The 72,089-nt window shown below is 32.4% G+C and overlaps 3 protein-coding genes and 1 long non-coding RNA gene across 4 annotated transcripts; 3 read left to right on the plus strand and 1 right to left on the minus strand.

Moving 5' to 3' along the window:
• The first annotated feature begins 7,683 nt into the window (after positions 1–7,683).
• LOC141702812 (uncharacterized) lies at positions 7,684–8,966 on the plus strand. Its single transcript, XM_074506420.1, has 3 exons — positions 7,684–7,888; positions 8,002–8,205; positions 8,266–8,966. Exons 1-3 carry the CDS (start codon positions 7,684–7,686, stop codon positions 8,964–8,966), a joined length of 1,110 nt encoding a protein of 369 aa, XP_074362521.1.
• A 31,364-nt stretch (positions 8,967–40,330) lies between these two features.
• On the plus strand, positions 40,331–40,822 carry LOC141702814 (secreted RxLR effector protein 161-like). The gene has a single exon (XM_074506422.1). It carries the CDS (start codon positions 40,331–40,333, stop codon positions 40,820–40,822), a length of 492 nt encoding a protein of 163 aa, XP_074362523.1.
• A 1,835-nt stretch (positions 40,823–42,657) lies between these two features.
• Positions 42,658–43,093, minus strand: LOC141702810 (uncharacterized). The gene is made up of 3 exons (XR_012567270.1): positions 42,987–43,093; positions 42,827–42,883; positions 42,658–42,747 (listed from the first exon to the last, which is right to left on the minus strand). It is a non-coding gene; the product is annotated as an uncharacterized LOC141702810 (long non-coding RNA).
• Positions 43,094–68,051: 24,958 nt separating this feature from the next.
• LOC141702815 (secreted RxLR effector protein 161-like) lies at positions 68,052–68,744 on the plus strand. Its single transcript, XM_074506423.1, has one exon. It carries the CDS (start codon positions 68,052–68,054, stop codon positions 68,742–68,744), a length of 693 nt encoding a protein of 230 aa, XP_074362524.1.
• The last annotated feature ends 3,345 nt before the right edge of the window (positions 68,745–72,089 follow it).

The following is a 72,089-nucleotide window of genomic DNA, read 5'->3' on the forward strand; positions in this document are numbered from 1 at the left end:
GATGTTTAGGCCATTTTAACTTATTTTTCAGCTTGTAGCAATCTCTTTTGAAGTAAATTTTGTTGCCGGATTTATAACATGTGTCTGCCTTTGAATCTTACTTTGCACCAAAAGCTTTTCCTTTGTCTCTCCTCATTTTGTTCTTATTTTCAATCAGTTTCTTGATTTTCCTGGACATGAGATCCATTTCTTCATCTGATTCATAGTCCTCATCTGATTCCAGCTTGTTAACAGACGAGTGCAAAGATAAATTCTTATTTTCTTAGTTGGTAATTTGACACATTCAGATTTGATAGCTTTAATTCTTGACTTAAATTTTTCTAGCTCAACAAAGATAGTAAGATGATCCATTATATTAGCATTTATAGCAAATTCCAAAGTTGTAGTCTTGGATTGATAGATAAAAGGAACCGAGCTAAATACTTTCATATTGATCTCCTCTTGTGGAATCTTCTTTCCCAATATTTGTAAACCATTGATTGTATTCTGGAACCTTGCTTGAGCTTCCTTGATAGTTTCAACATCTTCAAGCTTGAAGTTTCTAAAATCATTCATTCGAGCACTAAGTTTAACTTTCCTCAATGCTTTGAATCCTTCATGGTATGTTTTAAGAGCATTCCAAATCTCCTTGACAGTCTTGAAAGATGATAATTTATCATATTCAGCTTGATTTGGACCCATAATAAGCATGCTTCTAGCTTTCCATTGTAACCAATCTTTAATAGCTCGTCAGGAATAACTGCATCAACATCTTTAACTCTCCCTTTGTCATCTTTAAACTCATATGGTCCTTTCTGAACTACTCTTAGAACAAGTGGGTCCCTTTGTCGATTTCTTCATCTTCCTCTTCTTCTTGATTTAAATGTTCAATCACTTCTTGAGGATCCATTAGGCTTAGAGTATGGATAAATGATAACAATGAGAAGAGATTCTGGGAGAGATTTTTAGTGATGATTCAGTCTTCTTAAAAAAAGATTTTAAATATAAAGAGATTATGAAATATATTTGTGTATGTGACCGTTAGGAATAGAAAATATAATAAAAAGAAATAGAGAGGATGTTGAGGAGGGCAGTTGGAGTGAGCCCAAATATTATCTTAAGAGCCCCTTAAGTATAAGTTTTTAAAAGCCCCTTAAGTATAAGTTTTTAAAAGGAGCCTTGCAAGCAGCTCTTAGAGTTTCTCCTAATAGCGATAGTCTGCATGGACATTTAATACTTTTCTTTCGGTTTTCTCCTAATAGTTGTATGTGCTTGGTGATAAAAGACATAATTAGATTGAGTAATAATTATACTGGTAAAAATTATTATCATAATTGGGTTGGATAATAATTGTACTTAGAAAATTATTATAGATGTTATGTGTTTGTCACAAAGTTGAAGATTGGACATCAAGGAAGGAAGTTTGTATAATAAGTATGGGAAGAATTTTAGAACAAGTATGGTATGTTTTGGTGGGTAAGTTATGGGTGGGTGTATACATTACCATTTATGTTTGATGGGTATATATACATCATCATATGTTCAACTTTAGTCACAACTTGAGATGTATGTACATCCATTTCTCTTTAATCTTGATTTTTCTGTGGGGGTTACATTGGCCTCCTGAAAATAAAAACAAAAATGGCGTTCGTTAACATTCTCCCTTCACTACAAGAAATATGGGATCAGATATCGGTTCAGAACTGATGTTAAAAAAAATCTGAACCGATGCCTTCGCGTGTGATGTTAAATGTCATCAGCCTTGACATCGGTTAACAACCGATGTCTATTACAGTGCTATACATCGGTTTTAAGATTAAATGTGATGTCTTTGCAACAAATTTCAGCTTATATTACAGTATTTCTAGGTGAAAATAGGTATATTATGAGGTATTTATCCATTAAAATATGAAACCTACAAGCTATAAAAGCCATTTATTAAAATTCTTTCGAACAAACTGATGTGAAATTACAGATCGGACATCGGTTAGATTAGTTGACCGATGTGATATGTTTGATCAGATATCGGTTAAATTAGCCCCCGATGTGAAACGATGGATAAGACATGGGTGTTTTTCATGAAACCGATGTTAAATCTTTTTGTTTAACATCGGCCAATTTCTCTAACCGATGTTATTTGACTTAAAATACATTGAGTTTTTTCAGAACCGATGTCAAATGACTATTTCACATCAGTTTTTAGTTCATTTTTGTTTAATATTATTTTATATGATGTCTTTTGTACATTTTTACATCGATTTACATGTACCATTGTGATGTTAATATTCTGTAAATTGCATGCCATCCTGGTACTATTTACAGCCACAGGGAACCAAAATAATGCAACATCCCAATAAAAAAACATCCAAACAGAAACATAAAGATACTCATACAAATTACAAGTCTAATACAAAAATATTACTCATACCATACTATACGTACATTTCAAATAAAATACAAGCATTCCATTAGCCCACTCATACTATACTAGTTTTTAAGTACCCTATTCTTAAATTCCGACAACTCCATCCAATTTAGCCAATAAACCCAATTCCGACAAACCAAAGAAGAGTCTGACTTCTGCATGATCAAACTAAAGAGCAGCAAATCAACCCTGCAGGATGATGATACCTAAATCAGTGACTGATAGACCTTGATACATGAACTTAGAAATCATAGGGCAAATTCATGCTGAATCAATTACCTGCCCCACGTTAGAAGAAACATCTAATAGGCGGATATTAGTGTCATTTACTTGTCCATTTGATCCAAAACAGAAGGGCTTCTCATAGTAGTGCATATCATAAATAGAATCCCCACATTTTTTTGCAAAACAGATGTCTACATGAAGTGCCACTGAAACAAGTCTCCGATAATCACATTAACATGTTTGACTTCCTGTCAGTTGCAACCAATTCTGTAAAAAATCGCAGATAAGCTTCCTGCAAATGGCATTCTCAACCAGTAAATAAATTATGTGTATCCTTTAGTGCACTAGTTTGAAGATTGAGCCTATATGTTGTAACTAATCCAGTAAAAGATGGCAGATAAGCTTTCTGCATCTGGCTCAACCGATAAATTATATGAAGCTCAGTGCATTGGTCTGAAGATTAAGCCTATCAGTTTTTCCGCTTAGAGCTTATATTAGAGCAGTGTCAAATCTACCGAACATTCAAACACACATTAGTGTCTTCTATAAATAGAAAACTAACAATGAAAATTAAAATCAGATTGCCTCTTTCTTTTCTAATGGTTTCTCAATGTTGTACCTTCATTCCACTTCACAATACCACTGTAAATCTAAAAGAACCAACAGAACTTGAAGAAGTTCCATGTCTTTGTATCCTTCTTTGTTTTTTTAACACCTAAACTTAATAGCAGAACATAATAGAATAAACAAATCTGAACATACAAATATAAATATACACCGACAAATATATATAAATACACAATGGATGTAAATAAAGCCAAAAGAAAGAGATATGTTACCGATTGAAGGTTGGTTTCAAGCTCCAAAGCTTCAGATCTATAAACAGAAGCTTCATTAAAATAAAAATGTAAAATTTTGATTACAAATATAAAATTTACATACATAAGAAAACCAAACATTTGCTTTCTCGGCTCGATTTTAAGCTACTGAATTAAATAAGACCACCAATTTCTAGCCCAATTTGTAACATAAAACTTCTTCCTTTTCTTCAAACCATCGTCAATCGCTTTCACCCTGGCCAGAATCTAACCTTCACTAATCGATTTTACATAAATCGAAGCTTCCACCAAGATCTTAATTCAGTGATTTCGTATTAGGTTTAAATTGGGTTTTACAAGAAAGGTGCGGTAAGAAAGGAGACAGAGAGAGAAAGAAATAGGAAGAGGGAGAGAGAGAGGGAGAGAGAGAGGAGAGCTGAATGAGATGAAGTTCGATATTTGAGAGAGAGAATCGGGATTTTTCAGATAGAGTGGAGGTTTGAGAGAGAATTGCAATTGTGGTCTGAGAGAGAGAGCAAAGAGAGAGAGCCGCGAGTTTGAGAAAGAGAGAGCCCTAATGTGTAAGTCGAGGTTTGGGGGAGAGAGGGAGAGAGATAAATATGGAGATAGATACAGAGATAGAGATGTATGGGTGTGCGTGTAGAGGGGGAAGAAGGAAATCATTTTTTAACTTTTTTGTGACGGGGGAAAATTTGGGTACTCAGCGGGGGAACTCAAATACTTATTTAGTCATTTTTTAGAAATGGTTATAGACAACTGTTAGCATAAATAACCGATGTTAAAGTGAAAAACATTAATTTGTTATTATTTTAAAATTGAACATAGACAATGGTTATTATGTAAAACCGATGTTAAACAGGATTTTAACATCACTTTTTTTAAAACCGATGTTAAAAAGGTTTTTGACATCGGGTGCATTACATACAGATGTCTAAGTACCGATGTCGTATCTACTACTTTTAGTAGTGCTTGGTTCCACTAGATTTTACATTTTTATTTCGAATTCTAAAACATAGTTGGTAATTCATTTGTTTATACTACATTATATTAAAAACTCGAATCGTTTTCTTATAATATTTTCATAGCAGCTTTTCAAAGGTTAAGTTCTAATGAGAAGCATCTAAATTTGAAATTAGCAACTTATGAGCTATCCATAATTTATTTACATATTCTACATACAACAAGAACATTATTCTAGCATCTATTTTGAAAGGTTATAAGATGCGGACATTCATGTGCACAAAGAGAAAATTTTACATGGTTTATAATTGGTTAAAGGAGAAAATAAAAATAAATTTAGGTAGGTGCTATTTAAAGAATACCTTTGGGAAAGATTTATTTCGATTACTTTTAAAATATAGTGATTAGATTTATATTTGTTTAAAGTTACTATTTTTAATGTATGGTTCTTTTGACTTTTTACTTATATTTAGAAGTACACAACCCTGGAGCTCTTTAGAAACAGTCTCTTAAGTATGGGGTTTCAACAAAGCCTCCGGCTCACGATTAGAGTAAGACTGTCCACCATTAAAATAAGACACAACATTAAAATATATCTACCACTATATTTAGTAAAATTACAAAAATATCTAGAATTAAATTAAGGCAAAAGAAACAACTTTAAAGTACAAAAGATTAAAAGATTAAATGAAATTATATAATTATTTCTTCTTGACTCACTCAAGAAACTCCTTTAGTAAGATCTAGTAAAATCTAGAATCTTCAATTTTATTTTATAAATAGATAGTCCTTGGACCTATCACTATCTCATCCCTCCCCACATTTTCTTCTCCCCTCTTCTCCTAAGCAACTCAATATACATTTCAGTCAAAATTACAAGTAACTATAGTTTTTTGTAGTTTTGAATAGATGTATCAGTTTTTATTTTTTTCTAGAATTTCATCTCCACTATCACAATTTTGATTTTGTATGAGCCCATGGTAAATCACATGGTCTTTTTGAATAATCATCTAAAATCTGGTTTTTATATATGTATGTATACTATGATCACTTAGAATTAATTCTTTGTCTAGTCATAACTTTTAAGATTTGTTTTTTCAAGATATCTTTCCTCTCATCACAAAAAAGTTGTGTTTTCATTTCTGTTTTGATACTGAATTCAATAGTTTTTCATAATTAGAGATACTTAGATCTTAACTAATTTTGATTTCAGATTTGAGCTAAGTTTTTCATTAATTTTGGTTTTCATGAAATTTCACCCATGTCCAAATCAAGATATAAAAATTTTGATTTTTGGTTCATTATTTGCTCTTTTTTAGATGTAAATATGAGAACTCAAAATTTTAATTGTCATCCATATCCATATAAACTATTAAAATCTATTTATTTTAGATTCTATCCATATATTATCAATTTGATTTTAAATACTCTAATCCAAAATACTCATATTACTTTTTTTATCATGTACAGTAAACAATGAAGAAATTGCTCCACAATTAAGAGGTACTATTCTTTTATATTTATCAAATTCATAGAAAACAATTATTAATTATTTATTTAATTATCAAGATTCCATGTAATAGTCATTTGTATTTGTTACTTTCATTTGATTGAAAAGATTATTTGATGATAAATTATTTATTCTTGACTTGAAGGGTGAAACTCCCAACACACCTGGGATTATCTTTGAACATAGGTAAGTAGTTTGTTTTTATTGCACATCCTTCTTTTATTCAGTGACCTGATCACTCATGAAAACTTTATAATATTATTTTTTATTGCCTTTCTTCATGATGCAGATATATTCTTTACTCAATTTTGAACCAATTCCCATTAAAACAGCTTTTGAACAGGGAGGGTCTCTTCTAGGAAAAGTGGAAATATTAGATTATGTATGCAATTCAATCATATCAATTGTATTAATAGCATGTAGCATAATAGTTTCATCATTTTTCAAAATTATATGTTATCAATTTGCATTATCTTTATCCATATGTCCTGTACCTCCTCATGTACAAAATTTGTACTAAATTGAAAAATAACCTTTTAATCTTTTACTTGATTGGTTTGGTTGATTTTGATTTTTTTCAGTGTATATTCCTCTCTCTTTCTATATATATATCACGGTTTACTAATTAGTTTTATTATTTAGAATAAAACAAAATAGACAACTAAAAAGTAAAAAAGGTCCCTAAAAATAATATTATCACTTTGAGTAGTGTATCAAATTGTGTAATAAAATATAGTTCCAAATTACATGACATGGTGACTTGAGATGATATTAATGGTGAGATTTTTGGTAATGGAGGAGGTCCACTAATATTAATTAATTGATTTGTAGCATGATATGTGGTATTTGAGATCCATTTTGGTTACCAATTTGTTACCGGTATCATTATTCTTATTACTGTATTACAAATTGTCACTTATAATGCTTAACACTTGTGTCGTTTTACATTTTCGTCTTTTTGTATTATGTACTCAATTATATTTTTGGAATTTTTTACATCTTTAAATTTTCAAATTTGTATAGTTTCAACAACATGACAAATTATTACACCCAATAATCATTCACGACATTTAAGTGCTTCAAATCTCAATCACATACTATCACTTTAAAAATAACTAATTATTATGTTAATATATTTTATTGGTTGTCAACCATGGTGAGGGGTATAATATTTCCATTATTGTTGGGTTTAATATCAAACTTGTCGTAATTTATTTTATTTATTTGAATAAGTCTAGCTGATCGTGGAGAATGTTTCGGTTTGTTTGAATAACATTCACGTAGTCAGAGTTATTGTAGGAGTCTTTGTTAGCCCAGGTTCTAGGAGTTCAGTTGTTTTTCCTCTTTATATCTTTTGTATTGCAGTGGAAATAATGTGACTGTTGGTTCTGAAATACATTCTGTTCTTTCTTGAGTTTGTTAAATATAAACACTTATATCTGTACTTGAATCTTGTTTACAAACAAGATTTGGTATAAGAGCAGGTGTGGAAGGAGCATTCGTGTTAGCTTATGCCAAAGTCTACAACAACGATGGATATAAGCAAGTAGAAAGGAGGTTCGTTAGGATTGAGTTATCCTATGTTGGGGAAAGGAAACTATATTGCATGGTCCATAAAATTGAAAGTATTTATGCAAGCCCATGGAGTTTGGGAAGCGGTGGAGCCTAGTGATCCCAAGGCAGCAATAGAGGGAAAAACAGATAAAGTTGCACTAGCAATGATGTATTAGGCAATTTCTGAAGATATGTTATTGGCCATTACGGACAAGAAAATTGCGAAAGATGCCTGGGAGGCGATCAAGATAATGAGCCAGGGGGCTGAAAAGGTGAAGAAGGCCAGGGTGCAAACTCTGAAAGCCGATTTTGAAGCTCTAAATATGAAGGATACAGACATGCTAGATGAGTTCTACATGAAGCTGAATGGTATCGTATCCAATAAAAGGGCTCTGGGTGAAACAGTGGAGGAATCGTATGTTGTGAAGAAAATATTGCGAGCAGTCCCACTAAGTTCTTACAGATTGTGTGCACTCTGGAGCAATTTGGTAATTTGGACACTATGTCAGTTGAGGAAGTGATAGGCCCGCTCAAGGCGCACGAAGAGAGGTTGAAGGCCACGAGTGAAATCAGTAGTGAGCAGCAGACGCTGACTCAAGAAGAATGGATTAAACGAGAAAGGGATGATAGCAAATTGCTTTTAACACGTGAAGAATGGCTTAAGAAATTAAATCGGGGAGGCACAACTGTAAATACAGGGATGAAAAATCAAGGTGTGCAAGATAAGAGCTGATTCAAATGTTTTAATTGTTTTGGGTATGGACACTTTGCAGCTGAGTGTCGCAAACCAAGGAGAATAAAGGAACAAAAACAAGAGATTAACCTGACTCAAATGGATGATGAACCAGCGTTACTCTTGGCTGAGAATGAGAAAGCTGCTGCAAACAATGTGGAAATTGATGAACGAGGGGTGCAACCAAAATTGCTGAAAATGAATGATGATGAAATATGGGAATCCAAGGTGTGGTACTTGGATAATGGCGCAAGTAATCACATGTCAGGACAGAGATCAAAATTCAGTAACTTGGATGAAACAATCGTGGGCAAGGTGAAGTTTGGGGATGGCTCAACAGTGGAAAATAAAGGGAAAGGCTTTGTAAGTCTTAATTGCAAAAATGGAGAAGAAAGAATACTTCGTGAGGTATATTTTATTCCAAACTTACGTAGCAATATCATTAGTTTGGGACAATTGTCCGAGTTGGGTAATAAGGTCATAATTCATGGAGAGTATTTAAAGGTGTATGATAAGAACCAGAGATTACCTATGAATGTCAAAAGGTCATCTAATAGGCTGTATCGAATTATCATTGAGTCTGGGAATTCCGTGTGCTTGTTGTCAAAGCTAGAGGATCCTTCGTGGTTGTGGCATGCTCGTTTAGGGCACGTCAATTTTCCTGCAATAGTGATGATGCACAAGCAAAGCATGGTGACTGGTATGCCAAGGGTGCAACAGCCAAATGAGGTATGTAGATGATGTTTGATGTCGAAACAAACCAGAAGGCCATTTCCTTCGAAATCTATTTTTAGTGCAACAAAGTTCCTGGAGCTAGTACACAGTGATATTTGTGGTCCCATTTCGCCAAGCACTCCTGCAGGTAATCGATACTTTATGTTATTGGTTGATGATTTCACTAGGTTCATGTGGATGTTGATGTTAAAAAATAAAAATGAAAGGTTCATTATATTCAAAAGGTTTCAAGCAAAGGTTGAAAATGGGACAAGCCACAGAATTGGTGTGCTCAGAATGGATCATGGTGGAGAGTTCATGTCTAATGACTTCAAGGTGTACTGTGAAGACAAGGGAATAGAGAGGCACTTTACAGCACCGTACACGCCTCAACAAAATGGAGTGGTTAAACGTAGGAATCGTACAGTGGTTTAAATGGCAAGAAGCTACTTGAAGCATGCTAATCTTCCATCTATGCTGTGGGCAGAGGCTGATAGGCATTCGGTTTACATATTGAATCGAATCCCTACCAGGGCATTGACTGGAAAAACCCCATATGAAGCACTGAAGGGAAAGAAGCCAAATCTCAGCTATGTTCGAGTTTTTGGCTGCATCGTGCATATGAAAGTTCCTGGCATTAACCCAAAGAAACTAGATGATAGAAGTATGGAGGTTGTGAATCTTGGGAAAGAGCTTGGCACCAAGGCCTATAGGCTGTACGATCCAGTGAACAGGCGTATATTTGTTAGTAGGGATGTAAAATTTGAAGAAGGAAAATATTGGAGATGGGAAGATCAATCACAGGACTACGAAAATCAATAAGGGTACTTTGAAGTTCTAGATTTGTATTGATATGAGGAGAATGAAGCTACTGATCACGGGGGAGACATGTCAGTTTTTGATGATCAAGATAAAATGGAGATGCCATCACAGAAGCAGAGACATGGTGTGAATAGAGAGCAGTATCATGACAGTCACACACCAAAGAAATTCAGAAGCTTGACAGACTTATATGAGAACACAAAAGAGGTTGAGGAAGAAGATGAACTGCTCCTTATGGGGATAGATTAGCCAAGTTCGTAAAATCACACAAAGAGAAGTAAGGATTGGAGACAAGCAATGCAAAATGAAATTGATTCTATAGAGAAAAATAATACATGGGAGTTAACTAGTTTGTCACCGGGTCATAAGGTCATTGATTTGGAAAGGATATACAAATTGAAAAATGATGCGGATGGAAATGTTGTGAAACACAAGGCGCGTCTTGTAGCAAAAGGGTATGTGCAAGAAAAGGGAGTGGATTTTTATGAAGTATTTGCTCCTGTTACACGATTGGAGACAGTGCGATTACTTCTTGCTTTAGCAGCAAAAAATTCCTGGCAGGTACACCATTTGGATGTCAAAACAGCTTTTTTGAATGGGGAAATAAAAGAAATGTCTATGTTACTCATCCCGAAGGGTTTGTCAAGCCATGAAGAGAGGGTTATGTTTACAAGCTATTCAAGGCCTTGTACGGTTTAAAACAGGCACCACATGCGTGGTATGCCAAACATAATAAGTGTCTTAAGAATTTGGGCTTTGTTAGGTGTCCATATGAGCATGGGGTGTATGTAAAACGAAAGGGAGCTGAATCTATCATAATCAGTGTGTATGTGGATGAGTGGTATTTTTGAGATGAGCGATATGGGAAAGCTGTTATATTATATTGGTATTGAGGTGAAGCAGAGTAATGATTTTATTGAGCTGAAGCAAACTGGGTATACAAGGAAGGTCTTAGAAAGGGCAGGAATGGCTAAATGTAATCCGTGCAAATATCCTATGGATCCAAAGGAAGTCATTACTAAAAATGAAGGAGGGAAAGCAGTCGATGCAATACAATTTAAGAGTCTAGTTGGTGGACTTAGATACTTGGTTCACACATGCCCGGACATTGTATACGCTGTGGGTGTGATTAGCAGACACATGGAAAGACCAACTATAATTCATCTTAATGCAACAAAACGTATACTGAGATATATACACGGCACGTTGAATCTTGGTCTGGTCTACACAAAGGATTGTGGAAATAACGTATTAAATGGATATTCTGACAATAACCTAGCAGGAAATCTCGATGATCGAAGAAGTACTGGTGCAATGGTTTTCTATCTGAATGAATGTTTAGTGACATGGGTGTCTCAAAAGCAACATAATATTGCCTTATCCTCCTATGAAGCAGAATATATGGCTGCTGCAATAGCTGTGTGCCAAGGGATTTGGCTCAGGAACGTGATGATGCAGGTTACAGGTGAACGAATGAATCCAGTTGTTATATATGTTGATAATAGGTCAACAATAGATTTGGCAAGAAATCCAGTTTCTCATAAGCGAAGCAAGCACATCGACATACGTTTTCATTTCATCAGGGAATGCATTAATCGAGGTGAAATTGTTATTAAACACATAGGTGGAGAAAGCCAGCGAGCAGACATATTAACGTAAGCATTGGTGACAGTAAAGTTTGAACGTATGAGGAAGCTTCTAGGCATGAAAGATTTAACTAGACAAGTTTACGGGGGAGATTGTTGGGTTTAATATCAAACTTGTCTTAATTTATTTTGTTTAGTTAAATAAGTCTAGCTGATCGTGGAGAATGTTTCAGTTTGTTTGAATAACGTTCATGTAGTTAGAGTTATTGTAGGAGTCTTTGTTAGCCCATGAGCCTAGTCCCTGGGTTCTAGGAGTTCAGTTGTTTTTCCTCTTTATATCTTTTGTATTACAGTGGAAATAATGTGACTGTTGGTTCTGAAATACATTCAGTTCTTTCTTGAGTTTGTCAAATATAAACACTTATATCCGTACTTGAATTTTGTTTATAAACAAGAATTATGACATAACAACACATGAATGGTATGTGTTAGCTGCAAGAACTATGTGGTATAACAAAACTATCACAGCTCACACATGTTGATCCTTCAAACTCCGAATGAATTGGATGAGTTTGGTGGTTCATGTATTACACTTGAAAATATGGTGTCTTGAGCTCGTCATAACCCTAAGAACTCCTAATAATTTTCTCATTATGATAAATAGTTGAGATAGTTTTGGAATATCGACGGAGGTCACCCCTTAACTTTTTATGATTTTTTTAGATGAAAAATTGTAGTTAATAAATTTTCCTTGCCAGACATGTTAACCCGTCTTGTTGCCTTGATTTCTAGTACAAAATTCTGATTTATAGATGAGTAACACCAACTTGATATTAGGTTAATCTTTTCAAACAAGTTGTCAAGTCCATTCTCAAAAATAAATTACACTAGAATCATTCGGTCTTCAATGTTAATAGTAGTTTCAAATATCCTCAACCTCTTATTAACAATGATGCTTGAATATATTAAAGAACATTTTTCACTGTTGGCATGCAAATTTCTTCATTACATCTAAGACACTGTAAATAAACCGAGCTGTTCGTGAGCAGTTCAAGCTCATCTCGTTAAATGAAAACTCGGTTTGGCTCAGCTCGTAAGAGCTCGAGCTCGAATAACAAAGAGTGTTCTTTAAGCATAACGAGTTCGAGCCGAACTCTAGCATGTTCGACTCGAGTTCAGCTCGAGAGCGGTTTCAAATTAATAAATCGGTTCGAAATTGAATAACTCGTGTTCGGCTTGTTAGAGCTCGAAAAAAGTATATATAATATTTGTTCTATTTTTATGGTATACATTCAAACCACCCCTTATTTCTTTAAGAAGCTATTTTAATATACAAATCTGCAATAAAACACAAAAAAATCGAACATTACAACATAAATCGATGTATACCAAGAGACATAAATAGAGAAATTAAACTATATAATCGCATACGTAATATATATATATATATCATAATCAAATATTTACATCATGAAAGATATAGATAGATGATAGATGATTATGAAGAATTAAGAGATGATAAATGATGATTGAAGATTTAGTCGAGATACGAACCTTATCTACAGCTTTAGCTTACTTTGTTTTAGTTTTACACATTTAGGGTTTAGGTTATATTAAATTAATTTACTTTAGGTTGGGTTGGACCTAATTTTCTTTCTTATATTGATAGTTATACTTGAGCCTTTTTTTGTTAATAGTTTGCTAAACTATTTAGTACGAAAAGTGTAATGTTTGCAAGCTGCTTGATTTGTACACTAGTGCGACTCGACTCATTAATGTTTGATAAGCTCTAGTTCGACTCGGTTTACTAACGAGCTCGAGCTCGAATACAACTTTTGTGCGATAAAGATGCTCGGCTCGGTTCGTTAAGAAAAATGGTTAAACTCAGCTCATTTTCCTCAAAACTCGACTTGATGACTCAATTCTTTTAAGGCCTAACTTATATATACCAAGTCTTCGGTCTTGATAGATTTCTTTATAAATATAATATTATTTGATGTCTATAAGTCCTAATTAGTTAAAATTCCTTTATTAGCATCAATGTTACACTTTACCTTTAAATATCCCTTATTCGATTGTGAAGCATTAATAACTATTAAATTCCTAGAAAATAACTCACTTTAATTGTGTGTTGCTATTATTATTGATCAAAGATATTGACTTCAATTATACATTTTCGTTCTTTGTATTATAGTATAAGTGATATTTTTTCAAATTATCATTTCTTCAATGCTAAAAATATTAACAAATTACCATATAATTTTAGGATACTCTTTTAAGATGAATAACATCCTATATATAAATGTTAAATTTTGTATTCGACTCACTATTTTTGGACTACTAGATGTTCTTTTCCCCGGAAGCCTCAAACCAGAATTAAAAAAACTGGTTTGTATTTGTTTGACAAGATTATTTTCATTTGCACAAAAGTGTGCAATGAGACAACGTTGCATACACAATCACTTGTAGCTTGTAAGAATAAAGAACTCAAATTTATCTTAAAAATACCTAGCTTCTTTGGTACAAGATATGTTTGTCAACCTCGGGTTGAATCAACATTGTTAAAATAATTTAAAAATTAAGAACTTTTTTAGTAGCATAATACAACACTAAGCTTAAAAAAGAATATAAGTGAACATATATTTTTAGTAACAAGATCTTTGTTTTAAGTAATATAAATGGAAAAATTATGACTATATCTATATTCATATTTTAAATATGCAAGAAAGTGTATCCGAAGAAGGAAGAATAAAATATTTCGACCTTAAAAAATACAGATAAAAGAATAGTTAAAAAAACACATTGTGAACTTTTTTGAGTGGTATATTACAACCTAAAGTGCTAGCGATCAACTTCTTATTTCTTTTATCACTCTTACGTTGATTAATCAGAATTATGATTGGATATTTACATGCATAACTTTTAGTAAATTATTAAGATTGATCAATAATTAAGCACCGTGTAAGAGCTCCCGATCTTTCTACATTTCATAATGTCTGTCACATATATAATAACAAGGAAATTATATGATACTCATTCTGTTGGATATAGTTAAAACTACATAGCTATAATTGAGAAGTTATATGACAATTCACAAGAGCATTCAGATCCGCCAATAATGAACTAAACACATAGGTTAAAATACAACATATATCAATGACCGTAATTTAAAGAGAAAAGATGATATCACTTAGATATAGAGCAACTTTATCAAAATCAGCCGAGTCTCTGAACCCTCGAGAAAACTTACCGTTCTAAAGAGTTTATTTTCCCACTTAGGCTGTTATGGGTTGTAGGACTATCACTTCGAGGATCATACAACTCAGAAACACTAGAGACAATCGGTTCAGATATATAACAAGGCTTAATAGCAATTAACACCTCAATTCAATAAAAAATTTGATCTACCTAGTATGTATATGTGGGAGAGAGCTAAAGAGATGAAATTTTAAGGTTTCTTCTATTTTCCCATTCGATCTCACTTCCGAGATATTCAGATCTAACTTATGTATATCCTTGACATATTATATATTCCACAAGAGCCTAATTATTTTCAATATAGAATGATGTAAATTTGTGGAATTTTTTTAAAGTAGTTTATATTCACATCATTTTTTCCTCTAAAAATGATAAAATCAGACCCTTTCAATATTCATTAATAAATAAACAAGACATGAAAACATGTTACCATATTAAATTAATGTGCTCGATAAAAACGAATAACTGTTATGTATATATATTTTTTTGAAAACAAAAAAATTAACATGAAAAGAAATTATAACAGTACATATACTAAGTGAACAAGTAGGCAAATACTAAGAAACTTGACATGTAGAACGAGCATATGGACTTGGGAAATATATATTGTAACTGATAAAAAGAAATAAACCCATATCACATGTTAAAATCTAGAGTTTTAAATAATTAAAAAAATAAAAAAATGAACATTTAAAATCAAGATAACATGCATGAAGTAAAAACAAGTATTAACAAAATGGGCTATGGACCTGACACACGAACTAAGAACAAAGGACTATCACAATTGATGAAATGAAAAATTATACATTGTATCTCGAATTAAAGAGCCTCAGCCATTGTAGTTGAATAACAAGTGAGAACTATAAATAATATTTTAAAATTTTCGGGTAACATCTCAATCTCCGTCTTCAACAATGAGCATGGGTCTTCTCCCACTAAAAGAAACATGGGCTATAAGTAACCGTTAGAAATGAGACTATCACACATTGGTTGGTTTTGATTTACTTTTTCAACCAAATATAATCGACCAATGTAATTGGTCGACCAATATAATTGGTCGTAATAATGTACATAATCAACCAAGTACCAACCCTCGGTTGGTCGGTTTTTCTTTTCTTTTCAAACCGACAAAAACCAACAAATGAATCAGTTGAAAATATATCAGTTGGACATGCATACAATTATAAACTACCTAAATCAATTGGAAATCTAAATTGCCATAAACGACAGAAATTGGTTGGAAAAAGGGTTGTTGGAAAAGTGTGGTACGTGCATTTAATGAACTTATCAATACTTTAATGAAGTGTCGCAATGTTATTGGCCGACGAAGTGACATGTCACGTTGGAGGGCGAAAGAAACCACCCAAAACCAGCCGTTACGGTTAATAATTGTTTAAGATTTTAAAAACAACCAATATTAAGTGACAATAGTGGTCTATAACCAATGGACTAAATTTTCTTCTTTTTTAATTTTTTTTGTTAAATTATATAAAACAGAAAAAATATAATAAAAAGAAATATTTATTTTTATTAAGTAATGATTTCATCAAATTATAATAAAACCATTTAAAATATTAAAAAGAACTAAATAAATATTTTCAATATTTTTTTGTTTCCAAAGGTCCCAAATGACATTAAAAGATGATTACACAGAAATAAATAATAAATTAAAAATTATCGAAAATAAAATGTCCTATATCTGCGTAAACTAGAGTGTAGGGTTTAGATTTAGGGTTAGATTTTAGCGGTTAGATCAGGGTTAGAAAATTTTAATACATAAATTATTTTTTAAAACGATCCAAAGGTACGAGTATCAAGTTTATTAATAATTATAGTTTTATCATTAGTTTTCGTAATAAAAAACATTGGGGGAGTAGACTTTGAATTTGAATTTGGGGGGAAATTAAACCTTTGGGGGGAGGAATTTGAATTTTTGTAAAAACTTGAATAACCTGCCTACAAAATCAACAACATAAAAAATCAACTGAATTTAGTTGGTTTTATTTTAGGCTGTATATTTTAAATTTCATGAAATTTTAGGGAACGAGAATTTTTATAGAAATTTGAATATCTCGTCATTACAAAGCCAACGACAATAACCAACCGAATTTAGTTGATTTTATTTTGGTCTGAAAAATTTAAAGTTTTATGATATTTTTAAAGAGAAATATGAATTATTGTGAAAATTTGATTTAAGCAATAATTACATAACCAACCGATTTTTTGAATCATTCAGTTGGATTTAATTCAACTTGTTATTTAGTAGTTAGTCTTTCCCCTTCCCTTTTTGTATATCTTATACTTAATCTATCATATCATTATAATACCCAATTTTTGGTGTAATCAACTTCACACTCTTCAAATTCAAATGTAATCATATCACAAACTTAATCATGAGTATGTATTTGATGATATCTCTTTTTTAATGTATAGACATATAAATTTATAGTTTTTTTTACATATATGTGTTTGTATTCAAATATCTCAAATATTACATGTATATTCATATGCTAATTAATGCTTTTGGTAAATAGTAGGTAATTGACAAAATCACTTTGTTCTAACTGATGTTGAAGACAATGATGATAAAAAAGAAGATGGCTCACTTGTGAAGAAGTTAATGATTTTAAAGATGAAAGACTTCAAATATCTTAAGCCCCCTACCACACTTTTAAATTATGTTGAATCCACTAATGTACCCTTCCCATGTTTCCCAATATGCAACTTAATGTCCATTGGATTATTCTCCAAACTATAATCAGACAATATGACCTTTTCGAACAGATTTTATGGCATACCCAATAGTGTGATAATTTTCTAGGGTCACTCATATAAAATAATATAATGATTTGCTATTGAAATTTCATAATAGTAGAAAGACTCGTACATATAACAAGGAGATCATCTACGTACACTCTAATTATGAAGCTTTCAGTTCTCTCCATTTTTGTATGTACCGCATCCTCGTATGGACATTTAATGAAAGCCCCAATTTTTCAAAGTACTTACTGAAAAGAGCATACTAGGCTCGTGGATCCTGATGCAATCTGTACAAAGCTTTTATCAACCTATACACTAGGTGCTCCTTGTTTTTTTTGCAAATCTCTCTGGTTGGGTTACGTAAATTGTAAATTATATCGTGCAATTCTCCGTTCAGGAAATGCGAACTCAACGTCCAAATGATGAACCGACCACCCATTTTTTTGTACATGCCAGTAATAGTCTCACAGTCTCAAGCCTTGTCAGTGGTGCAAGTACCTTATCATAATCCACACCTTACTTTTGTACGTAACCATTCATGATTAACCTAGCATTGTGCTTAATTTCCCTGTTTGTGTCCCTCTTAAGCCTAAAAACCCACTTCAAATGCACAGCTTTTCCCATGTGGCAATTCGACTATGGCCCGTGTGTTAGTTTTTTCAATGGTTTCAATCTCATTGTTCATGGATTGTTCCCATGTTTTTCTCATTTTCAGCTTCCAACTCGTCCGTTTCATTATAAATATTACTCAGTACACGAAAATTCTGAGGTTCACTATTGTTGCTATTTGATGACTTACTCTGTACATAATTTTGTGCGCTATTTTCCCTATCTCGTAATTCTCCGTTTGGACTGTTTGGCTCCCTGTATTCATGCTAGAAGTTGTTAGTTCCTTCTCGCTTTAATAGCCACCTTGTTCAAAACCTTCATTCAACCGATTTCCTACCATAATAAATGAATCATGTGATCCAAAATTCTATGATTCCTGTTCAACAACTCATAGCCGTGGCCTTTTTTCTTCAAAGATAATGTCATGTATAGAGCCAAAATTTGGATTATACGAGCGATACACTTTAGTTCCTTCCTCTCTCCCGATATTAACCACACCAACCTATGACTTTGGTTGTATGCATACTAGGCAGTTTCATGTGGGCCACATAATATTTCACAATATTTTGAGAATTCTTTTGAGTTAAATTATCCACCCCTGTCCATATGAAACACTTTAATTTTTCTTTTGATTCTTTTTCAACCGAGATTCTAAACTTTTTGAATGCATTGAAGGCCTCAATTTTTCCTTTCAACTTTAAAATCCACACTAGATAAGTAAAGTCATCGACTAAGAGTAAAAAATACATGTTGGCCTTTGTTGTCTCCGGTGAAATACATCCAGAAATATCACAATGAATTAATCCCAACACCCTCTTAGCTCGATAATCAATATTCTGTAGAATATAATTTCTGATTTACTTTGACATTAAACAACCTTCATATACAGTCTTCCGTTAAAAGAAAACATGTATGCCTTGTGCCATTATGTTGAAATTAATTTTATCTACCTTTCATGACTAAGCATTTTTGGCTGTCATACACCCACAAATAAAGCCCTCTAAGAGTGACATCATTCTTGTTCCCAGCTAGTTGACCCAAAGATATGATATTTCTGCACAAGTTCACAAATATATTAGACCTTATAGATATTCAATTATTCTCCTTTTTTGTATCTAAAACCAACTTTACCCTTACCCTTGATAGCGACGCCAAACCTGATTTTCCTGTCACACTTTCATCTAAACTCTTGAACTTAGACTTGGTACCAGTCGTGTGATTTGATCCTCCATTACTTAAATACCATACCTTTGACTCCCAATTCTTGTTATCATTCTCATTTAATCAACGGGGTTGTACTTCATTCTCTTTCATTTAATAATCTTGGTTGTACTTCGTACTCATTCACATAAATATTACCTTTGCTTCTTTTCTACACTTAACCATTAAGTGAGTTTTGAAGATAGTGTGTTTATGTGCATGTTTTATCATTTCTCTTAAAACACTTTATCTTTACAAATTAGATTACTTTGTTCACCATATCCATAACAGTTCAAAAAATATGAAATATCCTAAAACACATTCACCCCCTATGTGTTGTATTAATTACCTAACAGATTGGATCGATGAAAAATATTTTTAAAAAATTAAAAACACCAGTTCAGGACTAAACACTAGTTAGTTGTACTAGTCAAACTGATGCTTGAGTTTTAAAATGGCAAACCAAATAAAATTATTTTGATCTAAAATTTTGGTTATATCACTAATATGTATATCTATCGACATCCATAAGGTTGGATCGATGAAAAATATTTTTAAAAAAATCAAAACACCAATTTAGGACCAAACACTATGTGTTAGTCAAACGGATGTTTGACTTTTAAAATAGCAAAACAAATCAAATTATTTTGATGTGAAATTTTGGTTATATCACTAAAATGTATATCTATCGACATCCACAAGGTTGGATTGATGAAAAATATTTAAAAAAATTGAAACACCAATTCAGGACCAAACATTATGTAGTTATGTTAGTCAAACTGATGTTTGACTATTGAAAATGGCAAACCAAAATAAAATTATTTTAATCTGAAATTTTTGTTATATAACTAACACATATATATATATATATATATATATAGGAATCCATACAGTTGGATTGATAAAAATATTTTTAAAAAAACCGAAACATCAATTCAGGATTAAACCCTAGTTAGCTGTACCAGTCAAACTGATACCTGAATGTTGAAATATCTAACCAAAGAAAATTAATTTGATCTAAAACTTTGGTTTTATCACTAATATATATATATATATATATTGACATCCATACTGTTAGATAAATGAAAATTATTTTTAAAAAAATCAAAACATCAATTCAGGACTAAACACTAGTTAACTGTACTAGTTAAACTGATACCTGAATGTTAAAATGGAAAACAAAAGAAAAGTATTTTCATCTGAAAAATTGGTTATATCACTAATATATATATATATATATATTGACATCCATATGGTTAGATCGATTAAAAAAATTTTCAAAAAAATTGAAACACCAATTCATGACTAAACACTAGTTAGCTGTACTAGTCAAACTAATGTTTGACTTTTCAAATGGCAAACCAAAGAAAATTAATTTCAACTGAAACTTTGGTTATATCACTAATATATATATTGACATCCATATGATTGGATCAATTGAAAAATATTTTTTAAAAAATCGAAATACCAATTCAGGACTAAACATTAGTTAGCTGTACTAGTCAAACTGATGTTTGACTTATCAAATGGAAAACCAAATAAAATTATTTTGACCTAAAACTTTGGTTATATCACTAATATATATATTTATTTGTTGACATTCATACTGTTGGATCGATGAAAAATAATTTTTAAAAACTAAAACACCAATTTAGGATTTAACACTAGTTAGCTGTACTAGTCAAACTATTGTTTGACTTTTCAAAACCAAATAAAATTATTTTGATATAAAAATTTAATTATGATTTAATTTTCTGATTCATATTTAATTATTTTAGGAATCCAACCGTACAGATGTAAAAATTTTCAAAAAGTAAAGGGTTCTCGGGAAAAATCAACTAATTTAAATAATTAAATCTTAGTTAGTTTTACAAAATCGATATAGGGGTTTGTAACCTTGGAATGTTTCTTCTATTTTCTTGATTACTTTTAACCGATAAGATATAATTAAACTTAATAGTAAATTCCACTGCACACTAGTACTGGTGGGATTTATGATAAACAACCGAAATCACGATTTTATGTTCTTTTTAAAATAATGGTTAAAATAAGTTTTTGTAAAATTCTAATTCTTGTAAAAAATCATAATATTAAAATAATTTACCAAAATTTAGATATCATAGAAACAATTTAAAAAATTAGAATTGGTAAGCACTTAATTAAATTAAGGCCCGACCCATTAAAAAACCGTAGCAAATTACCATTTTCTATACTAGACCATCACAAACAGAAGCATGAAGTGGTGTCCGCCGGCATCTATATCAACTCACATCTCTGAACCCCCTCACTGCCTCTCAATAAACTGAAGTCCTGAACTCAAAACAAAGCAAAAATATGTTACTTTCGTGAGTCGATCCACATCTCTCTCTCTCCTCATACTTGGACCCCCTGCCTCCACCATCTTCCCCCCGCTCACCTCACTTTAATAGTCCTCGTCCTGTTACATAAATTTATTTTAATTCTTCTCCGAACTCTCAGTCCTCTCCGACGGAAATCGGAGTTCTTGGCGCGTTGGAGCCATTGTTATACGCGCTGAGGTCGGAGAGTATAAAGTATAAATTAATTAAATAAATCTTGAAACTATGCATAACATGAAACAAGATATTAAACATTTAATTCACATAACAGGTAGATCATATATCATACAAATTCAAAATTATAAACATAATTTACATCACATGCAAACTAAACAAATAAATTGAAAAATTTAAGAGTGAGTTAATAATACCCGATACCAGCATGTAAGCTTGCTTATTGAATATTACACCTTCCCAATTCTCTTCCGAGTGTGCTGAAATGCTTTTCAACTAGAGGTTTTGTATTAATTCCTCCACCATTAAATCATTCTCTTTTTATGGTGTGACCCTGTAGGTTCAATATTAAGTCGGTAGTAGAAATAAATAATAATAAAACTATTTTATCATTATTTATATAAATTCTCTAATTTATTAAATATGATTAATTAATTAATCACATTTATTCTACATCGTGAGTGATGCTTCTCAACATATCGCGACTATCCAGATAATATAAATTCACTGCTTAGAATACCAAGAAGCTGTCAGTGAATAGTTACCGTACAATAAACTCCTTCTACCCTACAATGTCCCGATTAAATACAAGGCATGGATCTCGTGTCAAGCCTATCTAATTCAATCACTTTCTTACCATTTACTATGCGTAGTTCTATGCAAATTAGAAACTCCTTTCTAATTTCATTTACTCTGGCCAGAGATTCCTGAACTAGCATAAGTGGATCAGCCTTGAACATTCGCTTCCTTCACTGGAAGGGGTCGATCCTTTATTGATCATACACTATCTTCGTGTACAAATTCCTATACCCAGAAGAGCCCTAATAATTGTCCCTGGAGACTAAGAACTAAACCAAAGCATAGTTCAGTGTACACAAGATGACTATGATGACCTCAAGTCTAAGGATACTTGTACAACTATCACTAAGCGAACAACTGCTGACACGTGAGTGAACTCCATCAGTTGTTCAGCTAGGCGAGTCATGTTCAGTGAACTTATTCTATAATAAGCACCTACATACTAGCTATAATGTCACCACACAAATGTCTATGAGAACAGACATCCTTCATAATGAAGCAAGCATAGTATGTACCGATCTTTGCGGATTATTAATTACCAGTTAGTAATCCTATGACCAGGAACTATTTAAGTTTAGAGTTATCATCTTTTTAGGTCTCACTATTATGATCTCATCATAATCCATAAAAAGCTTTACTCTAAACTATGTTATATCTTATTTAAACACTTAAATAGATAAAGCCCGTAATAAAAACAAAACAAGTCTTTATTAATATCAATGAAATCAAAACAGATTACATAAAAGCTATTCCAAAATCCTACTATCCATATGAAACCATAACATCATCCAATTAAATTAAACCACATTCAAGTTATTCAAACCAAAATAAACCGGATAAAATCCAACAACACCTAGTGGTGAACTAAATCACCAAGTTCAAACACATCACCACTTTAACCAAATAAGTTCACACAAATGATCAAATAAGTACTTAAACCAAAATAACAAACAATTTTCCTAAATTCTCCCTCTTAATCATTAAAAAAAGTAAAATTTAGGAATTATCTTCAACATCCTCATCCCTATCCATGTCTTTGTCCTCCTTGTCCTCCTTGCTAAGCTCTCCATCTTTGGTGTCAGTAGCAGTAGTATGAAAACGTATGCCATCATGATCTGCAGCAGCAACCAAATTATTGTCTACTGATCTTCTTGTTGAAGTGTAGGGAAATGCACCAGAAGGATCATAAGGTTCGGATGGAGTAGCAATACCCAACAACACATCCTTCAGTATCTTCTGATCAGCAACAATCTTATCCAACCTCTTAAGAATTATCTATGTGTCAGCCTTGATATCAGCCATAAAATTATTGAGCTTATTGGACAATTCCTCATCAAACTGAGCAACATGAGGAGATATATGGATGTGGGAGGGCTTAAGAACTTTAACAACAACAAAGGAGCCATCAGCTTCAACCTTCAGACCACTCTGAGAAAATCACTCACCCTCTAGAAATTCTTTAGTAGTCAGAGTCTCAGTATCAGACATATCAACACCACACCCCTCAAACACCTTGGTCAAAAGTAGATCATAGGGTAACCTAGTGGTTGGTTTCCCATCAAAAACCTCAACTATATTCTTCAAAATCAATTCACTTATATCAAACCTTTTACCAGCTTAAAGCATACTCCAACAAGCACATCTAGCATAGTTGGACCTAGTACCCAATCTATGACATAAATTTTTCAAACAAACTTTAAACAATAAGTGAGCCATTAGCACCACTTAAGCATTAGTATGGGCAAAATACTCAACCTACTTACCATTTCAAGTAATCAATTTGACTTGATCTAATGTAGAAAAACCATCTAAATCCTTAGGGCATGTCTTATTATAAATGGACACATTAGATGGACTCAAAATATCTAACATACCACTTAAAACACCAGCATTCATATTAATCATGACTCCATTAACAAATGAAATATATCGATCTTTCTCAACATGCAAATTACTATAGTATTCTCTAACAAACATAGGGTAACAGACTTTCGACAAATCAATAAAAGAAGATCCAAACCCTAACTCATGAAATAAATTAACATCACCACAGTTGTACAAAACCTTATCAGCAAAAGGTTTACCAAGGATGATTTTGCGTGTTCCTAGAAACTTTGATTCAAACCTAGAGTGAAACTCATCTAGAATCTCAAAATTTAATTTGACCCTCTTTAAAGCACGACCAACTCCAATATCTGATTTTTCCATACCTGACTATCATCTCCACTATCAACAATGACTGGATTAGCCTCCGTATCAGACACTTCTTCATCTCGAAGTCGTTTAGATTTCAAAAGAGGTTGTGAATCAACATTAGTGAAATGACCTGCTTGACCTTTAGCGTGTGCTTCAATTTATTCCTCAAGATCAATCGACCGGTGATGGTAGCTATAGCTAGGAGAGAGTATTTATTGAAAAGGAGTGTGAAGACCTTATATATAATTGAGGGGGAAGTATATAGGTAATTGAAGAGTCGTATCCGAGATACCTCTCTAATACTTCTTTTAATAATTAAAGGGGAGTGTTTTTAGGAATAAAATTAAAAAAACTAATCCCCTTATATAAATCATGATAAAATAAAAAATTTAACAAAATCAAATATCAGGTCAAACACTTAACCTCTCAATATATAAGACCACATAAAAGTTTTAAAATTCAAATAAAGTATAAATTAATTAAATAAATCTTGAAACTATGCATAACACGAAACAAGATATTAAACATTTAATTCACATAACAGGTAGATCATATATCATACAAATTCAAAATTATAAACATAATTTACATCACATGCAAACTAAACAAATAAATTGAAAAATTTAAGAGTGAGTTAATAATACCCGATACCAGCATGTAAGCTTGCTTATTGAATATTACACCTTCCCAATTCTCTTCTGAGTGTGCTGAAATGCTTTTCAACTAGAGGTTTTGTGAAAATATCAGCAATTCGAGCATCAGTAGAAAAAAATACCAGCTTAACTATCCCTTTTGCAATATTGTCTCCCAAGAAATGATGTCTAACATCGATATGCTTGGTTCTCGAGTGATTCAATAAATTCTCAGAAATATTGATAGTACTTGTATTGTCACAGTAAATAGGAGTTTGACCATAAAAAATTTCAAAATCCTTAAGTTGTTTTCTCATCCAAAGCATTTGTTAGCAATAACTCACAGCTGCTAAATATTTTCCTTCAGCTGTTGATAATGTAACATATGTTTGCTTCTTGCTTAACCAAGAAACCAAATTTTGTCCTAAGTAAACACCAACACCACTGGTATTCTTTCTATATGATTGACAACCTGCATAATCTGCATCACTATACACAACAAGATCAAATGCATTTGTGATAGGATAGAATAAACCAAGAGTAATAGTTCCACTCAAATATTTAAAAATTCTCTTAACAACGTTCAAATGAGACTCTTTAGGCTTAGATGGAAATCTTGCACAAACACAATCACTATTCATAATATTAGGTCTATAGGATGAAAGATATAATAAGTTTCCAATCATACCTCTTTAAGTCCGAATATCAACATCTTTACCTTGTTCATCGGTTGTCAGCTTGCTGACTGCACTCCTTAGTGTTGATTTCAACTTGACATTATTATAACCAAACTTTTGAGTAAGTTCCTCATGTACTTTGATTGATGTATATATATGCCTTCAGGAGTTTGCTTGTTTATAAAACCAAAAAATAATTGAGCTCTCCCATTATGCTCGTATCAAATTCACTATGCTAACACTTAGAAAACCATTCGCAAAAAGAATCAGTTATAACATCAAATATAATATCATCAATATATATTTTCATAACTAAAATATCTTTAACTTTAAACATACTAAATAAAGTTAGATTAATAGTACCTCAAATGAAACCATTCTCGATTAAAAATCACTTAACTTTTCATACCAAGAACGAGGTGCTTGCCTTAATCCATATAAAGCTTTCCTCAACTTGAACACATAATTAGGATATTTTTCATTCTCAAATCCAGGAGGTTTCTTGACATAAACTTCCTCTTTAAGAAATCCATTTAAGAACACACTCTTTACATCCATTTGGTGTAACTTGATTTTATTGTAGCATGCAAATGAAAGTAGTATTTTGATAGACTCTAATCTTGGAACATGAGCATAATTTTAATCAAAATTAATGCCTTCTTATTGATTGTATTCTTGTGCCACCCAAACATCACATTTATCAAATTGATTGAGTTCTTCCGGCATTTCCATGATCCAATTTTCATTATTAAGAGCTTCATTGATATTCTTTATTTCCTCCCTAGCTAGAAAAGCTACAAAAGCATAAATATTTACTGTACCATTTTTTTTATCTTAATTCCTTCCAATAATTAATTATGGAGGATGATTTTTCACTGTCTTAAATGACTTTGGTAGATAATGTTGAGCTATGACTTCCTCATTTGTTCAAATAGATCTTCACCATCAAACATATTCTGAAGCTTCTCAGTAGCTCTATTTCCCCTTGGACCTTCCAAAGTAAGTCTAGATAACTGTTCCAAAGTAAGTCTAGATAACTGTTCTAAAGCTTCTCAGTATTCTTCACTGCCAGCTCGCTGCCAGTACTAGTACCTGCAACATCTTCCTCTTCCCTTGATAGATCATCATTAGACTCTTGAAATGAGACATCAATAGACTCTTTAACAACATATATATATATTATAAACTCTATATGCCCGACTTGTTAAAGAATAACCTAAAAATATAACTTCATAAGATTTAGAATATTAGGTTTCTTCTTCCTCAATTCATATGGAGTCTTGTTGAGTAATGGCCTGATTAGCACTATGTTAAGAACATAACTTGTTGTGTTGACAGCTTTTGCCCACTCCTTGGCAGCTTGTTGTCCTGAAGCAAAGTCCTTGCTGTTTCTTGCAACGACCTGTTCTTATGCTCCATAACTCCTTTTTTTATGGTGTACGAGGTGCTAAAAATTGATGTGTAATTCCTCTTTTTTTACAATAAGGAATAAAGTCCTTTTGGACTTAACCACCATGATCACTTCGTAGATCTATAAGTCTTGTTTCAAGCTTATTCTAAAGTAACTTGATTAGCTTCTCAAATTCACTAAATGCACATTTTTTAGTAGATAAAAACAATACCCAAGTATAGCTAGAATAATCATCAACAAGAACAAAAGCATACCACCTCCAATACTCTTATATGCTTCTGAACCAAATAAATCTCTAAAGGTTTAGAAGTTGATACCACTTTCTTGAATTTGTATGATATTCTGATTTGCTTTTCTATTTGACAAGCAGTACATGTTTCCATCTTAACATACTTCAATTTTGGTAATCCTCGAACTAGCTATTTTATTGACAGCTTGCTAAGTAGTTCCATGTGTGCATGTCCAAGTCTTCTATGCAAAATTTCTGGACTAATATCAATTGCTTCTAAACAACATGATTGTTTCTGTTCTTCAAAATCCAATACATATATAATTTTTTTTCTATTCTAGCAACTATAGGAATTTTATTAGAACCAACAAGTATAATACACTCATGTTGACCAAATCTAATTTATGACCATCATCAAATAATTGACTTATACTAAGCAGATTTTAAGTAAGATCTTTAACATATTGAGCTTTATTTAAAGACACAATATAATTACTAATTTTTCCTTTTCCAAGAATAGAAAGAGTCTTGCTATCATCAATTATAACACTGCCACCCTTCTTCATCTTTAGACTAAGAAACTGAGATTTGTCTCCACTCATGTGCATTTTTGCACCACCATCCAAAATTCATTAATTTGACTTTAATTTGGCCACGAGACCAACCTACAAAACAAACAAAGATAACTCAACATTTTGGTACCCATTTTAGTTTGGGTCTAGCATGGTTAGTAGATAGAACATATAAAACATTCAAATCATATTTTTTGAGCCTAATTTGAAACATTTTGGGAGCTTGATTCTTTGTTCTGCCGGTCTTGTCAGCTTGCCATTTTGGTTTAACAGCTTGTTGCCGGTGAGCTGTCTGTTTATTCCATCTTTTTGACACTGCCCGTTTAACTTTGTAGTGCTTAGCTAGATGACCTTTTTTCCCAAATATGTTGCAACCTTTCCTGGGTATATCATAGTCATTCCAAGACCATTTTTGCCTTCAAACTTCAGAGAATGATCCTTTGATGTAGAAGCCATTCCAAGACCACCTTTATCCAATGGAACTCGAGTTTGTTGTATCATAGATTTGAGTACTTATTCTCCTTGAACAAACTTTCCCTTTTATTTTTGAAGATTCTTGATTTCATCTTCCAGTTCATTGATCTTCTTAGCTTGTTCTTCTATTTCTGTTAAGGTTTCTGATTTGCTTAACTTGAATTCCTTCAAGTACGCATTTTGAGCCTTAAGATTAGTTCTCAGTGAGCTGAGTTCTTTTGTTCATTCCTACTCAGAATTTGTTGGTTATTTCTTTCAAGTTGAGCAATCTGTTCCTTGAGATTTTTTATCATTCCAATATTTGGTTTGGAATTCATTAGATCTGAAATGACTATTCGAAGATGAATATATTTTTATTCTAGCTCATAACTCATTCTTTAAATTCATAAGCTCACTCGTTGATTGAATAGCTTTATCCTGTATGGCTAGTTCATCTAAAGAAAAAATATAATTATATACTTTAGAACTAATAGAATTTACCTCGCTACTTGAATCTAAGCCATTGTAATAAGTTTCACATGATTTTTCAAGTCTAATATAATCTAAGTTAACCATCGCTCCACTTAACTCGTCATAATTTGAATCTTAATCATCACTCCAAGTCAGAAGTGCTTTAGATTTCCTCTTTTCTCTGAAATCAGCTTGATGTTTAGGCCATTTTAACTTATTTTTCAGCTTGTAGCAATCTCTTTTGAAGTAAATTTTGTTGCCGGATTTATAACATGTGTCTGCCTTTGAATCTTACTTTGCACCAAAAGCTTTTCCTTTGTCTCTCCTCATTTTGTTCTTATTTTCAATCAGTTTCTTGATTTTCCTGGACATGAGATCCATTTCTTCATCTGATTCATAGTCCTCATCTGATTCCAGCTTGTTAACAGACGAGTGCAAAGATAAATTCTTATTTTCTTAGTTGGTAATTTGACACATTCAGATTTGATAGCTTTAATTCTTGACTTAAATTTTTCTAGCTCAACAAAGATAGTAAGATGATCCATTATATTAGCATTTATAGCAAATTCCAAAGTTGTAGTCTTGGATTGATAGATAAAAGGAACCGAGCTAAATACTTTCATATTGATCTCCTCTTGTGGAATCTTCTTTCCCAATATTTGTAAACCATTGATTGTATTCTGGAACCTTGCTTGAGCTTCCTTGATAGTTTCAACATCTTCAAGCTTGAAGTTTCCAAAATCATTCATTCGAGCACTAAGTTTAACTTTCCTCAATGCTTTGAATCCTTCATGGTATGTTTTAAGAGCATTCCAAATCTCCTTGACAGTCTTGAAAGATGATAATTTATCATATTCAGCTTGATTTGGACCCATAATAAGCATGCTTCTAGCTTTCCATTGTAACCAATCTTTAATAGCTCGTCAGGAATAACTGCATCAACATCTTTAACTCTCCCTTTGTCCTCTTTAAACTCATATGGTCCTTTCTGAACTACTCTTAGAACAAGTGGGTCCCTTTGTCGATTTCTTCATCTTTCTCTTCTTCTTGATTTTAAATATTCAATCACTTCTTGAGGATCCATTAGGCTTAGAGTATGAATAAATGATAACAATGAGAAGAGATTCTGGGAGAGATTTTTAGTGATGATTCAGTCTTCTTAAAAAAAGATTTTAAATATAAAGAGATTATGAAATATATTTGTGTATGTGACCGTTAGGAATAGAAAATATAATAAAAAGAAATAGAGAGGATGTTGAGGAGGCCTGTTGGAGTGAGCCCAAATATTATCTTAAGAGCCCCTTAAGTATAAGTTTTTAAAAGGAGCCTTGTAAGCAGCTCTTAGAGTTTCTCCTAATAGTGATAGTCTGCATGGACATTTAATACTTTTCTTTCGGTTTTCTCCTAATAGTTGTATGTGCTTGGTGATAAAAGACATAATTAGATTGAGTAATAATTATACTGGTGAAAAATTATTATCATAATTGGGTTGGATAATAATTATACTGAGAAAATTATTATAGATGTTATGTGTTTGTCACAAAGTTGAAGATTGGACATCAAGGAAGGAAGTTTGTATAATAAGTATGGGAAGAATTTTAGAACAAGTATGGTATGTTTTGGTGGGTAAGTTATGGGTGGGTGTATACATTACCATTTATGTTTGATGGGTATATATACATCATCATATGTTCAACTTTAGTCACAACTTGAGATGTATGTACATCCATTTCTCTTTAATCTTGATTTTTCTCTGGGGGTTACATTGGCCTCCTGAAAATAAAAACAAAAATGGCGTTCGTCAACATTCTCCCTTCACTACTAGAAATATGGGATCAGATATCGGTTCAGAACTGATGTTAAAAAAAATCTGAACCGATGCCTTCGCGTGTGATGTTAAATGTCATCAGCCTTGACATCGGTTAACAGCCGATGTCTATTACAGTGCTATACATCAGTTTTAAGATTAAATGTGATGTCTTTGCAACAAATTTCAGCTTATATTACAGTATTTCTAGGTGAAAATAGGTATATTATGAGGTATTTATCCATTAAAATATGAAACCTACAAGCTATAAAAGCCATTTATTAAAATTCTTTCGAACAAACTGATGTGAAATTACAGATCGGACATCGGTTAGATTAGTTGACCGATGTGATATGTTTGATCAGATATCGGTTAAATTAGCCCCCGATGTGAAACGATGGATAAGACATGGGTGTTTGTCACGAAACCGATGTTAAATCTTTTTGTTTAACATCGGCCAATTTCTCTAACCGATGTTATTTGACTTAAAATACATTGAGTTTTTTTCAGAACCGATGTCAAATGACTATTTCACATCAGTTTTTTAGTTCAATTTTGTTTAATATTATTTTATATGATGTCTTTTGTACATTTTTACATCGATTTACATGTACCATTGTGATGTTAATATTCTGTAAATTGCATGCCATCCTGGTACTATTTACAGCCACAGGGAACCAAAACAATGCAACATCCCAATAAAAAAACATCCAAACAGAAACATAAAGATACTCATACAAATTACAGGTCTAATACAAAAATATTACTCATACCATACTATACGTATATTTCAAATAAAATACAAGCATTCCATTAGCGCACTCATACTATACTAGTTTTTAAGTACCCTATTCTTAAATTTCGACAACTCCATCCAATTTAGCCAATCAACCCAATTCTGACAAACCAAAGAAGAGTCTGACTTCTGCATGATCAAACCAAAGAGCAGCAAATCAACCCTGCAGGATGATGATACCTAAATCAGTAACTGATAGACCTTGATACATGAACTTAGAAATCATAGGGCAAATTCATGCTGAATCAATTACCTGCCCCACGTTAGAAGAAACATCTGATAGACGGATATTAGTGTCGTTTACTTGTCCATTTGATCCAAAACAGAAGGGCTTCTCATAGTAGTGCATATCATAAATAGAATCCCCACATTTTTTTGCAAAATAGATGTCTACATGAAGTGCCACTGAAACAAGTCTCCGATAATCACATAACATGTTTGACTTCCTGTCAGTTGCAACCAATCCTGTAAAAAATCGCAGATAAGCTTCCTACAAATGGCATTCTCAACCAGTAAATAAATTATGTGTATCCTTTAGTGCACTAGTTTGAAGATTGAGCCTATATGTTGTAACTAATCCTGTAAAAGATGGCAGATAAGCTTCCTGCATCTGTCTCAACTGATAAATTATATGAAGCTCAGTGCATTGGTCTGAAGATTACGCCTATCAGTTTTTCCGCTTAGAGCTTATATTAGAGCAGTGTCAAATCCACCGAACATTCAAACACACATTAGTGTCTTCTATAAATAGGAAACTAACAATGAAAATTAAAATCGGATTGCCTCTTTCTTTTCTAATGGTTTCTCAATGTTGTACCTTCATACACCACTTCACAATACCACTGTAAATCTAAAAGAACCAACAGAACTTGAAGAAGTTCCATGTCTTTGTATCCTTCTTTGTTTTTTTAACACCTAAACTTAATAGCAGAACATAATAGAATAAACAAATCTGAACATACAAATATAAATATACACCGACAAATATATATAAATACACAATGGATGTAAATAAAGCCAAAAGAGAGAGATATGTTACCGATTGAAGGTTGGTTTCAAGCTCCAAAGCTTCAGATCTATAAACAGAAGCTTCATTAAAATAAAAATGTAAAATTTTGATTACAAATATAAAATTTACATACATAAGCAAACCAAACATTTGCTTTCTCGGCTCGATTTTAAGCTACTGAATTAAATAAGACCACCAATTTCTAGCCCAATTTGTAACAGAAAACTTCTTCCTTTTCTTCAAACCATCGTCAATCGCTTTCACCCTGGCCAGAATCTAACCTTCACCAAATCGATTTTACATAAATCGAAGCTTCCACCAAGATCTTGATTCAGTGATTTCGTATTAGGTTTAAATTGGGTTTTACAAGAAAGGTGCGGTAAGAAAGGAGACAGAGAGAGAAAGAAATAGGAAGAGGGAGAGAGAGAGAGGGAGAGAGAGGAGAGCTGAATGAGATGAAGTTCGATATTTGAGAGAGAGAATCGGGATTTTTCAGATAGAGTGGAGGTTTGAGAGAGAATTGCAATTGTGGTCTGAGAGAGAGAGCAAAGAGAGAGAGCCGCGAGTTTGAGAAAGAGAGAGCCCTAATGTGTGAGTCGAGGTTTGGGGGAGAGAGGGAGAGAGATAAAGATGGAGATAGATACAGAGATAGAGATGTATGGGTGTGCGTGTAGAGGGGGAAGAAGAAAATCATTTTTTAACTTTTTTGTGACCGGGGAAAATTTGGGTACTCAGCGGGGGAACTCAAATATTTATTTAGTCATTTTTTAGAAATGGTTATAGACAACTGTTAGCATAAATAACCGATGTTAAAGTGAAAAACATTAATTTGTTATTATTTTAAAATTGAACATAGACAATGGTTATTATGTAAAACCGATGTTAAACAGGATTTTAACATCACTTTTTTAAAACCAATGTTAAAAAGGTTTTTGACATCGGGTGCATTACATACAGATGTCTAAGTACCGATGTCGTATCTACTACTTTTAGTAGTGCTTGGTTCCACTAGATTTTATATTTTTATTTCGAATTCTAAAACATAGTTGGTAATTCATTTGTTTATACTACATTATATCAAAAACTCGAATCGTTTTCTCATAATATTTTCATAGCAGGTTTTCAAAGGTTAAGTTCTAATGAGAAGCATCTAAATTTGAAATAACAACTTATGAGCTATCCATAATTTATTTACATATTCTACATACAACAAGAACATTATTCTAGCATCTATTTTGAAAGGTTATAAGATGCGGACATTCATGTGCACAAAGAGAAAATTTTACATGGTTTATAATTGGTTAAAGGAGAAAATAAAAATAAATTTAGGTAGGTGCTATTTATAGAATACCTTTGGGAAAGATTTATTTCGATTACTTTTAAAATATAGTGATTAGATTTATATTTGTTTAAAGTTACTAATTTTAATGTATGGTTCTTTTGATTTTTTACTTATATTTAGAAGTACACAACCCTGGAGCTCTTTAGAAACAGTCTCCTAATTATGGGGTTTCAACAAAGCCTCCGGCTCAGGATTAGAGTAAGGCTGTCCACCATTAAAATAAGACACAACATTAAAATATATCTACCACTATATTTAGTAAAATTACAAAAATATCTAGAAAATATTAAATTAAGGCAAAAAAAACAACTTTAAAGTACAAAAGATTAAAAGATTAAATGAAATTATATAATTATTTCTTCTTGACTCACTCAAGAAACTCCTTTAGTAAGATCTAGTAAAATCTAGAATCTTCAATTTTATTTTATAAATAGATAGTCCTTGGCCTATCACTAACTCATCCCTCCCCACATTTTCTTCCCCCCTCTTCTCCTAAGCAACTCAATATACATTTCAGTCAAAATTATAAGTAACTATAGTTTTTGTAGTTTTGAATAGATGTATCGGTTTTTATTTTTTTCTAGAATTTCATCTCCACTATCACAATTTTGATTTTGTATGAGCCCGATGGTAAGTCACATGGTCTTTTTGAATAATCATCTAAAATCTGGTTTTTATATATGTATGTATACTATGATCACTTAGAATTAATTCTTTGTCTAGTCATAACTTTTAAGATTTGTTTTTTCAAGATATCTTTCCTCTCATCACAAAAAAGTTGTGTTTTCATTTCTGTTTGATACTGAATTCAATAGTTTTTCATAATTAGAGATACTTAGATCTTAACTAATTTTGATTTCAGATTTGAGCTAAGTTTTTCATTAATTTTGGTTTTCATCAAATTTCACCCATGTCCAAATCAAGATATAAAAATTTTGATTTTTGGTTCATTATTTGTTCTTTTTTAGATGTAAATATGAGAACTCAAAATTTTAATTGTCATCCATGTCCATATAAACTATTAAAATCAATTTATTGTAGATTCTACCCATATATTATCAATTTGATTTTAAATACTCTAATCCAAAATACTCATATTACTTTTTTTATCATGTACAGTAAACAATGAAGAAATTGCTCCACAATTAAGAGGTACTATTCTTTTATATTTATCAAATTCATAGAAAACAATTATTAATTATTTATTTAATTATCAAGATTCCATGTAATAGTCATTTGTATTTGTTACTTTCATTTGATTGAAAAGATTATTTGATGATAAATTATTTATTCTTGACTTGAAGGGTGAAACTCCCAACACACCTGGGATTATCTTTGAACATAGGTAAGTAGTTTGTTTTTATTGCACATCCTTCTTTTATTCAGTGACCTGATCACTCATGAAAACTTTATAATATTATTTTTTATTGCCTTTCTTCATGATGCAGATATATTCTTTACTCAATTTTGAACCAATTCCCATTAAAGCAGCTTTTGAACAGGGAGGGTCTCTTCTAGGAAAAGTGGAAATATTAGATTATGTATGCAATTCAATCATATCAATTGTATTAATAGCATGTAGCATAATAGTTTCATTATTTTTCAAAATTCTATGTTATCAATTTGTATTATCTTTATCCATATGTCCTGTACCTCCTCATGTACAAAATTTGTACTAAATTGAAAAATAACCTTTTAGTCTTTTACTTGATTGGTTTGGTTGATTTTGATTTTTTTCAGTGTATATTCCTCTCTCTTTCTATATATATATATCACGGTTTACTAATTAGTTCATTAAACTGGGGTTAAAAAAAGTTATTTAGAATAAAACAAAATAGACAACTAAAAAGTAAAAAAGGTCCCTAAAAATAATATTATCAGTTTGAGTAGTGTTAGAGGTATCAAATTGTGTAATAAAATATGGTTCCAAATTACATGACATGGTGACTTGAGATGATATTAATGGTGAGATTTTTGGTAATGGAGGAGGTCCACTAATATTAATTAATTAATTTGTAGCATGATATGTGGTATTTGAGATCTATTTTGGTTACCAATTTGTTACCGGTATCATTATTCTTATCACTGTATTACAAATTGTCACTTATAATGCTTAACACTTGTGTCGTTTTACATTTTCGTCTTTTTGTATTATGTACTCAATTATATTTTTGGAATTTTTTACATCTTTAAATTTTCAAATTTGTATAGTTTCAACAACATGACAAATTATTACACCCAATAATCATTCACGACATTTAAGTGCTTCAAATCTCAATCACATACTATCACTTTAAAAATAACTAATTATCATGTTGGGCTGAGTTCTATGGAGTCCACCTTTTTATCGGAGTCCTCGGAGTCCATCTACGTTCTGCAAATAAAATATATTGTAAAACGTGTTATTTTGCAAAACATGTTACACAAATAGCATAACTTCAACAAAATCATGCAAATCTCATATATTTACGGTACAATATGTATGTTCTGCAATATGTTCTGCAACATGAACATTTTTGTTCTGCAAACTAAACATGTTTTGTAGAATATATATTTTTGCAATGTTTTGCTTGTAAAATGTATGCAATCTACAAGATTTTTGATAGAATAGTGATGTTTGTCGAAAAATAATATGTTTTGCAATATTTTAAGCTATATTTTACTTGCAGAACATATATGGACTCCGAGGACTCCAATTAAAGGTGGACTCCATAGAACTTTACTCTTATTATGTTAATATATTTAATTGGTTGTCAGCCATGGTGAGGGGTACAATATTTCCATTATTGTTGGGTTTAATATCAAACTTGTCGTAATTTATTTTATTTATTTGAATAAGTCTAGCTGATCGTGGAGAATGTTTCGGTTTGTTTGAATAACATTCACGTAGTCAGAGTTATTGTAGGAGTCTTTGTTAGCCCAGGTTCTAGGAGTTCAGTTGTTTTTCCTCTTTATATCTTTTGTATTACAGTGGAAATAATGTGACTGGTGGTTCTGAAATACATTCTGTTCTTTCTTGAGTTTGTTAAATATAAACACTTATATCTGTACTTGAATCTTGTTTACAAACAAGATTTGGTATAAGAGCAGGTGTGGAAGGAGCATTCGTGTTAGCTTATGCCAAAGTCTACAACAATGATGGATATAAGCAAGTAGAAAGGAGGTTCGTTAGGATTGAGTTATCCTATGTTGGGGAAAGGAAACTATATTGCATGGTCCATAAAATTGAAAGTATTTATGCAAGCCCATGGAGTTTGGGAAGCGGTGGAGCCTAGTGATCCCAAGGCAGCAATAGAGGGAAAAACAGATAAAGTTGCACTAGCAATGATGTATCAGGGAATTCCTGTAGATATGTTATTGGCCATTACGGACAAGAAAATTGCGAAAGACGCCTGGGAGGCGATCAAGATAATGAGCCAGGGGGCTGAAAAGGTGAAGAAGGCCAGGGTGCAAACTCTGAAAGCCGATTTTGAAGCTCTAAATATGAAGGATACAGACATGCTAGATGAGTTCTACATGAAGCTGAATGGTATCGTATCCAATATAAGGGCTCTGGGTGAAACAGTGGAGGAATCGTATGTTGTGAAAAAAATATTGCGAGCAGTCCCACTAAGTTCTTACAGATTGCGTCCACTCTGGAGCAATTTGGTAATTTGGACACTATGTCAGTTGAGGAAGTGATAGGCCCGCTCAAGGCGCACGAAGAGAGGTTGAAGGCCACGAGTGAAATCAGTAGTGAGCAGCAGACGCTGACTCAAGAAGAATGGATTAAACGAGAAAGGGATGATAGCAAATTGCTTTTAACACGTGAAGAATGGCTTAAGAAATTAAATCGGAGAGGCACAACTGTAAATGCAGGGATGAAAAATCAAGGTGTGCAAGATAAGAGCCGATTCAAATGTTTTAATTGTTTTAGGTATGGACACTTTGCAGCTGAGTGTCGCAAACCAAGGAGAATAAAGGAACAAAAACAAGAGATTAACCTGACTCAAATGGATGATGAACCAGCGTTACTCTTGGCTGAGAATGAGAAAGCTGCTGCAAATAATGTGGAAATTGATGAACGAGGGGTGCAACCAAAATTGCTGAAAATGAATGATGATGAAATATGGGAATCCAAGGTGTGGTACTTGGATAATGGCGCAAGCAATCACATGTCAGGACATAGATCAAAATTCAGTAACTTGGATGAAATAATCGTGGGCAAGGTGAAGTTTGGGGATGGCTCAACAGTGGAAATTAAAGGGAAAGGCTTTGTAAGTCTTAATTGCAAAAATGGAGAAGAAAGAATACTTCGTGAGGTATATTTTATTCCAAACTTACGTAGCAATATCATTAGTTTGGGACAATTGTCTGAGTTGGGTAATAAGGTCATAATTCATGGAGAGTATTTAAAGGTGTATGATAAGAACCAGAGATTACCTATGAATGTCAAAAGGTCATCTAATAGGCTGTATCAAATTATCATTGAGTCTGGGAATTCCGTGTGCTTGTTGTCAAAGCTAGAGGATCCTTCGTGGTTGTGGCATGCTCGTTTAGGGCACGTCAATTTTCCTGCAATAGTGATGATGCACAAGCAAAGAATGGTGACTGGTATGCCAAGGGTGCAACAGCCAAATGAGGTATGTAGAGGATGTTTGATGTCGAAACAAACCAGAAGGCCATTTCCTTCAAAATCTATTTTTAGTGCAACAAAGTTCCTGGAGCTAGTACACGGTGATATTTGTGGTCCCATTTCGCCAAGCACTCCTGCAGGTAATCGATACTTTATGTTATTGGTTGATGATTTCACTAGGTTCATGTGGGTGTTGATGTTAAAAAATAAAAGCGAAAGGTTTAGTGTATTCGAAAGGTTTTAAGCAAAGGTTGAAAATGGGACAAGCCACAGAATTGGTGTGCTCAGAATGGATCATGGTGGAGAGTTCATGTCTAATGACTTCAAGGTGTACTGTGAAGACAAGGGAATAGAGAGGCACTTTACAGCACCGTACACGCCTCAACAAAATGGAGTGGTTAAACGTAGGAATCGTACAGTGGTTTAAATGGCAAGAAGCTACTTGAAGCATGCTAATCTTCCATCTATGCTGTGGGCAGAGGCTGATAGGCATTCGGTTTACATATTGAATCGAATCCCTACCAGGGCATTGACTGGAAAAACCCCATATAAAGCACTGAAGGGAAAGAAGCCAAATCTCAGCTATGTTCGAGTTTTTGGCTGCATCGTGCATATGAAAGTTCCTGGCATTAACCCAAAGAAACTAGATGATAGAAGTATGGAGGTTGTGAATCTTGGGAAAGTGCTTGGCACCAAGGCCTATAGGCTGTACGATCCAGTGAACAGGCGTATATTTGTTAGTCAGGATGTAAAATTTGAAGAAGGAAAATACTGGAGATGGGAGGATCAATCACAGGACTACAAAAATCAACAAGGGTACTTTGAAGTTCCAGATTTGTATTGATATGAGGAGAATGAAGCTACTGATCACGGGGGAGACATGTCAGCTTTTGATGATCAAGATCAAATGGAGATGCCATCACAGAAGCAGAGACATGGTGTGAATAGAGAGCAGTATCATGACAGTCACACACCAAAGAAATTCGAAAGCTTGACAGACTTATATGAGAACACAAAAGAGGTTGAGGAAGAAGATGAACTGCTCCTTATGGGGATAGATTAGCCAAGTTCGTAAAATCACGCAAAGAGAAGTAAGGATTGGAGACAAGCAATGCAAAATGAAATTGATTCTATAGAGAAAAATAATACATGGGAGTTAACTAGTTTATCACCGGGTCACAAGGTCATTGATTTGAAAAGGATATACAAATTGAAAAATGATGCGGATGGAAATGTTGTGAAACACAAGGCGCGTCTTGTAGTAAAAGGGTATGTGCAAGAAAAGGGAGTGGATTTTTATGAAGTATTTGCTCCTGTTATACGATTGGAGACAATGCGATTACTTCTTGCTTTAGCAGCAAAAAATTCCTGGCAGGTACACCATTTGGATGTCAAAACAGCTTTTTTGAATGGGGAAATAAAAGAAATGTCTATGTTTCTCATCCCGAAGGGTTTGTCAAGCCATGAAGAGAGGGTTATGTTTATAAGCTATTCAAGGCCTTGTACGGTTTAAAACAGGCACCACGTGCGTGGTATGCCAAACATAATAAGTGTCTTGAGAATTTGGGCTTTGTTAGGTGTCCATATGAGCATGGGGTGTATGTAAAATGAAAGGGAGCTGAATCCATCATAATCAGTGTCTATGTGGATGACTTACTTGTGACTGGCATAGACAATAATATGATTCAAGAGTTCAAGGATCAGATGAGTGGTGTTTTTGAGATGAGCGATATGGGAAAGCTGTTATATTATATTGGTATTGAGGTGAAGCAGAGTAATGATTTTATTGAGCTGAAGCAAACTGGGTATGCAAGGAAGGTCTTAGAAAGGGCATGAATGGCTAAATGTAATCCGTGCAAATATCCTATGGATCCAAAGGAAGTCATTACTAAAAATGAAGGAGGGAAAGCAGTCGATGCAATACAATTTAAGAGTCTAGTTGGTGGACTTAGATACTTGGTTCACACATGCCCGGACATTATATACGCTGTGGGTGTGATTAGCAGACACATGGAAAGACCAACTATAATTCATCTTAATACAGCAAAACGTATACTGAGATATATACACGGCACGTTGAATCTTGGTCTGGTCTACACAAAGGATTGTGGAAATAACGTATTAACTGGATATTCTGACAGTAACCTAGCAGGAAATCTCGATGATCGAAGAAGTACTGGTGCAATGGTTTTCTATCTGAATGAATGTTTAGTGACATGGGTGTCTCAAAAGCAACATAATATTGCCTTATCCTCCTATGAAGCAGAATATATGGCTGCTGCAATAGCTGCGTGCCAAGGGATTTGGCTCAGGAACGTGATGATGTAGGTTACAGGTGAACGAATGAATCCAGTTGTTATATATGTTGATAATAGGTCAACAATAGATTTGGCAAGAAATCCAGTTTCTCATAAGCGAAGCAAGCACATCGACATACGTTTTCATTTCATCAGGGAATGCATTAATCGAGGTGAAATTGTTATTAAACACATAGGTGGAGAAAGCCAGCGAGCAGACATATTAACGTAAGCATTGGTGACAGTAAAGTTTGAACGTACACTACTAGAAAAACGTCAATAGACATCGGCTAAAAACCGATGTCTATGAATGCAAAAATCCGATGTCTTCGTGGGTGATGTTAAAGACCCCCCCATTTAACATCGGTTTTAAACTGATGTTAAATACAGCATATAACATCAGTTCTTTGTTTAAAACCGATTTCTGTATCTTGATATTAAATTTCTCATGCATATCTAATCTTCATATATCATCATAATATGATATTTTTATCAATTTAAATATATGTGAGCTAAGAAAAATCTTTCAATTTAACCAGTAAACTGATGTTACTAGTACCAGTAACAATAGTTTTCATCAAAAACCGATGTGAACAATACCTTTGACATCGATTCTTAATTGGTAACCGATATCTATTTGTAACAAACTGATGTCTATAATGCTCAGTAACATCAGTTTTTTATTTTAAGATTTTTTTTGCTATAGTATTTAACATCGGTTTTTACTGATGTCAATGGTCAACGAGAACTGATGTATTAAGTTTTGACAAACATCATTTTCCATTGTAATGATGTTTGTACCTGTTTTATTAATGCACATTTTAAAAATATAGATTCCAAAAACCAATGAACTACCAAAACCAATTGCTGCAAAATACTAGTTATCCATAAATCTAACAACCAATATTCAAACATCCGGTACAATAGATTTATCTAATCCAAATATCAAGTATTACACATATCCATCCATATATTATACTACTGTCTATACAAAGAATTTGACTTGGTACCGACAATAGCATGAAAAATATCATTTGAGGAACGCCTTTGTTCTTCTGCATCTTTCCACTTTTTAGTAAAGCTCCTGTAACATCTGGTTCCGTATGATGATAATAAGTTTTTGACAGACCTGAGAGGATTAATTTTGTTGTAGAATACTTCAAGCTATTAAAACAATAACAAATAACTATCCTAAATCAACAGAAACAAAGAAAAACACCAAAAAAAGCATGACATTCACCTGCCACTTTACTGTCTTAAGACTAGTTGCTAGTTGACGCTTATGGTTGTTTACCGACACAAGTAGCCTATGGTCAGGATTACAGGTTTCTTGAGCAAGACTTTTCCAACACTTCTTCCTGTAATTGTTAAGCTGGCAAGATAGAAGGTTAGAAACTACTACACAAAAAAGTAAGTTTACATATAAGTTGATAATAAGAAAACTTAATAGTTCAGGGATACCTGTTCCTGTGGTATCTTCTCAAAACAAAATTTTTTGGTTCATATAGTTTCAGCTTCTTCAGCAGCTGGTAGAACAAGGGTTCGGATACTCAGGAAAGCCAACAATTTCTCGATGCATGAGAACAATAATTGAAAATAGCCCTGTGCAAATGTTATATACTTAAATTGGGAAATAGTATTTGTGATTAAAATAGGACTAAAATATCAGAAACTCCATATTTAAAAAAGGAGGAAAATCATTGGCTTCCAACTCATAAAAACTTTTAATAACACTAGTAGTCAAAGTGTATACTAGAATATATAATAAAATCAACTGATCAGCAGCAATTGTTTCAAGCTATAAAAAAAGGTTTATCTGACAACAAAATGCAACATCTTGTTTAGGCTATCTTCAAACTAACCTTGCCCTTGTTTTCCTTGGTAGTTGCAACCAACGGGAGTTCTGCTAAGTCACGTCCAAAAATTCGAAGAAGTCCAGCAGATACCACAGTAGAGCTGTATGATACAATAGAGCTTCAATAAAAACTAATGGCACTAATATGAGACACAAAAGGAATATGCAAAAATTACATACTTGACTGTCAAGATTGCACAGTACATTCCACTCAAGTCTTGGCCCCTTATATTCCTTCTACAAGATTCAACATAACCACAAAAATGGTAAGAAGATTACACAATGGAACAAGGTACTGAATGAAATAAACCTTCCAGGTTATGGTGACTGTGATGCTTACCCATAAACCATTGATGGGATATAATCACGTCCTGATAATACATCAACTATAGGGTCGAAATTCTCCTGCAAATTAGGTAGTTGAAGTCAGAGAAAATATAACAAAATGTTTTTTTGCAAGGTTACTGCCTTATTATTTAACGCCGAATATGCATTCAAGCCCAAAGAAATAACTAAAATATAACAAAGCATGGTAGCCTTACTACTGTTGTTATGTTCATATTGCATTGTATAGTTATCTTTGATAATAACTGAAACTTTGAGAATCATCACAGTCATCCAACAAAACCAATTAACAGTTACATTTATTTCAGGTAATTGATCGTATTATAAATCTACACAGTCTGAAAATAGCAGAAAATGCAGGACATATTTTTGATAAATAGATGAGGGAGTAACACAACATACTGTATCCCCATATATAGTTCACAGCATTCGGTAAACATTAATTTTGATGCATTCGCATCTGATAATATATCACACTATGTCAATACATACTTGTGCTGCAGCAATTATATGGTATGAACAACTCAACTATTTCAGATTATATACAATAGCAGAGTAAGTAGCTAAGAAAGTAGAAACATTGAACTAAAACTTGCAAGAAATAAGCAGAGCAAATGAAGACCTAACACAAGCCCATGCAAAAATATTAAATAATCCAAATTAAAGTTTCTAAACAAATAGCAAACAATATTGGAGCAGTCACGATACCCTGCATAGTTACAGCAGATTACTATGCAAGCATACAAAGATGCAGCTTTCATTGAGAAGAAAGTAAGCAATCTAGCACAGTGTCAAGTGTGTACATGCTTAAAAAGTATTTGTATATATAACGGGACTCTAACAAGACACTGACCTAGTGGGAATACAAAAAATACCCCTACATTGGACTACTATATACAAGCATGCTTATAAAGAATCAAACTCTAAACATATACAACTTTCAATAAAAAATAGAAGAATGATTACATGGCGTATATCAGACAAGGAACCTTTTCCCAGAGAAGATGATGTCCCCGTGAAATCAAGAACGTCATCTATTAAGTGAAATGCCAAACCCTGCGCAAGAAAAAGACACAAAATGGATTACCAAACATATTACTGGACCAATATATTATTGTACATACAATATAGATTAACCAAAGCAGTATGGTAAAAAAGTGATGAGATGTTCTAATACTAAATTGGAACGCAGAAGACAGCCTGCCTGATGCAGCCTCATGCTTTTATTTTATAATTATTAAGAAATCATCTGTAATCAAAATCAATAAATTTATACTTTGAAACTATTATAGGAAGTTCACTATTTAATCTGCTTTTAAACTCTCAATTCTTGACTATACACCCACTGGGTAAAGTGATGGTCACTCGTGCTTTAGCAGAGAGCTTTCATGTACTCCAATAACTTCTACTTGAAAACACAATATAGAAGTGATATGAATTACAGAATTGGAGCAGCAATAAGAATGGATTACATACAAGATTTTTTCCATAATCAAATGCCAACATCGAAACTTAAGATGTCTTCCCTGCAAGAAGTGCAATTGCTTTGCAACTGTTTGAAATCATTGACGCAGTCTTGTAATATGTCTTTTGCAGATAGTACTCCATACTGCAGAAAAAAAATGAGTTCACATCATTATTCTTAGAAAAGCATTAAACATGCAGTAAAGAAACTATCTACTATAACATTGTATAAGTACTATAAATGAAGGCTTTTATGCAGCTTTGTACAAATTGAAGTTCGAGAATTCAACACGAGAGCTAATAAGCAAAAATATTAAATAGTCCAAATTAAAGTTACTAAACTCCCTCAATCTCAGCTACTAAACAAAATATCAAAGAAAACACATAAACTAAATTCACATTAATGCAATAACATCATTTTTCTCTTTCATATATTCATAAACAACTCTCCATTCAAATTCAAAGAGCGATCGAAACAACAATAAAACAATTTAAAAAAATAACCCAATTTAGAGTAAAATGCTCAATCTAACATGCATAATTAAAAAAATCACTAAACTAATTAAAAAATACAAAATTTGGATTTCAAATTTAAACCCCCAATTCTAAAATTAGGGTTTGAAGTTTACCGAATTCAAGTTTTAACCACCGACTTAGATTTAACCTCAATCTTAGCTTTAAACCTTGACTCGGACTTTAAACTCCGACTCGAACAACCTTCTACGACCCTTTAAATTTTGACGAGAGCACATAGAGAGATATAGAGAGATAGAGAGAGAGAGAGAGAGAGAGAGAGAGATGGAGAGCATAGTCAAGAAAGAGAGAGAGAGAGAGAGAGAGAGAGAGAGATGGAGAGCTGTTCTTTCAGTCGACAAAAGTGAGAGAGGAAAGAAATGAGATTTGGTTTTGTTTGGTTTTATGTTTTATGTTTTATGATTTAAGAGTGTATGAATTTTCATTTTAATTTTATTTTAATGTTATATTGAAAAGAGGGGGATCTATGACTTGAAATTTTGCTAAGGCAAAAAATGAGGGGGAAATTTTTAAGAGGGAATGAATTATTTGGTTAAGGGGGGAAAGGGGGAGGCGCGCTTGAATTTTTTTTTAAAATAGACTTATAACATCGGTTGGTCTAAGAAACCGATGTGTATCTTACAAAAAGACATCGGTTGAATAAAACAGATGTAAAAATCACCTTTTACATCGGTGCCAACACCAACCGATGTTTAAGAGGCGATGTCTATTCTACTTTTTTCTAGTAGTGGTATGAGGAAGCTTCTAGGCATGAAAGATTTAACTAGACAAGTTTACGGGGGAGATTGTTGGGTTTAATATCAAACTTGTCTTAATTTATTTTGTTTAGTTGAATAAGTCTAGCTGATCGTGGAGAATTTTTCGGTTTGTTTGAATAACGTTAATGTAGTTAGAGTTATTGTAGGAGTCTTTGTTAGCCCATGAGCCTAGTCCCTGGGTTCTAGGAGTTCAGTTGTTTTTCCTCTTTATATCTTTTGTATTGCAGTGGAAATAATGTGACCGTTGGTTCTGAAATACATTCAGTTCTTTCTTGAGTTTGTCAAATATAAAAACTTATATCCGTACTTGAATTTTGTTTATAAACAAGAATTATGACATAACAACACATGAATGGTCTGTGTTAGCTGCAAGAACTAGGCGGTATAACAAAACTATCACAGCTCACACATGTTGATCCTTCAAACTCCGAATGAATTGGATGAGTTTGGTGGTTCATGTATTTCACTTGAAAATATGGTTCTTGAGCTCGTCATAACCCTAAGAACTCCTAATAATTTTCTCATTATGATAAATAGTTGAGATAGTTTTGGAATATCGACGAAGGTCACCCCTTAACTTTTTATAATTCTTTTAGATGAAAAATTGTAGTTAATAAATTTTCCTTGCCAGACATGTTAACCCGTCTTATTGCCTTGATTTCTAGTACAAAATTCTGATTTATAGATGAGTAACACCAACTTGATGTTAGTTTAATCTTTTCAAACAAGTTGTCAAGTCCATTCTCAAAAATAAATTACACTAGAATCATTCGGTCTTCAATGTTAATAGTAGTTTCAAATATCCTCAACCTCTTATTAACAATGATGCTTGAATATATTAAAGAACATTTTTCACTGTTGGCATGCAAATTTCTTCATTACATCTAAGACACTGTAAATGAACCGAGCTGTTCGTGAGCAGTTCAATCTCATCTCGTTAAATGAAAACTCGGTTTGGCTCAGCTCGTAAGAGCTCGAGCTCGAATAACAAAGAGTGTTCTTTAAGCATAACGAGTTCGAGCCGAACTCTAGCATGTTCGACTCGAGTTCAGCTCGAGAGCGGTTTCAAATTAATAAATCGGTTCAAAATTGAATAACTCGTGTTCGGCTTGTTAGAGCTCGAAAAAAGTACATATAATATTTGTTCTATTTTTATGGTATATATTCAAACCACCCCTTATTTCTTTAAGAAGCTATTTTAATATACAAATCTGCAATAAAACACAAAAAAATCGAACATTACAACATAAATCGATGTATACCAAGAGACATAAATAGAGAAATTAAACTATATAATCGCATACGTAATATATATATATATATATATCATAATCAAATATGTACATCGTGAAAGATATAGATAGATGATAGATGATTATGAAGAATTAAGAGATGATAAATGATGATTGGAGATTTAGTCGAGATACGAACCTTATCTGCAGCTTTAGCTTACTGTTTTTAGTTTTACACATTTAGGGTTTAGGTTATATTAAATTAATTTACTTTAGGTTGGGTTGGACCTAATTTTCTTTCTTATATTGATAGTTATACTTGAGCCTTTTTTTGTTAATAGTTTGCTAAACTATTTAGTACGAAAAGTGTAATGTTTGCAAGCTGCTCGATTTGTACACTAGTGCGACTCGACTCGTTAATGTTTGATAAGCTCTAGTTCGACTCGGTTTACTAACGAGCTCGAGCTCGAATACAACTTTTGTGCGATAAAGATGCTCGGCTCGGTTCGTTAAGAAAAATGGTTAAACTCAGCTCATTTTCCTCAAAACTCGACTTGATGACTCAATTCTTTTAAGGCCTAACTTGTATATACCAAATCTTCGGTCTTGATAGATTTCTTTATAAATATAATATTATTTGATGTCTATAAGTCCTAATTAGTTAAAATTCCTTTATTAGCATCAATGTTACACTTTACCTTTAAATATCCCTTGTTCGATTGTGAAGCATTAATAACTATTAAATTCCTAGAAAATAACTCACTTTAATTGTGTGTTGCTATTATTATTGATCAAAGATATTGACTTCAATTATACATTTTCATTCTTTGTATTATAGTATAAGTGATATTTTTTCAAATTATCATTTCTTCAATGCTAAAAATATTAAGAAATTACCATATGATTTTAGGATACTCTTTTAAGATGAATAACATCCTATATATAAATGTTAAATTTTGTATTCGACTCACTATTTTTGGACTACTAGATGTTCTTTTCCCCGGAACCCTCAAACAAGAATTAAAAAACTGGTTTGTATTTGTTTGACAAGATTATTTTCATTTGCACAAAAGTGTGCAATGAGACAACGTTGCATACACAATCACTTGTAGCTTGTAAGAATAAAGAACTCAAATTTACCTTAAAAATACCTAGCTTCTTTCGTACAAGATATGTTTGTCAACCTCGGGTTGAATCAACATTGTTAAAATAGTTTAAAAATTAAGAACTTCTTTTTTAGTAGCACAATACAACACTAAGCTTAAAAAAGAATATAAGTGAACATATATTTTTAGTAACAAGATCTTTGTTTTAAGTAATATAAATGGAAAAATTATGACTATATCTATATTCATATTTTAAATATGCAAGAAAGTGTATCCGAAGAAGGAAGAATAAAATATTTTGACCTTAAAAAATACAGATAAAAGAATAGTTAAAAAACACATTGTGAACTTTTTTGAGTGGTATATTACAACCTAAAGTGCTAGCGATCAACTTCTTATTTCTTTTATCACTCTTACGTTGATTAATCAGAATTATGGTGGGATATTTACATGCATAACTTATAGTAAATTATTAAGATTGATCAATAATTAAGCACCGTGTAAGAGCTCCCGATCTTTCTGCATTTCATAATGTCTGTCACATATATAATAACAAGGAAATTACATGATACTCATTATGTTGGATATAGTTAAAACTGCATAGCTACAATTGAGAAGTTATATGACAATTCACAAGAGCATTCAGATCCGCCAATAACGAACTAAACACATAGGTTAAAATACAACATATATCAATGACCGTAATTTAAAGAGAAACGATGATATCACTTAGATATAGAGCAACTTCATCAAAATCAGCCGAGTCTCTGAACCCTCGAGAAAACTTACCGTTCTAAAGAGTTTATTTTCCCACTTAGGCTGTTATGGGTTGCAGGACTATCACTTCGAGGATCATACAACTCAGAAACACTCAGAGACAATCGGTTCAGATATATAACAAGGCTTAATAGCAATTAACACCTCAATTCAATAAAAAATTTGATCTACCTAGTATGTATATGTGGGAGAGAGCTAAAGAGATGAAATTTTAAGGTTTCTTCTATTTTCCCATTCGATCTCACTTCCGAGATATTCAGATCTAACTTATGTATATCCTTGACATATTATATATTCCACAAGAGCCTAATTATTTTCAATATAGAATGATGTAAATTTGTGGAATATTTTTAAAGTAGTTTATATTCACATCATTTTTTCCTCTAAAAATGATAAAATCAGACCCTTTCAATATTCATTAATAAATAAACAAGACATGAAAACATGTTACCATATTAAATTAATGTGCTCGATAAAAACGAATAACTGTTATGTATATATATTTTTTTGAAAACAAAAAAATTAACATGAAAAGAAATTATAACAGTACATATACTAAGTGAACAAGTAGGCAAATACTAAGAAACTTGACATGTAGAACGCGCATATGGACTTGGGAAACATATATTGTAACTGATAAAAAGAAATAAACCCATATCACATGTTAAAATCTAGAGTTTTAAATAATTAAAAAAACAAAAAAATGAACATTTAAAATCAAGATAACATGCATGAAGTAAAAACAAGTATTAACAAAATGGGCTATGGACCTGACACACGAACTAAGAACAAAGGACTATCATAATTGATGAAACGAAAAATTATACATTGTATCTCGAATTAAAGAGCCTCAGCCATTATTGTAGTTGAATAACAAGTGAGAACTATAAATAATTTTTTAAAATTTTTGGGTAACATCTCAATCTCGGTCTTCAACAATGAGCATGGGTCTTCTCCCACTAAAAGAAACATGGGCTATAAGTAACCGTTAGAAATGAGACTATCACACATTGGTTGGTTTTGATTTACATTTTCAACCAAATATAATCGACCAATGTAATTGGTCGACCAATATAATTGGTCGTAATAATGTACATAATCAACCAAGTACCAACCCTCGGTTGGTCGGTTTTTCTTTTCTTTTCAAACCGACAAAAACCAACAAATGAATCAGTTGAAAATATATCAGTTGGACATGCATACAATTATAAACTACCTAAATCAATTGGAAATCTAAATTGCCATAAACGACAGAAATTGGTTGGAAAAAGGGTTGTTGGAAAAGTGTGGTACGTGCATTTAATGCACTTATCAATACTTTAATGCAGTGTCGCAATGTTATTGGCCGACGAAGTGACATGTCACGTTGGAGGGCGAAAGAAACCACCCAAAACCAACCGTTACGGTTAATAATTGTTTAAGATTTTAAAAACGACCAATATTAAGTGACAATAATTGTTTTTTGTTAAATTATATAAAACAGAAAAAATATAATAAAAAGAAATATTTATTTTTATTAAGTAATGATTTCATCAAGTTATAATAAAACCATTTAAAATATTAAAAAGAACTAAATAAATATTTTCAATATTTTTTTGTTGCCAAAGGTCCCAAATGACATTAAAAGATGATTACACAGAAATAAATAAAAAATTAAAAATTATCGAAAATAAAATGTCCTATATCTGCGTAAACTAGAGTGTAGGTTTTAGATTTAGGGTTAGATTTTAGCGGTTAGATCAGGGTTAGAAAATTTTAATACATAAATTATTTTTTAAAACGATCCAAAGGTACGAGTATCAAGTTTATTACTAATTATAGTTTTATCGTTAGTTTTCGTAATAAAAAACTTTGGGGGAGGAGACTTTGAATTTGAATTTGGGGGGAAATTAAACCTTTGGGGGGAGGAATTTGAATTTTTGTAAAAACTTGAATAACTTGCCTACAAAATCAACCACATAAAAAATCAACTGAATTTAGTTAGTTTTATTTTAGGACGTATATTTTAAATTTCATGAAATTTTAGGGAACGAGAATTTTTATAGAAATTTGAATATCTCGTCATTACAAAGCCAACGACAATAACCAACCGAATTTAGTTGATTTTATTTTAGTCTGAAAAATTTAAAGTTTTATGATATTTTTAAAGAGAAATATGAATTATTGTGAAAATTTGATATAAGCAATAATTACATAACCAACCGATTTTTTGAATCATTCAGTTGGATTTAATTCAACTTGTTATTTAGTAGTTAGTCTTTCCCCTTCCCTTTTTGTATATCTTATACTTAATCTATCATATCATTATAATACCCAATTTTTGGTGTAATCAACTTCACACTCTTCAAATTCAAATGTAATCATATCACAAACATAATCATGAGTATGTATTTGATGATATCTCTTTTTTAATGTATAGACATATAAATTTATAGTTTTTTTACATATGTGTGTTTGTATTCAAATATCTCAAATATTACATGTATATTCATATGCTAATTAATGCTTTTGGTAAATAGTAGGTAATTGACAAAATCACTTTGTTCTAACTGATGTTGAAGACAATGATGATAAAAAAGAAGATGGCTCACTTGTGAAGAAGTTAATGACTTTAAAGATGAAAGACTTCAAATATCTTAAGCCCCCTACCACACTTTTAAATTATGTTGAATCCACTAATGTACCCTTCCCATGTTTCCCAATATGCAACTTAATGTCCATTGGATTATTCTCCAAACTATAATCAGACAACATGACCTTTTCGAACAGATTTTATGGCATACCCAATAGTGTGATAATTTTCTAGGGTCACTCATATAAAATAATATAATGATTTGCTATTGAAATTTCATAATAGTAGAAAGACTCGTACATATAACAAAGAGATCATCTACGTACACTCCAATTATGAAGCTTTCAGTTCTCTCCATTTTTGTATATACCGCATCCTCGTATGGACATTTAATGAAAGCCCCAATTTTCAAAGTACTTACTGAAAAGAGCATACTAGGCTCGTGGATCCTGATGCAATCTGTACAAAGCTTTTATCAACCTATACACTAGGTGCTCCTTGTTTTTTTTGCAAATCTCTCTGGTTGGGTTACGTAAATTGTAAATTGTATCGTGCAATTCTCCGTTCAGGAAATGCGAACTCAACGTCCAAATGATGAACCGACCACCCATTTTTTTGTACATGCCAGTAATAGTCTCACAGTCTCAAGCCTTGTCAGTGGTGCAAGTACCTTATCATAATCCACACCTTACTTTTGTACGTAACCCTTCATGATTAACCTAACATTGTGCTTAATTTCCCTGTTTGTGTCCCTCTTAAGCCTAAAAACGCACTTCAAATGCACAGCTTTTCCCATGTGGCAATTCGACTATGGCCCGTGTGTTAGTTTTTTCAATGGTTTCAATCTCATTGTTCATGGATTGTTCCCATGTTTTTCTCATTTTCAGCTTCCAACTCGTCCGTTTCATTATAAATATTACTTAGTACACGAAAATTCTGAGGTTTACTATTGTTGCTATTTGATGACTTACTCTGTACATAATTTTGTGCGCTATTTTCCCTGTCTCGTAATTCTCCGTTTGGACTGTATGGCTCCCTGTATTCATGCTAGAAGTTGTTAGTTCCTTCTCGCTTTAATAGCCACCTTGTTCAAAACCTTCATTCAACCGATTTCCTACCATAATAAATGAATCATGTGATCCAAAATTCTATGATTCCTGTTCAACAACTCATAGTCGTGGCCTTTTTTCTTCAAAGATAATGTCATGTATAGAGCCAAAATTTGGATTATACGAGCGATACACTTTAGTTCCTTCCTCTCTCCCGATATTAACGACACCAACCTATGACTTTGGTTGTATGCATACTAGGCAGTTTCATGTGGGCCACATAATATTTCACAATATTTTGAGAATTCTTTTGAGTTAAATTATCCACCCCTGTCCATATGAAACACTTTAATTTTTCTTTTGATTCTTTTTCAACCGAGATTCTAAACTTTTTGAATGCATTGAAGGCCTTAATTTTTCCTTTCAACTTTAAAATCCACACTAGATAAGTAAAGTCATCGACTAAGAGTAAAAAATACATGTTGGCCTTTGTTGTCTCCGGTGAAATACATCCGGAAATATCACAATGAATTAATCCCAACACCCTCTTAGCTCGATAATCAATATTCTGTAGAATATAATTTCTGATTTGCTTTGACATTAAACAACCTTCATATACAGTCTTTAGTTAAAAGAAAACATGTATGTCTTGTGCCATTGTGTTGACATTAATTTTATCGCTTGAAAGTTAACATGGCCAAACCTTGAGTGCCACACCCAAGTTGATTATTTCCCATTAACTAGTAGACATGAAGGTTTCAAAGTTTCTAGGACAATATTTTATAGTCTATTTTCAAAGCATCTACCTTTCATGACTAAGCATTTTTGGCTGTCATACACCCACAAATAAAGCCCTCTAAGAGTGACATCATTCTTGTTCCCAGCTAGTTGACCCAAAGATATGATATTTCTGCACAAGTTTACAAATATATTAGACCTTATAGATATTCAATTATTCTCCTTTTTTGCATCTAAAACCAACTTTACCCTTACCCTTGATAGCGACGCCAAACCTGATTTTCCTGTCACGCTTTCATCTAAACTCTTGAACTTAGACTTGGTACCAGTCGTGTGATTTGATCCTCCATTACTTAAATACCATACCTTTGACTCCCAATTCTTGTTATCATTCTCATTTAATCAACGGGGTTGTACTTCATTCTCTTTCATTTAATAATATTGGTTGTACTTCGTACTCATTCACATAAATATTACCTTTGCTTCTTTTCTACACTTAACCATTAAGTGAGTTTTGAAGATAGTGTGTTTATGTGCATGTTTTATCATTTCTCTTAAAACACTTTATCTTTACAAATTAGATTACTTTGTTCACCATATCCATAACAGTTCAAAAAATATGAAATATCCTAAAACACATTCACCTCCTATGTGTTGTATTAATTACCTAACAGATTGGATCGATGAAAAATATTTTTAAAAAATTAAAAACACCAGTTCAGGACTAACACTAGTTAGTTGTACTAGTCAAACTGATGCTTGAGTTTTAAAATGGCAAACCAAATAAAATTATTTTGATCTAAAATTTTGGTTATATCACTAATATGTATATCTATCGACATCCATAAGGTTGGATCGATGAAAAATATTTTTAAAAAAATCAAAACACCAATTTAGGACCAAACACTATGTGTTAGTCAAACAGATGTTTGACTTTTAAAATAGAAAAACAAATCAAATTATTTTGATGTGAAATTTTGGTTATATCACTAAAATGTATATCTATCGACATCCACAAGGTTGGATCGATGAAAAATATTTAAAAAAAATTGAAACACCAATTCAGGACCAAACATTATGTAGTTATGTTAGTCAAACTGATGTTTGACTATTGAAAATGGCAAACCAAAATAAAATTGTTTTAATCTGAAATTTTTGTTATATAACTAACATATATATATATATATATATATATATATATATATATATAGGAATCCATAGAGTTGGATTGATAAAAATATTTTTAAAAAAACCGAAACATCAATTCAGGATTAAACACTAGTTAGCTGTACCAGTCAAACTGATACCTCAATGTTGAAATATCTAACCAAAGAAAATTAATTTGATCTAAAACTTTGGTTTTATCACTAATATATATATATAAATATATATATATATATATATATATTGACATCCATACTGTTAGATAAATGAAAATTATTTTTAAAAAAATCAAAACATCAATTCAGGACTAAACACTAGTTAATTGTACAAGTTAAACTGATACCTGAATGTTAAAATGGAAAACAAAAGAAAAGTATTTTCATCTGAAAAATTGGTTATATCACTAATATATATATATATATATATATATATATATATTGATATCCATATGGTTAGATCGATTAAAAAAATTTTCAAAAAAATTGAAACACCAATTCATGACTAAACACTAGTTAGCTGTACTAGTCAAACTAATGTTTGACTTTTCAAATGGCAAACCAAAGAAAATTAATTTCAACTAAAACTTTGGTTATATCACTAATATATATATTGACATCCATATGATTGGATCGATTGAAAAATATTTTTTAAAAAATCGAAATACCAATTCATGACTAAACATTAGTTAGCTGTACTAGTCAAACTGATGTTTGACTTATCAAATGGAAAACCAAATAAAATTATTTTGACCTAAAACTTTGGTTTTATCACTAATATATATATTTATTTGTTGACATTCATACTGTTGGATCGATGAAAAATAATTTTGAAAAACTAAAACACCTATTTAGGATTTAACACTAGTTAGCTGTACTAGTCAAACTATTGTTTGACTTTTCAAAACCTAATAAAATTATTTTGATATAAAAATTTAATTATGATTTGATTTTCTGATTCATATTTAATTATTTTAGGAATCCAACCGTACATATGTAAAAATTTTCAAAAAGTAAAGGGTTCTCGGGAAAAATCAACTAATTTAAATAATTAAATCTTAGTTAGTTTTACAAAATCGATTTAGGGGTTTGTAACCTTAGAATGTTTCTTCTATTTTCTTGATTACTTTTAACCGATAAGATATAATTAAACTTAATAGTAAATTCCACTGCACACTAGTACTGGTGGGATTTATGATAAACAACCGAAATCACGATTTTATGTTCTTTTTAAAATAATGGTTAAAATAAGTTTTTGTAAAATTCTAATTCTTGTAAAAAATCATAATATTAAAATAATTTACCGAAATTTAGATATCATAGAAACAATTTAAAAAATTAGAATTGGTAAGCACTTAATTAAATTAAGGCCCGACCCATTAAAAAAACCGTAGCAAATTACCATTTTCTATACTAGACCATCACAAACAGAAGCATGAAGTGGTATCCGCCGACATCTATATCAACTCACATCTCCGAACCCCCTCACTGCCTCTCAATAAACTGAAGTCCTGAACTCAAAACAAAGCAAAAATATGTCACTTTCGTGAGTCGATCCACATCTCTCTCTCTCCTCATACTTGGACCCCCTGCCTCCACCATCTTCCCCCCGCTCACCTCACTTTAATAGTCCTCGTCCTGTTACATAAATTTATTTTAATTCTTCTCCGAACTCTCAGTCCTCTCCGACGAAAATCGGAGTTCTTGGCGTGTTGGAGCCATTGTTATACGCGCTGAGGTCGGGGAGTATAAAGTATAAATTAATTAAATAAATCTTGAAACTAAACAAATAAATTGAAAAATTTAAGAGTGAGTTAATAATACCCGATACCAGCATGTAAGCTTGCTTATTGAATATTATACCTTCCCAATTCTCTTCTGAGTGTGCTGAAATGCTTTTCAACTAGAGGTTTTGTGAAAATATCAGCAATTCGAGCATCAGTAGCAAAAAATACCAGCTTAACTATACCTTTTGCAATATTGTCACTCAAAAAATGATGTCTAACATCGATATGCTTGGTTCTCGAGTGATTCACTAAATTCTCAGAAATATTGATAGTACTTGTATTGTCACAGTAAATAGGAGTTTGACCACAAAAAATTTCAAAATCCTTAAGTTGTTTTCTCATCCAAAGCATTTGTTAGTAATAACTCACAGCTGCTAAATATTTTCCTTCAGCTGTTGATAATGCAACATATGTTTGCTTCTTGCTTAACCAAGAAACCAAACTTTGTCCTAAGTAAGCACCAACACCACTGGTACTCTTTCTATATGATTGACAACCTGCATAATCTGCATCACTATACACAACAAGATCAAATGCATTTGTGATTGGATAGAATAAACCAAGAGTAATAGTTCCACTCAAATATTTAAAAATTCTCTTAACAACATTCAAATGAGACTCTTTAGGCCTAGATGGAAATCTTGCACAAACACAAACACTATTCATAATATTAGGTCTATAGGATGAAAGATATAATAAGTTTCCAATCATACCTCTTTAAGTCTGAATATCAACATCTTTACCTTGTTCATCGGTTGTCAGCTTGCTGACTGCACTCCTTGGTGTTGATTTCAACTTGACATTATTATAACCAAACTTTTGAGTAAGTTCCTCATGTACTTTGATTGATGTATATATATGCCTTCAGGAGTTTGCTTGTTTATAAAACCAAAAAATAATTGAGCTCTCCCATTATGCTCGTATCAAATTCACTATGCTAACACTTAGAAAACCATTCGCAAAAAGAATCAGTTATAGCATCAAATATAATATCATCAATATAAATTTTCATAACTAAAATATCTTTAACTTTAAACATATTAAATAAAGTTAGATTAATAGTACCTCAAATGAAACCATTCTTGATTAAAAATCACTTAACTTTTCATACGAAGAATGAGGTGCTTGCCTTAATCCATATAAAGCTTTCCTCAACTTGAACACATAATTAGGATATTTTTCATTCTCAAATCCAGGAGGTTTCTTGACATAAACTTCCTCTTTAAGAAATCCATTTAAGAACACACTCTTTACATCCATTTGGTGTAACTTGATTTTGTTGTAGCATGCAAATGAAAGTAGTATTCTGATAGACACTAATCTTGGAACATGAGCATAATTTTAATCAAAATTAATGCCTTCTTATTGATTGTATTCTTGTGCCACCCAAACATCACATTTATCAAATTGATTGAGTTCTTCCGGCATTTCCATGATCCAATTTTCATTATTAAGAGCTTCATTGATATTTTTTGGTTCCTCCCTAGCTAGAAAAGCTACAAAAGCATAAATATTTACTGTACCATTTTTTATCTTAATTCCTTCCAATAATTAATTATGGAGGATGATTTTTCACTGTCTTAAATGACTTTGGTAGATAATGTTGAGCTATGACTTCCTCATTTGTTCAAATAGATCTTCACCATCAAACATATTCTAAAGCTTCTCAGTAGCTCTATTTCCCATTGGACCTTCCAAAGTAAGTCTAGATAACTGTTCCAAAGTAAGTCTAGATAACTGTTCCAAAGCTTCTCAGTATTCTTCACTGCCAGCTCGCTGCCAGTACTAGTACCTGCAACATCTTCCTCTTCCCTTGATAGATCATCATTAGACTCTTGAAATGAGACATCAATAGACTCTTTAACAACATATATATATATTATAAACTCTATATGCCCGACTTGTTAAAGAATAACCTAAAAATATAACTTCATAAGAATTAGAATATTAGGTTTCTTCTTCCTCAATTCATATGGAGTCTTGTTGAGTAATGGCCTGATTAGCACTATGTTAAGAACATAACTTGTTGTGTTGACAACTTTTGCCCACTCCTTGGCAGCTTGCTGTCCTGAAGCAAAGTCCTTGCTGTTTCTTGCAACGATCTGTTCTTATGCTCCATAACTCCTTTTTTTATGGTGTACGAGGTGCTAAAAATTGATGTGTAATTCCTCTTTTTTTACAATAAGGAATAAAGTCCTTTTGGACTTAACCACCATGATCACTTCGTAGATCTATAAGTCTTGTTTCAAGCTTATTCTAAAGTAACTTGATTAGCTTCTCAAATTCACTAAATGCACAATTTTTAGTAGATAAAAACAATACCCAAGTATAGCTAGAATAATCATCAACAAGAACAAAAGCATACCACCTTCAATACTCTTATATGCTTCTGAACCAAATAAATCTCTAAAGGTTTAGAAGTTGATACCACTTTCTTGAATTTGTATGATGTTCTGATTTGCTTTTCTATTTGACAAGCAGTACATGTTTCCATCTTAACATACTTTAATTTTGGTAATCCTCGAACTAGCTATTTTTTTGACAGCTTGCTAAGTAGTTCCATGTGTGCATGTCCAAGTCTTCTATGCAAAATTTCTGGACTAATATCAATTGCTTTTAAACAACATGATTGTTTCTGTTCTTCAAAATCCAATACATATATAATTTTTTTTCTATTCTAGCAACTATAGGAATTTTATTAGAACCAACAAGTATAATACACTCATGTTGACCAAATCTAATTTATGACCATCATCAAATAATTGACTTATACTAAGCAGATTTTAAGTAAGATCTTTAACATATTGAGCTTTATTTAAAGACACAATATAATTACGAATTTTTCCTTTTCCAAGAATAGAAAGAGTCTTGCTATCATCAATTATAACACTGCCACCCTTCTTCATCTTTAGACTAAGAAACTGAGATTTGTCTCCACTCATGTCCATTTTTGCACCACCATCCAAAATCCATTAATTTGACTTTAATTTGGCCACGAGACCAACGTACAAAACAAACAAAGATAACTCAACATTTTAGTACCCATTTTAGTTTGGGTCTAGCATGGTTAGTAGATAGAACATATAAAACATTCAAATCATATTTTTTGAGCCTAATTTGAAACATTTTGGGAGCTTGATTCTTTGTTCTGCCGGTCTTGTCAGCTTGCCATTTTGGTTTAACAGCTTGTTGCCGGTGAGCTGTCTTTCTATTCCATCTTTTTGACACTGCCCGTTTAACTTTGTAGTGCTTAGCTAGATGACCTTTTTTCCCAAATATGTTGCAACCTTTCCTGGGTATATCATAGTCACATAGAATCCCATTTTTGCCTTCAAACTTCAGAGAATGATCCTTTGATGTAGAAGCCATTCCAAGACCACCTTTATCCAATGGAACTCGAGTTTGTTGTATCATAGATTTGAGTACTTATTCTCATTGAACAAACTTTCCCTTTTATTTTTGAAGATTCTTGATTTCATCTTCCAGTTCATTGATCTTCTTAGCTTGTTCTTCTATTTCTGTTAAGGTTTCTGATTTGCTTAACTCAAATTCCTCCAAGTATGCATTTTGAGCCTTAAGATTAGTTCTCAGTGAGCTGAGTTCTTTTGTTCATTCCTACTCAGAATTTGTTGGTTATTTCTTTCAAGTTGAGCAATCTGTTCCTTGAGATTTTTTATCATTCCAATATTTGGTTTGGAATTCATTAGATCTGAAATGACTATTCGAAGATGAATATATTTTTATTCTAGCTCATAACTCATTCTTTAAATTCATAAGCTCACTCGTTGATTGAATAGCTTTATCCTGTATGGCTAGTTCATCTAAAGAAAAAATATAATTATGTACTTTAGAACTAATAGAATTTACCTCGCTACTTGAATCTAAGCCATTGTAATAAGTTTCACATGATTTTTCAAGTCTAATATAATCTAAGTTAACCATCGCTCCACTTGACTCGTCATAATTTGAATCTTAATCATCACTCCAAGTCAGAAGTGCTTTAGATTTCCTCTTTTCTCTGAAATCAGCTTGATGTTTAGGCCATTTTAACTTATTTTTCAGCTTGTAGCAATCTCTTTTGAAGTAAATTTTGTTGCCGCATTTATAACATGTGTCTGCCTTTGAATCTTACTTTGCACCAAAAGCTTTTCCTTTGTCTCTCCTCATTTTGTTTTTATTTTCAATCAGTTTCTTGATTTTCCTGGACATGAGATCCATTTCTTCATCTGATTCATAGTCCTCATCTGATTCCAGCTTGTTAACAGACGAGTGCAAAGATAAATTCTTATTTTCTTAGTTGGTAATTTGACACATTCAGATTTGATAGCTTTAATTCTTGACTTCAATTTTTCTAGCTCAACAAAGATAGTAAGATGATCCATTATATTAGCATTTATAGCAGATTCCAAAGTTGTAGTCTTGGATTGATAGATAAAAGGAACCGAGCTAAATACTTTCATGTTGATCTCCTCTTGTGGAATCTTCTTTCCCAATATTTGTAAACCATTGATTGTATTCTGGAACCTTGCTTGAGCTTCCTTGATAGTTTCAACATCTTCAAGCTTGAAGTTTCCAAAATCATTCATTCGAGCACTAAGTTTAACTTTCCTCAATGCTTTGAATCCTTCATGGTATGTTTATGACCATTCCAAATCTCCTTGACAGTCTTGAAAGATGATAATTTATCATATTCAGCTTGATTTGGACCCATAATAAGCATGCTTCTAGCTTTCCATTGTAACCAATCTTTAATAGCTCGTCAGGAATAACTGCATCAACATCTTTAACTCTCCCTTTGTCATCTTTAAACTCATATGGTCCTTTCTGAACTACTCTTAGAACAAGTGGGTCCCTTTGTCGATTTCTTCATCTTCCTCTTCTTCTTGATTTAAATATTCAATCACTTTTTGAGGATCCATTAGGCTTAGAGTATGAATAAATGATAACAATGAGAAGAGATTCTGGGAGAGATTTTTAGTGATGATTCAGTCTTCTTAAAAAAAGATTTTAAATATAAAGAGATTATGAAATATATTTGTGTATGTGACCGTTAGGAATAGAAAATATAATAAAAAGAAATAGAGAGGATGTTGAGGAGGGCTGTTGGAGTGAGCCCAAATATTATCTTAAGAGCCCCTTAAGTATAAGTTTTTAAAAGGAGCCTTGCAAGCAGCTCTTAGAGTTTCTCCTAATAGCGATAGTCTGCATGGACATTTAATACTTTTCTTTCGGTTTTCTCCTAATAGTTGTATGTGCTTGGTGATAAAAGACATAATTAGATTGAGTAATAATTATACTGATGAAAAATTATTATCATTATTGGGTTGGATAATAATTGTACTTAGAAAATTATTATAGATGTTATGTGTTTGTCACAAAGTTGGAGATTGGACATCAAGGAAGAAAGTTTGTATAATAAGTATGGGAAGAATTTTAGAACAAGTATGGTATGTTTTGGTGGGTAAGTTATGGGTGGGTGTATACATTACCATTTATGTTTGATGGGTATATATACATCATCATATGTTCAACTTTAGTCACAACTTGAGATGTATGTACATCCATTTCTCTTTAATCTTGATTTTTCTGTGGGGGTTACATTGGCCTCCTGAAAATAAAAACAAAAATGGCGTTCGTCAACATTCTCCCTTCACTACTAGAAATATGGGATCAGATATCGGTTCAGAACTGATGTTAAAAAAAATCTGAACCGATGCCTTCGCGTGTGATGTTAAATGTCATCAGCCTTGACATCGGTTAACAGCCGATGTCTATTACAGTGCTATACATCGGTTTTAAGATTAAATGTGATGTCTTTGCAACAAATTTCAGCTTATATTACAGTATTTCTAGGTGAAAATAGGTATATTATGAGGTATTTATCCATTAAAATATGAAACCTACAAGCTATAAAAACCATTTATTAAAATTCTTTCGAACAAACTGATGTGAAATTACAGATCGGACATCGGTTAGATTAGTTGACCGATGTGATATGTTTGATCAGATATCGGTTAAATTAGCCCCCGATGTGAAACGATGGATAAGACATGGGTGTTTTTCACGAAACCGATGTTAAATCTTTTTGTTTAACATCGGCCAATTTCTCTAACCGATGTTATTTGACTTAAAATACATTGAGTTTTTTTCAGAACCGATGTCAAATGACTATTTCACATCAGTTTTTTAGTTTATTTTTGGTTAATATTATTTTATATGATGTCTTTTGTACATTTTTACATCGATTTACATGTACCATTGTGATATTAATATTCTGTAAATTGCATGCCATCCTGGTACTATTTACAGCCACAGGGAACCAAAATAATGCAACATCCCAATAAAAAAACATCCAAACAGAAACATAAAGATACTCATACAAATTACAAGTCTAATACAAAAATATTACTCATACCATACTATACGTACATTTCAAATAAAATACAAGCATTCCATTAGCCCACTCATACTATACTAGTTTTTAAGTACCCTATTCTTAATTTCCGACAACTCCATCCAATTTAGCCAATCAACCCAATTCCGACAAACCAAAGAATAGTCCGACTTCTGCATGATCAAACCAAAGAGTAGCAAATCAACCCTGCAGGATGATGATACCTAAATCAGTGACTGATAGACCTTGATACATGAACTTAGAAATCATAGGGCAAATTCATGCTGAATCAATTACCTTCCCCACGTTAGAAGAAACATCTGATAGGCGGATATTAGTGTCATTCACTTGTCCATTTGATCCAAAACAGAAGGGTTTCTCATAGTAGTGCATATCATAAATAGAATCCCCACATTTTTTTTGCAAAAAAGATGTCTACATGAAGTGCCACTGAAACAAGTCTCCGATAATCACATTAACATGTTTGACTTCCTGTCAGTTGCAACTAATCCTGTAAAAAATCACAGATAAGCTTCCTGCAAATGGCATTCTCAACCAGTAAATAAATTATGTGTATCCTTTAGTGCACTAGTTTGAAGATTGAGCCTATATGTTGTAACTAATCCTGTAAAAGATGGCAGATAAGCTTCCTGCATTTGGCTCAACCGATAAATTATATAAAGCTCAGTGCATTGGTCTGAAGATTAAGCCTATCAGTTTTTCTGCTTAGAGCTTATATTAGAGCAGTGTCAAATCCACCGAACATTCAAACACACATTAGTGTCTTCTATAAATAGAAAACTAACAATGAAAATTAAAATCGGATTGCCTCTTTCTTTTCTAATGGTTTCTCAATGTTGTACCTTCATACACCACTTCACAATACCACTGTAAATCTAAAAGAACCAACAGAACTTGAAGAAGTTCCATGTCTTTGTATCCTTCTTTGTTTTTTTAACACCTAAACTTAATAGCAGAACATAATAGAATAAACAAATCTGAACATACAAATATAAATATACACCGACAAATATATATAAATACACAATAGATGTAAATAAAGCCAAAAGAGAGAGATATGTTACCGATTGAAGGTTGGTTTCAAACTCCAAAGCTTCAGATCTATAAACAGAAGCTTCATTAAAATAAAAATGTAAAATTTTGATTACAAATATAAAATTTACATACATAAGCAAACCAAACATTTGCTTTCTCGGCTCAATTTTAAGCTACTGAATTAAATAAGACCACCAATTTCTAGCCCAATTTGTAACAGAAAACTTCTTCCTTTTCTTTAAACCATCGTCAATCGCTTTCACCCTGGCCAGAATCTAACCTTCACCAATCGATTTTACATAAATCGAAGCTTCCACCAAGATCTTGATTCAGTGATTTTGTATTAGGTTTAAGTTGGGTTTTACAAGAAAGGTGCGGTAAGAAAGGAGACAGAGAGAGAAAGAAATAGGAAGAGGGAGAGAGGGGGAGAGAGAGAGGAGAGCTGAATGAGATGAAGTTCGATATTTGAGAGAGAGAATCGGGATTTTTCAGATAGAGTGGAGGTTTGAGAGAGAATTGCAATTGTGGTCTGAGAGAGAGAGCAAAGAGAGAGAGCCGCGAGTTTGAGAAAGAGAGAGCCCTAATGTGTGAGTCGAGGTTTGGGGGAGAGAGGGAGAGAGATAAAGATGGAGATAGATACAGAGATAGAGATGTATGGGTGTGCGTGTAGAGGGGGAAGAAGGAAATCATTTTTTAACTTTTTTGTGACCGGGGAAAATTTGGGTACTCAGCGGGGGAACTCAAATATTTATTTAGTCATTTTTTAGAAATGGTTATAGACAACTGTTAGCATAAATAACCGATGATAAAGTGAAAAACATTAATTTGTTATTATTTTAAAATTGAACATAGACAATGGTTATTATGTAAAACCGATGTTAAACAGGATTTTAACATCACTTTTTTTTAAAACCGATGTTAAAAAGGTTTTTGACATCGGGTGCATTACATACAGATGTCTAAGTACCGATGTCGTATCTACTACTTTTAGTAGTGCTTGGTTCCACTAGATTTTACATTTTTATTTCGAATTCTAAAACATAGTTGGTAATTCATTTGTTTATACTACATTATATCAAAAACTCGAATCGTTTTCTCATAATATTTTCATAGCAGGTTTTCAAAGGTTAAGTTCTAATTAGAAGCATCTAAATTTGAAATAAGCAACTTATGAGCTATCCATAATTTATTTACATATTCTACATACAACAAGAACATTATTCTAGCATCTATTTTGAAAGGTTATAAGATGCGGACATTCATGTGCACAAAGAGAAAATTTTACATGGTTTATAATTGGTTAAAGGAGAAAATAAAAATAAATTTAGGTAGGTGCTATTTAAAGAATACCTTTGGGAAATATTTATTTCGATTACTTTTAAAATATAGTGATTAGATTTATATTTGTTTAAAGTTACTATTTTTAATGTATGGTTCTTTTGACTTTTTACTTATATTTACAAGTACACAACCCTGGAGCTCTTTAGAAACAGTCTCCTAATTATGGGGTTTCAACAAAGCCTACGGCTCGGATTAGAGTAAGGCTGTCCACCATTAAAATAAGACACAACATTAAAATATATCTACCACTATATTTAGTAAAATTACAAAAATATCTAGAAAATATTAAATTAAGGCAAAAGAAACAACTTTAAAGTACAAAAGATTAAAAGATTAAATGAAATTATATAATTATTTCTTCTTGACTCACTCAAGAAACTCCTTTAGTAAGATCTAGTAAAATCTAGAATCTTCAATTTTATTTTATAAATAGATAGGCCTTGGCCTATCACTATCTCATCCCTCCCCACATTTTCTTCTCCCCTCTTCTCCTAAGCAACTCAATATACATTTCAGTCAAAATTACAAGTAACTATAGTTTTTGTAGTTTTGAATAGATGTATCAGTTTTTATTTTTTTCTAGAATTTCATCTCCACTATCACAATTTTGATTTTGTATGAGCCCCATGGTAAGTCACATGGTCTTTTTGAATAATTATCTAAAATCTGGTTTTTATATATGTATGTATAATATGATCACTTAGAATTAATTCTTTGTCTAGTCATAACTTTTAAGATTTGTTTTTTCAAGATATCTTTCCTCTCATCACAAAAAAGTTGTGTTTTCATTTCTGTTTTGATATTGAATTCAATAGTTTTTCATAATTAGAGATACTTAGATCTTAACTAATTTTGATTTCAGATTTGAGCTAAGTTTTTCATTAATTTTGGTTTTCATCAAATTTCACCCATGTCCAAATCAAGATATAAAAATTTTGATTTTTGGTTCATTATTTGTTCTTTTTTAGATGTAAATATGAGAACTCAAAATTTTAATTGTCATCCATGTCCATATAAACTATTAAAATCTATTTATTGTAGATTCTACCCATATATTATCAATTTGATTTTAAATACTCTAATCCTAAATACTCATATTACTTTTTTTATCACGTACAGTAAACAATGAAGAAATTGCTCCACAATTAAGAGGTACCATTCTTTTATATTTATCAAATTCATAGAAAACAATTATTAATTATTTATTTAATTATCAAGATTCCATGTAATACTCATTTGTATTTGTTACTTACATTTGATTGAAAAGATTATTTGATGATAAATTATTTATTCTTGACTTGAAGGGTGAAACTCCCAACACACCTGAGATTATCTTTGAACATAGGTAAGTAGTTTGTTTTTATTGCACATCCTTCTTTTATTCAGTGACCTGATCACTCATGAAAACTTTATAATATTATTTTTTATTGCCTTTCTTCATGATGCACATATATTCTTTACTCAATTTTGAACCAATTCCCATTAAAGCAGCTTTTGAACAGGGAGGTTGAAAATGGGACAAGCCACAAAATTGGTGTGCTCAGAATGGATCATGGTGGAGAGTTCATGTCTAATGACTTGAAGGTGTACTGTGAAGACAAGGGAATAGAGAGGTACTTTACAGCACCGTACACGCCTCAACAAAATGGAGTGGTTAAACGTAGGAATCGTACAGTGGTTTAAATGGCAAGAAGCTACTTGAAGCATGCTAATCTTCCATCTATGCTGTGGGCAGAGGCTGATAGGCATTTGGTTTACATATTGAATCGAATCCCTACCAGGGCATTGACTGGAAAAACCCCATATGAAGCACTGAAGGGAAAGAAGCCAAATCTCAGCTATGTTCGAGTTTTTGGCTGCATCGTGCATATGAAAGTTCCTCGCATTAAACCAAAGAAACTAGATGATAGAAGTATGGAGGTTGTGAATCTTCGGAAAGAGCTTGGCACCAAGGCCTATAGGCTGTACGATCCAGTGAACAGGCGTATATTTGTTAGTCGGGATGTAAAATTTGAAGAAGGAAAATACTGGAGATGGGAGGATCAATCACAGGACTACGAAAATCAACAAGGGTACTTTGAAGTTCCAGATTTGTATTGATATGAGGAGAATGAAGCTACTGATCATAGGGGAGACATGTCAGCTTTTGATGATCAAGATCAAATGGAGATGCCATTACAGAAGCAGAGACATGGTGTGAATAGAGAGCAATATCATGACAGTCACACACCAAAGAAATTCAGAAGCTTGACAGACTTATATGAGAACACAAAAGAGGTCGAGGAAGAAGATGAACTGCTCCTTATGGGGATAGATTAGCCAAGTTCATAAAATCACGCAAAGAGAAGTAAGGATTGGAGACAAGTAATGCAAAATGAAATTGATTCTATAGAGAAAAATAATACATGGAAGTTAACTAGTTTGTCACCGGGTCACAAGGTCATTGATTTGAAAAGGATATACAAATTGAAAAATGATGCGGATGGAAATGTTATGAAACACAACGCGCGTCTTGTAGCAAAAGGGTATGTGCAAGAAAAGGGAGTGGATTTTTATGAAGTATTTGCTCCTGTTACACGATTGGAGACAGTGCAATTACTTCTTGCTTTAGCAGCAAAAAATTCCTGGCAGGTACACCATTTGGATGTCAAAACAGCTTTTTTGAATGGGGAAATAAAAGAAATGTCTATGTTTCTCATCCCGAAGGGTTTGTCAAGCCATGAAGAGAGGGTTATGTTTACAAGCTATTCAAGGCCTTGTACGGTTTAAAACAGGCACCACGTACGTGGTATGCCAAACATAATAAGTGTCTTGAGAATTTAGGCTTTGTTAGGTGTCCATATGAGCATGGGGTGTATGTAAAACGAAAGGGAGCTGAATCTATCATAATCAGTGTCTATGTGGATGACTTACTTGTGACTGGCATAGACAATAATATGATTCAAGAGTTCAAGGATCAACTGAGTGGTGTTTTTGAGATGAGCGATATGGGAAAGCTGTTATATTATATTGGTATTGAGGTGAAGCAGAGTAATGATTTTATTGAGCTGAAGTAAACTGGGTATGCAAGGAAGGTCTTAGAAAGGGCAGGAATGGCTAAATGTAATCCGTGCAAATATCCTATGGATCCAAAGGAAGTCATTACTAAAAATGAAGGAGGGAAAGCAGTCGATGCAATACAATTTAAGAGTCTAGTTGGTGGACTTAGATACTTGGTTCACACATGCCCGGACATTGTATACGCTGTGGGTGTGATTAGCAGACACATGGAAAGACCAACTATAATTCATCTTAATGCAGCAAAACGTATACTGAGATATATACACGGCACGTTGAATCTTGGTCTGGTCTACACAAAGGATTGTGGAAATAACGTATTAACTGGATATTTTGACAGTAACCTAGCAGGAAATCTCGATGATCGAAGAAGTACTGGTACAATGGTTTTCTATCTGAATGAATGTTTAGTGACATGGGTGTCTCAAAAGCAACATAATATTGCCTTATCCTCCTATGAAGCAGAATATATGGCTGCTGCAATAGCTGCGTGCCAAGGGATTTGGCTCAGGAACGTGATGATGCAGGTTACAGGTGAACGAATGAATCCAGTTGTTATATATATTGATAATAGGTCAACAATAGATTTGGCAAGAAATCCAGTTTCTCATAAGCGAAGCAAGCACATCGACATACGTTTTCATTTCATCCGGGAATGCATTGATCGAGGTGAAATTGTTATTAAACACATAGGTGGAGAAAGCCAGCGAGCATGTTTCTCTAACTAAATTGTTATTTAACGTATAGTTAAATGAAAGATTTAACTAGACAAGTTTACGGGGGAGATTGTTGGGTTTAATATCAAACTTGTCTTAATTTATTTTGTTTAGTTGAATAAGTCTAGCTGATCATGGAGAATGTTTCGGTTTGTTTGAATAACGTTCATGTAGTTAGAGTTATTGTAGGAGTCTTTGTTAGCCCATGAGCCTAGTCCCTGGGTTCTAGGAGTTCAGTTGTTTTTCCTCTTTATATCTTTTGTATTGCAGTGGAAATAATGTGACTGTTGGTTCTGAAATACATTCAGTTCTTTCTTGAGTTTGTCAAATATAAACACTTATATACGTACTTGAATTTTGTTTATAAACAAGAATTATGACATAACAACACATGAATGGTCTGTGTTAGCTGCAAGAACTAGGCGGTATAACAAAACTATCACAGCTCACACATGTTGATCCTTCAAACTCCGAATGAATTGGATGAGTTTGGTGGTTCATGTATTTCACTTGAAAATATGGTTCTTGAGCTCGTCATAACCCTAAGAACTCCTAATAATTTTCTCATTATGATAAATAGTTGAGATAGTTTTGGAATATCGACGAAGGTCACCCCTTAACTTTTTATAATTCTTTTAGATGAAAAATTGTAGTTAATAAATTTTCCTTGCCAGACATGTTAACCCGTCTTATTGCCTTGATTTCTAGTACAAAATTCTGATTTATAGATGAGTAACACCAACTTGATGTTAGTTTAATCTTTTCAAACAAGTTGTCAAGTCCATTCTCAAAAATAAATTACACTAGAATCATTCGGTCTTCAATGTTAATAGTAGTTTCAAATATCCTCAACCTCTTATTAACAATGATGCTTGAATATATTAAAGAACATTTTTCACTGTTGGCATGCAAATTTCTTCATTACATCTAAGACACTGTAAATGAACCGAGCTGTTCGTGAGCAGTTCAATCTCATCTCGTTAAATGAAAACTCGGTTTGGCTCAGCTCGTAAGAGCTCGAGCTCGAATAACAAAGAGTGTTCTTTAAGCATAACGAGTTCGAGCCGAACTCTAGCATGTTCGACTCGAGTTCAGTTCGAGAGCGGTTTCAAATTAATAAATCGGTTCAAAATTGAATAACTCGTGTTCGGCTTGTTAGAGCTCGAAAAAAGTACATATAATATTTGTTCTATTTTTATGGTATATATTCAAACCACCCCTTATTTCTTTAAGAAGCTATTTTAATATACAAATCTGCAATAAAACACAAAAAAATCGAACATTACAACATAAATCGATGTATACCAAGAGACATAAATAGAGAAATTAAACTATATAATCGCATACGTAATATATATATATATATATCATAATCAAATATGTACATCGTGAAAGATATAGATAGATGATAGATGATTATGAAGAATTAAGAGATGATAAATGATGATTGGAGATTTAGTCGAGATACGAACCTTATCTGCAGCTTTAGCTTACTGTGTTTTAGTTTTACACATTTAGGGTTTAGGTTATATTAAATTAATTTACTTTAGGTTGGGTTGGACCTAATTTTCTTTCTTATATTGATAGTTATACTTGAGCCTTTTTTTGTTAATAGTTTGATAAACTATTTAGTACGAAAAGTGTAATATTTGCAAGCTGCTCGATTTGTACACTAGTGCGACTCGACTCGTTAATGTTTGATAAGCTCTAGTTCGACTCGGTTTACTAACGAGCTCAAGCTCGAATACAACTTTTGTGCGATAAAGATGCTCGGCTCGGTTCGTTAAGAAAAATGGTTAAACTCAGCTCATTTTCCTCAAAACTCGACTTGATGACTCAATTCTTTTAAGGCCTAATTTGTATATACCAAATCTTCGGTCTTGATAGATTTCTTTATAAATATAATATTATTTGATGTCTATAAGTCCTAATTAGTTAAAATTCCTTTATTAGCATCAATGTTACACTTTACCTTTAAATATCCCTTGTTCGATTGTGAAGCATTAATAACTATTAAATTCCTAGAAAATAACTCACTTTAATTGTGTGTTGCTATTATTATTGATCAAAGATATTGACTTCAATTATACATTTTCGTTCTTTGTATTATAGTATAAGTGATATTTTTTCAAATTATCATTTCTTCAATGCTAAAAATATTAAGAAATTACCATATGATTTTAGGATACTCTTTTAAGATGAATAACATCCTATATATAAATGTTAAATTTTGTATTCGACTCACTATTTTTGGACTACTAGATGTTCTTTTCCCCGGAACCCTCAAACAAGAATTAAAAAAACTGGTTTGTATTTGTTTGACAAGATTATTTTCATTTGCACAAAAGTGTGCAATGAGACAACGTTGCATACACAATCACTTGTAGCTTGTAAGAATAAAGAACTCAAATTTACCTTAAAAATACCTAGCTTCTTTCGTACAAGATATGTTTGTCAACCTCGGGTTGAATCAACATTGTTAAAATAGTTTAAAAATTAAGAACTTCTTTTTTAGTAGCACAATACAACACTAAGCTTAAAAAAGAATATAAGTGAACATATATTTTTAGTAACAAGATCTTTGTTTTAAGTAATATAAATGGAAAAATTATGACTATATCTATATTCATATTTTAAATATGCAAGAAAGTGTATCCGAAGAAGGAAGAATAAAATATTTCGACCTTAAAAAATACAGATAAAAGAATAGTTAAAAAACACATTGTGAACTTTTTTGAGTGGTATATTACAACCTAAAGTGCTAGCGATCAACTTCTTATTTCTTTTATCACTCTTACGTTGATTAATCAGAATTATGGTTGGATATTTACATGCATAACTTTTAGTAAATTATTAAGATTGATCAATAATTAAGCACCGTGTAAGAGCTCCCGATCTTTCTGCATTTCATAATGTCTGTCACATATATAATAACAAGGAAATTACATGATACTCATTATGTTGGATATAGTTAAAACTGCATAGCTATAATTGAGAAGTTATATGACAATTCACAAGAGCATTCAGATCCGCCAATAACGAACTAAACACATAGGTTAAAATACAACATATATCAATGACCGTAATTTAAAGAGAAACGATGATATCACTTAGATATAGAGCAACTTCATCAAAATCAGCCGAGTCTCTGAACCCTCGAGAAAACTTACCGTTCTAAAGAGTTTATTTTCCCACTTAGGCTGTTATGGGTTGCAGGACTATCACTTCGAGGATCATACAACTCAGAAACACTCAGAGACAATCGGTTCAGATATATAACAAGGCTTAATAGCAATTAACACCTCAATTCAATAAAAAATTTGATCTACCTAGTACGTATATGTGGGAGAGAGCTAA

This window comes from Apium graveolens, unplaced genomic scaffold (genome assembly GCF_009905375.1).
Source record: "Apium graveolens cultivar Ventura unplaced genomic scaffold, ASM990537v1 ctg5766, whole genome shotgun sequence".
Taxonomy (NCBI): Eukaryota; Viridiplantae; Streptophyta; class Magnoliopsida; order Apiales; family Apiaceae; genus Apium; species Apium graveolens.

What these genes read in the sequence shown, in the direction of transcription:
- LOC141702812 (XM_074506420.1), top strand. Translation starts at nt 7,684, where the DNA reads ATGTTATTGGCCATTACGGACAAGAAAATTGCGAAAGATGCCTGGGAG. An exon ending in ATCCAATAAAAGGGCTCTGG is followed by an intron (nt 7,889 to 8,001) that starts GTGAAACAGTGG and finishes ACACTATGTCAG; the next exon opens with TTGAGGAAGTGATAGGCCCG. An exon ending in TACAGGGATGAAAAATCAAG is followed by an intron (nt 8,206 to 8,265) that starts GTGTGCAAGATA and finishes GACACTTTGCAG; the next exon opens with CTGAGTGTCGCAAACCAAGG.
- LOC141702814 (XM_074506422.1), top strand. Translation starts at nt 40,331, where the DNA reads ATGGCTAAATGTAATCCGTGCAAATATCCTATGGATCCAAAGGAAGTC.
- LOC141702815 (XM_074506423.1), top strand. Translation starts at nt 68,052, where the DNA reads ATGGCTAAATGTAATCCGTGCAAATATCCTATGGATCCAAAGGAAGTC.